Source organism: Diorhabda carinulata, chromosome 1 (genome assembly GCF_026250575.1).
Source record: "Diorhabda carinulata isolate Delta chromosome 1, icDioCari1.1, whole genome shotgun sequence".
Classification (NCBI taxonomy): domain Eukaryota; kingdom Metazoa; phylum Arthropoda; class Insecta; order Coleoptera; family Chrysomelidae; genus Diorhabda; species Diorhabda carinulata.
In genome coordinates this window covers 27,944,925-28,001,451 of record NC_079460.1, presented here as the reverse complement: position 1 = coordinate 28,001,451, position 56,527 = coordinate 27,944,925, and the positions used below count along the sequence as shown (strand labels likewise).

At 30.7% G+C, this 56,527-nt stretch overlaps 2 protein-coding genes across 2 annotated transcripts; one reads left to right on the top strand and one right to left on the bottom strand.

The window, feature by feature from the left end:
• Positions 1–24,978: 24,978 nt before the first annotated feature.
• On the bottom strand, positions 24,979–26,972 carry LOC130895997 (uncharacterized). The gene has a single exon (XM_057803709.1). The coding sequence runs from the start codon at positions 26,555–26,557 to the stop codon at positions 26,120–26,122; it is 438 nt and encodes a 145-aa protein (XP_057659692.1). The 5' UTR covers positions 26,558–26,972; the 3' UTR covers positions 24,979–26,119.
• A 1,916-nt stretch (positions 26,973–28,888) lies between these two features.
• LOC130892056 (uncharacterized) lies at positions 28,889–56,065 on the top strand. The gene is made up of 3 exons (XM_057797274.1): positions 28,889–29,171; positions 29,244–29,387; positions 53,972–56,065. Exons 1-3 carry the CDS (start codon positions 29,123–29,125, stop codon positions 54,283–54,285), a joined length of 507 nt encoding a protein of 168 aa, XP_057653257.1. The 5' UTR covers positions 28,889–29,122; the 3' UTR covers positions 54,286–56,065.
• The last annotated feature ends 462 nt before the right edge of the window (positions 56,066–56,527 follow it).

The window sequence follows — 56,527 nt, the reverse complement described above, 5'->3', positions numbered from 1 at the left end:
ATACACGGAATAAAACTGCCAGGAAAAGAAGATAGCTGAAAGAAATCAGGGAGGATAGAGTCCTCATGATGCCCCCTAACAAGATCCAACGGACATACTTAACAGGAAATTCCTCCATTTTTTCTCAATTCCAAAACGTTCCTTACTTGAATAGCTCTTGTATATTGATTGTTCACATTCAAAAATATAAATTAGTTGTCTGTATTAATGAAATAGCGATTCGGGTTATATATAATCTCTATGATAATTGAAACCGTATTGTTTCGGTATCGTAATACGAATATATAATACACTATAAACAGCACTCGTGTACTTACTTGACAAACTACATTTTTTGATATTCAAAATTCGTTGATTTATGAGGCGAAGTTTAAACTGACGTAGGTGTATAAATAATTATCGAAATAAAACAAAATCATTTATGTTCTATTACACAATCTATGTGCGTAAAACGTGAAGGTAATCTTATACAATAAAATGATAAATATTAATAAAAATGTTACCTTTTTGATAACTTCCACTTAACCTACATTTTTATTAGTTCAATTTGAACTTAAGCGATATCACTGAACTTAACGTTCTATAAATAAACTGTCAAATATTGGTGTTATCATAATAAAAATTTGATCGCTATATACCTTATAAAAGCTCATACATTTCAAAATTAGATATACTGTTATAAATTAGAATATATTCAAACCCATACGTGGAAAATAGATGTAATAATGCCGTTTTATACAAACAAACCAAGATATTGTGTTGCAAAATCATGTGCTGTAAAATGAGAATTAACTGTAATTAATTCTTCATTTCGCGATGTTACAACTGAAGATAAAAAAACCTGTGGTCAATATCAGATTATATTTTGTGGAATCCATTATTAAATCATAAAGACCTAAAATCAAGAACATCCATTTGTAAAAACGTAGTGAAAGTTTCCGACCTAACAAAGAAATATATTTTTCTCCATAATCTTTTTAGTTTTTTCCTTTTAAGTCTTTTCTATACAATGGCGGCATTGAAGTTTGAGTTGTTTTTGAACAATCCATATAAGTAATACTCCTATATGGACAGTTCTTATGGGAAAAAACGTCTCTACGTTACGGTGCGGACAGTATTCATTTTCTCTCTCATTTGAGACTCTTTATCTATACTGCGCATGCTTGAAAATTCTCTAAAATATCAGTAGTGCGAAAATAATAACTATCTGAAGCGCTTGGAGGAGAGAGAGAACGATATACTATTTGTTTCACTTAGTCGGAATAGCTTCCACTTATAGAAACTGTCCATATATGAGTATTACATATATGAAGGAATCACACTTTTTGTTCAAATGTTCATTCGAATGCGTTCTTGGTGCAAAGTGAGCAAACGGGTTACCCAACCCACTGATCTTCAGTCAATATATGGCTCATGCGTTCTTTTGATATGCCGATGACCTGTTATATATTTTCAACATTAATCTGATAATCGCACTGTTCCATTTGGAGAGTTTTTTCGATGATATACCTGGTTATCGCATTTTGTAGCCGATGTAAATCAAGTTGATACATACACGTATGAATTCAGCTGCCCTAAATTTGACGGTCGTAAATGATGATGCAAAATATTCCTACACATTTGCGTTGACCTTTGAAAAACAAAAATTTCATGACAACTCGACACTCAATGTTTTTCATTTTTAGAAAAATCTTAGGACCGACTCACTTCCGCGATTGTCAAAAAACAAGGTTTCAAAATTGCTGAAAGTTTAGTGAGAACCTCTCAACGCATGCGCAACTATTGTTAAGTATAATTTTAGGTTGATGTTGGCAACCTTTCATACAGTATATGATGAAGGTCTGAAGGCTCCCATTTACTAGCAGTTTTGTAACCAGTCTGATATTATCAGTTTTAACTAATAAAACAGATACAATCTTCATAACTAGATATTGTTCAGGTGCGTTAAGGTCATTGTGGCACAATTATTTAAGATTGGATGAGAATGTGATGTGATTTGTAGCTCCATTAATGTTATCTCTGTTCAGTCACTCGGAAAAGTAAATCAAGTGCATTGCTTTTAGTCAATTTGTTCAAAATTCCCCGATAAATATACCATAGACCATTTCGTAACGTTTTGAAATGATCAACCGAAACTGGCGGCAAAATTGGTACTGAATAAGACCGTCAAGCTAGATCCATCAATAAGGGGTTAAAACAAGGATGCTGTCTGTCGCCCACACTCTTCAAGATATACTTGGAGCACGCACTAGCACACTGGAAAAGGAAATGTAAGAACATGGGTATTCCACTATTCGATTCCACACTATATACCCTGTGTTTTGCAGATGACCAAATAATCTTGGCACAGGACTACGAAGACTTAGAATATATGACAAGAAAGCTAGTAGAGGAATACAGGAAATGGGGTCTAGAAGTAAATTTTAGTAAAACGGAATATATGTGTATTGGAGGAGAACAACAAAATTTAATACTTGAAGAAACACAACAAAAAATAAGTCATTGTACAAAATACAAATACCTAGGCATGATCATCACTAATGATGGAAGATTAGATGAAGCAATAACACAAAGAAATAACCAAGGAAGACAAGCAATAAGACAACTAAATAGTGTATTGTGGGACAAACAAATATCCAAGGAAAACAAACATCGAATATACAATAGCATAATAAAAAGTATAACAACATATAGTAGCGAAGTCTGGCCTCTAAAAGAAAAAACAGTCAAAATGCTTGAAGCCACAGAAATGGGTTATTGGAGACGCGCGGCAGGAATATCAAGACTGGAAAAAATAAGAAACGACAGAATCAGGGAGATCATGAAAGTGCAACATACGATTACGGAAGACATTAGGGTGAATCAGTTAAGATGGTACGGACATGTCCAAAGAATGCCTGAAGACCGCATACCCAAACAAATTTTAAATTGGGCACCACAAGGAAGAAGAAAGAGAGGAAGACCAAGATTAAGCTGGAGAGAAGGTATCGAAAAGGATATTCGAGAGAGAGGATTGGAAGAAGATCTTTGGGAAGATCGAGAAAAATGGAAACTGGGAATCGGAAGACGGCGAAGAACGTTTTTAACCCGATTAATATAAAATAAAAGCTAGATCCGCAAAAAAAGTTCATTTAAGACGAAGCTATGCGAATGATGGTAAACATGAAGAAGAAAGGAATGTTCGTTTCTCGTTAGACCGTGAAAGCCATGTTTCACAAAGAGCACGGGAATCATTTGGAGTTTTTAAGGACAAGGAATTAGATATTTACTTTATTTTTAATCAAGAAAAAAGCGCTTGATGATGTAAAAAAGGTAGACAAAGATGTCTGTATTAATCGCTTAAAAACCGTCACTCCGAGTATTAGGAATTAAAATGTATAAACAAGTGTAAATATCTAACTAAACTTCTTACCTTGTAGATAAAACTCTGCAGAATTTGACTGTACTATAATGGCATACATTACTAGTATGTAGTGATAGTATTATTCTTAGAAATGTTAAGTACTGCAAAAATGGTCGGAGTTTTAGGCTTTGTTGAAGACCAATATATTTCAGTGTGAAGATTCGGGAAATGACTGTATATGTATACAGTCAAAAATAGTAAACTAGTAATAATATATCGGGTCGAAGATTTTAACGTATCGGGCCCATAACTAGCATGAGTTGAGATGAAAATGTGGAGAAAATCCAAGGGCATCACATCCAGTATGCAATAAAGTTATCTAAGGATGACTTTTAGGTACTGCTCAAAATGACCATACAGCGTTACAATTTCTTGGGAAAACTAATTATTTATTTTATTATATTGTATTAACCTTCCTTGCCACAAGTAAATCCCAAATAACAACGCAGATTCTCTTCTAATGATGAAAACGGGGGCTTCGAAGTAGTAATTTTAATTTTAGGGAGACCATGGAAAGAAAACTGTATAAAATCGTTTTTTATTATAGTACTAAGATTAAAAGCTGAAAGATTACTTTAGCAGTGGTAACTTGTAGACGTTAATAGCAGACATATCTTTCTTCGTATCTTTCGCCTTTGAAAGTAGGTTACTATATATGACCCCTTATATTTGGAAAATAACAAAAGTCACTTTGTTTTTAAATTGATATATTCAAGGGTTTCTGTCTTTCTACTTTTAAAAGTACTGATACTAAATTTCGTGAATATATACTTGTATTTGATCGTACGATATTTCTGAGTAAGAAAAACATCACGGCTCTACCATCCTTTTCTCGAAGCAATTCAGACCATTTTCGATCCACTATGACTTTGTTGTGGATTAAAACTAGATTAATTTATTAGATTAATTAATTAAAACTGTATTTCATAAGACATATGAGGATGTATTGACATCTAGTTAGCCTAGAACAGTTCCATGCATAAACAAAATATTGCGAAAAATCGGAGTATCGAGCCATCATAAAGTACCGATATTTAAAGGGGTTAAGAAGTAAGCAGATTTACGAATATATGCTTAATACCCTTGGTGATCAATGTCCTTCGTATGTGACCGTGAAAAATTGGATTGCAAGCTTCAAAAGAGGTAAATTTTCCATTGAAGATGATGACCGATCGGGAAGGCCAGTTTCTGTGTCAGTCCCCGAAAATATCTGAAGCACTGAATATTTCATACGAATGCGTTCATCATATAGTTCACGTCAATTTTGACATGAGAAAAATTGCTACAAAATGGATTCCAAAAAAACCATGAAAGGGTAGAAGCATCGAGTTCGATCTGTGCTCGATTTGAAAACGATGTAGACTTCTTAAACCGAATTGTTACTATGGATGAGACTTGGACACATTTCTACGATCCAGAAACAAAGCAACAATCGATGGAATGGCGACACTCTGGTTCTCCAAAAATCTGCTGGAAAAGTTCTTGCTTCAGTTTTTTGGGATTGCCATAGAGTAATCATGATTGATTTTTTGGATAAGGGTAAAACAATAACTATTCGACATTACTGACCACTCTACGGGAAAGAATTAAAGAGAAAAGACGCGGGAAGTTTCAAAGTTTCATGTTACCATTTTGTCCTGTAAATGAGTCACTATACAGGGTGATTAATTAGTGTGCTAAGGTTCAGTGCTTCCTTTGTCCTTTGAGATATGAATTTGAAAATTTGAGTGAGTATAACCTTCATCAGTCTTCACATAAAAAATTAATCACAATCTTACAGGGTGTTCCAGAATGCTGTACCTTATAAAAGTTACATTTATTAATGAAAAACCCTATATTTTATTGCATATTTAGAATCAGCTTGAGTTCCCCATTACAATAATAGGGTTGTGATGTGTTTTACGGAATATTTAAAAAATTATAACCAATTTTCCATAATAAAAATCGTGACAAGTTCAATACCCTATACAATGTGAGAGAAATTCAAGAATGAAGATCTGTTGCAGCTTAAGTATTCGACTAGTAGTGAAAAATCTGTATTTCATTAATATTCATTGAATCTAATATAGGGTCAATCAAAATACTAACACATTATTTTTTCATTTGAATCACCCTGTATTCTATGTGAGTCTCGAAAAGTTCTACCAATAAACTTCTTTTTTATCAAGCATTTCCTATATCTAAAATTATTAGTTCTTAAAATATTTTGATTTTTCTGTCCAAAAAATTATTATGTACCTATAAGTAATTATTTAACAATTAATCGTTATTTATTTGTATTGTAAATAATTTTAAAATGTAAAAACTAATAATGGCTGTAATCTTTCAAATTTTTAAATTAATTATCACTCTAATCAATCACCCTGTATGCAATAAATAATATGATTCTGAGTTGTACCTTTCTGAAGGTTTTTTATACAACATGAATCAACTTTCTAGGAACGTCTTGATGTAATTTTTCATCCCAAAGATGTTAATATTATTGTTGTGGAAATGATGGAATCCGAAATTTAATATGCCAGAAGTCGTAACTTCGAGCAATGGTTTTCGTTGGTCAACCGATAATCCAAAATATTATTGTGGATTACCAGCTGCCCTTATTTATTCTTTTAAACATTATGAAGCCATTTCTGGCGATCAATATGAAGCATTGTCAAGTTTCGGTTGTTTTTTCTTACATTCACCCTCAATAGCTTCAATTTCCTATTTTTATAATTCGCCTTTTTGACATCTTTTCTGGGTAGATGAATTTGCAAATTTAAGTCATTTTTGAAGGTTTTTCTGTATATCGTTAACATGTTTTATCATTATTACATTTTTCGAGATAGATGTTTAGTTTAGGGATTGAATATTTTCGTAGGGAATTATGATGGTTTGTCTAATGGCTAGTAAGGGCAGTTAAGTTTTGAATGTGCTCTTTGAGTGTACTTAAGAGAGACCTAATAGTAATTCTAATAAAATAATGCCACCCAAAAAAATATGTCCCTGTTCCTCTTTTCACTTATTTTTATCTCGCGCCATTTCATCAGAGAGGGATGAGTATACCTATGCAGTAGAGACCATTATTTTTAATTGGCGACTATTTTCACTAAAGGTGCACTGAAAAAATGAATGACTACATGAGATGGAACGTCGAATTCTGCGTGAGTATAAAGAACAGTTGTATTCATTGAAAATTTTGACAACCTCTTAAACGGGATTTTGATATTATCAATTCCACGGATTTCCTTGACAGTATGTAATTATTAGACCTTTTTAATACAAAATATTTCCAAAATTTTGAAAACGAATTACAATTTCGAATCTAATCAGAGTATCAAGGATTAATTTCTGAAATTCAGAATATTCTTATGGATACGTTATATTTGCAATCTGTGGAATTCAAACGAATTCCATGTGATTAAAAATAACACAAAATATTTTCTAAAAATATGAATCTCAGCTGATTTGAATTCAAATGAAGGTTGTTTTGAGGAGCTTTGTCGAATGTGAGAAGTTTTTCATTGGACAAATTTTATTTCTAATATTTTTTAAATATTTTTATTGTTTACATAGTTTTTAAATATTGTGCTAAGGAAAAATACTTTTCGAAGGCTCTTTTTTGTTAATTATGATTTATATTTACAAACAATTAAAAAAATTAGTAAATAATGCGGTAATTCCACACAATATATTATTACAGACTGCCATATGGTACTAATAATTGTCAATGTAACAAAAAATACTGTTATTATTAGATCTTTACATACTCTTTTATTTCCTTAGACATAGTATAAAAAGTACTACGTTCAATCTAGGAAATAGAAACATCGGAAATTTTATGATGATAACATATATTGGTACAGGAAATAAGAGGAAGATAGCTTAGATAGAGGACTGCGGTTTTCACAGAAAATAATGCAAATTCGCATTGATGGATTATTTTTTGTTATAAAATTCTAAAGAGATACGTACTCCTACTCGGGTACTCGAAAATGATATCCCATTTCAACAAGACGATGGACTATGGAATACAAAAAATGGAAGGAAAAACTAGGATGGATAGCATAAAAAATGAAAGTATAAGTAACAACTTACAATAAATAAGAGAATCTTAAACTGGTTTAGACATCTAACAAGGATGGAACAAGATAGATAAACAAAACGAATACGGAAAGCAAGAAGTATAGGAAGAAGGAAAAGGGGCATCCAGAAAAACAGATCGAACAAATAGAAGGTGTAGAAAAACAAAGGCAAAGACAATGAATCAAATGTTGATACTAGCACAGAACAGGAAAATATGGAGGACATGGGTAAAAAGAAAAATAAGAAGAAAAAGTAGTTAAACGACCTGTGAACTAATTTCAAATTTGATTCGTTTGGGGTTGTGTCCGATTCACTGTAGAAGGTTGATGTAATTTAATTAAAAACCAACTTACAAACTGTTCCCATTAAATGATGTGGATTCACATATTTTCATTAGGGACGAAAATATACAGAGTAGTACTGATATCCTTGTACACTCATTTTTCTTTCCGTTCCAATCCCTAGGTCGCAATGGCCTGCAGTGGAACGCTACAAATGGAGCGTAAGTATAACAATAATTCAGTAGATTTTGTTACTAAAAATTGATAAAACAGCTTTCATATCACGTCTATGTGATAAAATAATCAACTCTCTCAAGGATGTTTGGTTATTGCAAAATAAAACAAACGGAAACTGTTATAACAAATGCTTTATTACACATAAATAATACCACACGAAATTGTCCTAAAATGGACAACAATCATGAGTACGCAATAAAGAAATACATTATAGTTGGGTGGTATCACCTGTCCTATAATAACAAAAATTATAAACTCAAAGAAAACAAATAAATATTTTTCTTAAATAACTAAATTACTCACAAACTACAAAAACGTGTATCTCCCTTGCAAAATATATCTCTATATGGATAATTCAAAATACCTATAAACAATGGTAAACACAATTTTGTTCAGTGTGCTACCTACTTCAGATAAATTTTGAAACCATCGCATTATTTCAGTACAGACCTTGCAGATGAATAATGAACATTGTTTTTGTTACCAACGAAATTAAATTATATTTTTTCTAACAAAACTTGAAAAATTTGTAATAGGATGAAAAACATCGTTTTATAAGACGCTAAAAATGACAATTGACAGTTTATGAATGTGTAAAAATATAGCTCTACAATTGCTAATTCTACTAACATGTATTGAGCAAACAAACTAATAATAGCATATTTATTGGCGGTAAGAATGGTAACAATGAATTTATAGACCCGAGAAAGGTTAAAATATTTCAGTCCTTCAATTCTCATCATTTATTACTGGTGAAATTGATTTGTGAAAATTTCAATATTGGAGTATATATTTGCAGCAGAGATATCAATTGCTTATATTTCATAGAACCCTTTTTATCCAATTACTCTAATATCATAAAGGACACAAAAAACAAATGGATATACCTACAATAAGACCGGAAACAATCGATAGATAAATTCTCTATATATTATAATATTACTATAAAACAGCCATCATGTAAAAATTATTTTTTTATTAGTTTTATTATTTATTGGAAAGTAAAAATACTACATTATACTAACCTACAATAAGGCTAAATAGTCAGAATAAAATAGTACTATACGTAATAAACTAGCCAAAAGTTTGAATAGGTTTAAGTTAAATTCAAATACGTCAAAGACATTTTTAGGTTCATTACCATGACAATTGCCAAACTTTCAATCAAAAGTTTTTGAAAAGCTCTCATTAAATATCGTTGTTTGTTTCTATGAAAATTTCTGCGCGACACTTATAAAACGGGAATAGCCAAATACAAGATTAACCCGGTCAGTAAACAGTTCGTTCCCTGACCAAAATGACTGCATGTGTTTTCAGTTGGAACGGTTTCTTTATTGATTTATAATTTGTCTATTTAAAAGCACTAAACTCACAAATAAGAATAATATTAGAAGTAACTTACATAAAAATTTCGGTTTACGGAACTGAGGATCCGAGAAATATAGTTCAAATGGCAGTTGAAACCTTGAACATTACAATTGGGGACTGAATCAATTAACTCTTATTCTTTCATAGATCAAATAGTAGGCATTGCAAACGTCTATACCGTCGCTTTAATATCTTTTAATGCGAAAATAGTTTGATCATTTAATAATCAAAATTGTATTTGACTCGATATAATGAAAAAATGACAATTTTATAGCATTGGAAACTGTTAAAAATGATAATTAATATATATACCTATTCAAAAAATTAGGATATTTCTAAATCGCACTGTGATTGGAACTAAATCGATCTAATTGAAATTATTTATTAATGTTTATAAATAATTAGAGATTAATAAATGAGTTTTATTTCGGTGTCACTTATTAGGAATTTTTTAATTGAATTTTTGGATTTGTGACACCTGCGCAATGACAACAGAGATTAACATGAGTATTCGAACAGCAGCCCTGACATAATAGATGAAGGAACACGATCTTCATTATGGATTGTTTTCAGACAATGGACGAGAGCGAATATCTGTAAATCCATGGTCGCCCTTGCGTCAAAGAAATGCACTTCTTTCAAGGAGGATGTAGTTTATAGTAGAATAACTTGAGATTAAATCACGCACATAAAAAATGTCGGATCAGTAAAAAGCGTCGACTAAGTGGGCTAGCCATCGAAATTCCTAAAATATATGTTGAAAGTGAACAAAAAGGTCGATATATAAAATGTGTTCAAGTGCATTCATGAAGGTAATTAGCTAGAATGTGTAGTCCAAGACGATTTGCGGAATAGTTGAAACCTGCAAAATATGTGAATTGTGGGATTTACACTTACATGATATCAATTAAGAAATAGGCGGATTACTTATTACTCAGTCTCTCCAGGATACCTGCTAAAAGTTCGACGTTTTATTTTTGCCGACAACGATGGAATTAGCTTATGCACTTTTTGCGATGCAATATTTATAATTTTACTTTCAAAATGAAAGTATAAACCAAGTTTTATTACGGGGTGGTGCAACAATCTAGTAAATGGTATTAATACATTTGGATCATGTTCCCTGCAAATTGCACGTTATCTTAATAAGAAATGCACGGGACATACGTCCGCTATCATTATGGCGAATAGTTACAGGACAATAGATTAAATGTTTTAAACATCCTTTGGAGAGCAAAGCACCATTTTACTGACTCCCGAAAATAGTGTAGCAGTATTCAGTTGATCAGGGTTTTTTCCGACTTAAAAAAAGGAAATATCAATATTTCAAACCATACCAAGCGTCCTTCTCTCATTCATTTGAAAAATTAGAAGATGTTGAACAAAAACATTTGTTATAATTTTATTTTATGTTATTTCAGTCAGTTTAATGAATGACAAGTTCGTTAAAATTTTTCCCAAGCGGTTGATGAAGACATGGAAATATTAAAACATACGCGTTTTTGGAAGCTGGATTTATACGCTGCTGCGTAATATATATATATAAGCAATAAAAACCAACAAAAAATATTCTTTTTGAATGAAATCAGAAAAAATATTTATAAATAATTGTTTGTTAATTTCAAGTATCAACTGTAAAGCTCATAGCAATGCTGTATGAAATTAATATCGACATATTCGTCTTACTTAATCATTGGAATAACTAGTAATAAAGACCAGAATGTCTTTGAACTTTGCAACACACCTGGAGACAAGGCAGATATCTTAGGAGGGTATGCTTTCTATTTCTAGTGTGTTTCAATTAATAGCGTTTTGAGAAATTATTGTTCCGAGCGTAACAGTAATTTAGAGGCGGCTTAATAAAAATTTAAGTGAATTTCTTAGGAGATAATATATTACTAAACGAGTTAAAAAATTCCAAAGCTGAACAAATAAACTATTTTCCAGAATTCAAAGTTTGCTCTGACATATTTTTATTCATCTAAGACTTATATGTTCTTGATATGTTTGCGTAATGCTTCTAGTGAATGATTGCCTTTTCTACCGTTCGTAAGGTTTTGACTATTCAAAAATACAAGAAGAGTGATTATTTAAAGAATAAAATAAGAACTGGTTTCTAAAAAAGCTATACAAACACTATGCTTATGTAAATTCAGATGTTTCAAGACATATAGAGTTGTTTATTGAACGCTTCGTTTTCATTGTTGTGTTCTAACATATATGTGTGTGACCAAAATCGCAGCAGTTTTACTAAAACAGTTTGTATTATGCTATTCAAAACATTACTTCAAATTAGAATTAATGTCCATTTTATAACTTGTCATAGTTGTACATCTACTATCGAAACAATCCAAATTATTTTCTTTACTCTTTGTTTTGTATTTCAGATATAAGCCTTTAAAAACTTTGTAAAATGTTATTCAGGCCATTAGTTATCATGAATTAGTAAAGAAAGAAACAAAAAAATTCACAGTTGATGATATGGAATAACAGTATTTAGATTATCTTCTTAGAAGGTGATGAATAACCTTAGCTAAAAGGAATCATTCGATCAAAAAATTGAACCAGTCATTATCAATGAGATGAGATCTATTGCATACTCATTCATTAAATATATAATAAATTTTTTTGTGGGCAGAGGAAAGTTATTCTTGATACAAGATATCTAATGATAAATACATTTAATCGCTCCGATAATCATTCAGTAGGTTTAATTTCCTTCCTAGGCAGAAAAACATTAATTTAAGTACTTATTGAAACATTTGAGGAGTTCAAAATGCTTCTTGAACTATCTGTTAGATAGATTGTGCTTTATTTTCATGGCAATCCGAAAATATTACTTTTCGATCTTATATAAATTTGATGTTATAAGGTCGTGGCCTTGGAGTCAATATATTGGTAGTTTAATCCATGTAAAGTACTCATTTATTCGGATCTAAGAATAATCTATGAATAATTTAATTTAAAATTATCAAGCAAAAGGCAGTAAAATTCGTTGGACTAATTATAAGTTACAACCAACCAATTACTGGTTCCATTTATTTTGAGAATAGGTTTTTAATTTTCATAATTATGGTATGAAAACTAGCTAGTGTCCTGTTTCAAGGATACGGAAAATTTATAGTTCTTAATAATCTTTCCAAAAAAAAAACAATTAACTGTCGTTTAGGAATTTGCAGATTTCTAATTGGCAAATACTAATAACAAATTTTGTACTCATTACACTGATTCATATACAAATTTTGTTATATTATAAATAAAAAATAATATATATATATATATATATATATATATATATATATATATATATATATAATTCCGATAATTTAGATTAGAGTCTGTGGTTTAACGCTTACTAACATAACATTTATGAGTGAAATTTTATAGATAGAAAAAATATGATAAATTTTTTCTCATATTTGTTTATTATAAGTTTATTAACTGCTATATTTTGTAATTTAAGTGTCATTTTGCAGTTATTTGAAAATTGCAGACCCAGAAAAGACCCGTGAACATTTTCGTGCAAATATGTTTCATAACTGTCGGCTTTATCATGACAAGACTGCATAATGAACTGCAAGTTCATTACAATATATAGCGATGAATCTCCATCCAAAGCACTGTAGAAATGATAAAATGAATTAAAATGTAGTCGATCTTCACTCTAGGACGAAAGGCTCCAAAATCTGTCTTTGTGTCTGAATGCATCAATTCTTTACTTGAACCGAGTAAATAAACTCCATGAAGCATCTTGGGGTATGAGTATGAATAGCATCCACAAACTACTAGATGATCATTAGGACGTTAAAAAGTTGCTCTTGTTGGATCCTGCATAACCTGACTAATGCTTGAAAGAAGGATCATCGTCTGGTGAATTGAAATGTTGGAAGAATTTACTAAAGAAGCATAATATCTCCAGAGGTGAGAAATCATGGATTAACATATGAAACCGAAACAATACAGCAATCAACTTGTGTTTCTCTCTAAAGTCGAGACAAATCACACAAAAGTTATCGATTATGAGGCAACAGTAAATTCCGCATGATACACTAAAAGTTATTGCAGAAACTTGTAAAATGTCATAGAAGTCCTTCATCATGACCTCTCTGCTCAATTGGCACAAAATAACTTCTTTCTGTTCCGCACAACATTACAAAACAACTGCGTGATCAACCATTTTCAAAATCCTAAGAAGCTGTTTTTGCGTAAAAACCCAAGTTTCGGAACTACCTCAGTTGGAGCGGAAAAAATGCTTCGAAAATTGACACTGTGAAGTGCAATAATATTAATGGAGAATATATTGAAAAATATAAATACTTGTTGTTTCCTTATCAGAAATGTTATTATTGTGAACAATCGGTCCACCATATACATTCTAACTCAAGGTCACATCTCCTAAAATTAGCAATTAGGGAACTTAATATAGTATATTCAAGAAATATCCGTTTTCTTAACTTTTGGAGGTGTTAGAATACCTCGTTCAATTATTTTTACATGTATATATTTTCCGATATCAAGGTTGAAACTAGACCAAAATTATCAGTTTTGTAGGACTGTACCTTGGTAAATATTGAACATAAAAAATTTGTCCTGATGATATACACTTGTGGTGATGGGCATAGTACATCAGAAAATCAGAACTAACGATTGGTTTGCCACTATCTGCTTCATAGATGGCATATATTTATTTTTTGAGGTACCAATATCCTACAACTAACCTATACCCTCGTCTTCCCAAAATTACATAAAGCAAGCCGGAATTTTTGGTGGAAACCCATTAATAACTGTTCATATATAAATAAACAACCTGATTTATTGGAAAAGTCAATAGAACACCTGAATTTTTTCTTCAATATAAATAGTAATTGGAATGGCTTGAAATATATGATTGTTTATTTCATAAATACAGAAAATTATGACAAAAAGTTAAATATGTAGACACGAATTTCACTATGAAATAAATTATTAGGTAAAAGTCTAAAAATAATTCTATGAAAATATCACAGGAAAAGCTAAATTCGTTATTTAGGTCAACTAGTAATATGAAACTAAGGTAGGTCCAAATATATTTTTTTCTCTCTGTGTTTACTTATTTCAAAAATGTGTTTTCTTATTATAGTTAGTAGTTCAATTTTTGTATCATAAAAAGTAAATCCAAAGAAAGTCAGTTGAATATAGATTTGATATAAGCAATAATGCATATAGCAAGTCTTAAATGCGAACAAAATCTAACAATTTCAGGTATTATTGGTTTAAATTTTATCCACCTAATTTTGGAATGGCTATATTTATACGTGGATGCCTAGCTTCGTACTAATCTAGGTATTCTTGCATAGTGAATAGATGCTTGCTCGTGGAAGCCTTGGAGAGAAAAAATCAGGAGAGTGACTTATGTGACGGAGCATTAATAATTAGCATTATGAGAAATACACCAACATATCGAAATTGAAAAGTTTTCTCCTTAGCACTGACTGAAGCAGCTACCAGTGCTGGAGATTTCTTCGATAAGATAATCTGTTCAACTTTCGGAAAATTGTCATAATTCATAAAAAATGGTACAAGAATGAGTACGGCGAGGCCATAGAAACAAAATTAAAAGAGAGGGATTATTGGGTTGAATGTAATTTTATCGAAAATAAAACCAGTTGTTAGGTTACTGAGAAGGCATATGAAGGAATAGAAGATTCAAGTAAATGATAAGTCTGAAGTAAAACATAAACATCGAATACATTTTCAACTTATTTTTATGCAAACAATGAAGTAAATAAAAAGTTCTGATGTTGGCGCTTTTATCACACACCATACTGATTATGTAAGCCTACGTGATCGGCGTATATAATTTTTTTAGCATAAAAAAGGGTACAGTAAGAAGTCACAAGAATTTGTTGTAAAATAATTATTTTCATTGTTCTAACAGAGTCATCAGAATCGAATTTCACTAATTTCAGTGATTGTAAATGTCCACTTAAAATAACATACTACCAGCAAAGAATCAAAAAAACCTTTTTTGAAAAGAATATATGAAAATCGAATTTTTTCAGCTTCACGGATTACTATAGATTCTGAAGGCAATTATTACAGCAAAATTCTTCAACAAAAAATTTAAAATGTTCCCTTTCATAGAAAATTATCTCTAATACTGGGAAAAATTCGATGTTACTTTGTTGCTTTAGAAAATTATATGGAAAAAAAAATCCATTAAAAACAAATTCCACATGTGAAAATAACAATATCGAAGAATCGGTTCTAGTAGTTAAATTAATTTTCTGGAGATACCGATTTGATATTATTGTACATATTTGGAATTAGCGACGTTTCTGAACATACAGGATAACAAAACTAATTATTTGAAATTATTTAGAAAATAATGTTTTTAAATTATATTAGTAAACATTGTAACACACAGTCTTAGTTCTGTAGATGAAATGCGAAGCGTATGATTTATATGCCGTTCTCGGCGTTTTTGGCTATGCAGTTTTGCAGTTTTAATTTTGCCACTGAAAATTAAGTTATAATTTTATTTTATTGAAGCTGGACGCATAGTATGGAATGGCCTAAAGCTAAAATATACGTCTATACCTACCCGAGAAAAATATTTTCAACTAAGTCATTAAATATTTTTCTCTGTAGGCCAGACCTCACAATCTACTAACAAAAGTAATCAGCATCAGGAAGCCCCTTTTCTATGGTAGAACATCAATTTTGGAAAGGTTTTTTCAATTTTTTACGGCCCTCTCACGCACTCGCTCTTCCAACAAGGAAAACATTGTCAACTACTTTATTGGATTCTCATTATCGAGTCGAGATGTGGAAATGGCTATCGCTGAGTCTGGCCATTTAGTTTTGCAATTAGATGGATGGTCAAATATAAGATCAGAAGGCATTATTAATTTTATTGCAACAGCAGAGCAAATGCAAATGTAAAGTTTAGAAACAGAAGAAAATCGCCATACTTCCAAACATATTACTATAGAAATTGGGAACATAATAAATCAGTACAACCCTAATAAGTGTATTAAACAATCCCAATTGTTAAATGCTATTTTTGATGGAATTAGAAAAGCAAAAAACTGCACCAAGAATTGGGTTTACCAGTTACTACCCGTTGGGTAGTAACGGTTATTTTAAATTAATTTTTGTCTTCATTGCGTCTTGCCAGTGAATAAATGGAATAAATAATGAGCTAAAATTTACAAAAATTTATCGTGAATTTCCCTGGAAATTTACCCATCACTGTAATTAGTTAAGTAGTAACTATTATAGAAAGGAATATATGATGAAGTATAATCTCATGATGAAAAGTCATTCAACTTTGAAGGAATACGTTAAATGTGGGAAATTATTTCTAACAGGAAAAACAAAAGCAATTTAGTAAAAAGTATAGGTTGTAACCGGACCACTAGGCTCAAATGAAGAAATACGTCGCGAGAAACAATACAACATTCAAACTTCAATATGTTCTTCAACTATTATGTGAATGAATAGTAGAACCAATTATTATTTTTTTGGAAAATAAGGAAACTAATAATGATGACTTCTTATCGGAGGAAAATGATTTATTAATTTAGGTATGTAACTCTATAGTCATATTAATTATAAAAGCTATATATGATGCTAGTATCCCAAAAACAAAGATAACCTAATATCTATATATTTTTATGGAAATAAATGTATGTGCCCGCTCAATATTGACAATTTACTATTTTTTATAAAAAGTCATTTGTATTGTTTCTTCCTGTCAATGAAGTATAGAAATATTGGTTTATCACATTTACATTTTATGTTGTTTTGTAGTCAAAGTTTTTTTTGGGCTGGCCATACTAAAATCAAGTGAATATTTATATAAGGTATCAATATTCACTTTTTTTCTGCTTTAGAATACTGTATATAAGACTTTGCCTTAAAAACTGTGCTATCGTGCATTTCGAACAAACTACCATTTTTAATATAAGAAACTAGTTATATAATGCAACAAATGTTATTAGTCTACCATAAGTTTGAAATTTGAATGAGTACGGAATGAAAATAAAATGAAATAAAAATATTTATATCAATATGAGAAAATTTTTAGTATTTTGATTTACGCCCAATATTTTCAAAATATTAATTAATGATTAATGTTCGACCCTTCAAAGTTTTAATGCAAAGTCAAGGACTTTATATAAAAAATTGCAAAATCATCGAGTTTAGTGCCAAAGTGCAAATATTTTTCATTAGTCACACTACATTTTGTACTGTCAAGTAATAACATTTAGTAATCAAAACAATGTATTGACCAATATGAACAATTTATTTAATATTGTAATAAACTTTTGCAGAATATACTTATTGTACAAAATAATTTAATAACATCAGAGGATAAAGTAACACGAAACACTATGTCTCACTAAATAAAAAAATAATTTTTATATTTGTTTATTTCACAAAACTTCCAATGCCTGTTCAATACATTTTGAACTATTTAACTTTTACCTCATTATTGTTGAAAAGTGAAAGTTGGTTCTAGTTATTTTTTTATGTTACAACGACAAGAATTTATAGTTTTGTATTTATTTTGTGGTTATAATTGTTCAGCAATTTACCAGCCCATGAAAAGAATATATGGTTACTGAAAATGCAGCCCAAACGAGACACAATGATATCATCAAGAAAAACGAAACCACCTTCCTACAACCAAACTGCAAACATTTAGCATGAATTAAAATGCTGCCCAGAAGATTCAGATGTTATAGAAATGAATCCACAGATTAATACAATTACCAAAAGAAACCTACAGCATTCAATTGTTTCAATACCTGAACAACATATTTGGTAAATTGTATTAAGCTACGGACACATTTTTAACATGTGTCGTTTTAACACGTATTATCACGCATTATATTATTGTGATGTGTCGTCAGAGCCGACAACACGCTTTAACACGTCATAGCGCGTCTTTTCAATATAAACGTTGTTCAGATTTTCGTCAGAAGGGTTACAAAGTGTTGTAGCTTATACTCACCACCTGTACCGAGTTTGTTTACCTTTACCGGTATGTTCGGAGCGTGACTGAAAAGTGTTTCCTTAAGTATATTCGTTTTATCAAAAATTTTTATGATGTATTATTTTGTTGCATATAAAATGATGTAATGCAATAAATACAAAGTAAATTGTTGGATTTTCGATTACAATATAAATTCATGTTAAACAAATAGAAACTACAATTAAGTTATAATGTGTAGTGTACGTATTTTATGTACTATTGTACCAAATATGCTCTATATCTAAACGGCGAAGTCTCACGATCTGTAAAGAAATAAGTATTGCCATTAGCCGTTTGGCAGATACTCCAGAATCAAGGGAAGATCTAGTCAAAAAAGCACTTTTCGGTGAGGTACTAAAACAACAAATGCAAGAAAATTTTTTTAGATATAAACCGTAAAAGAAAAAAGACTTTTAACAAAAATGGTTACTGGAAAGATAGTTGATAAATATAAGTTATGGCGAATGAACAACACCGGTGTAATAAGCTACAAAAGAATAAAAAAAGCAAAAACGGGTCATCGATTGGACATGAGAAGCAAAATTTCAGATGCATGTGTAAGAGCAGTTGTTAATTTCTATGAAGATGATTCCAATAGTAGCCTAGGAGCGGGAAAGAAAGACTTTATAACGAGAAAATCAGAACGAAAACAAAAGCGATACATGCTTGACTCATTACTAGGGTTGTACGAAAAATTCAAAGAAGAGAAGAGAAATTTCACGCTAAGTTGCCCAACTTTTTGCAGACTGCGACCGTTTTGGATTGTCATGCCCAAAGTTGATAAACGTGACTCACGCAAATATAGATATAAAAGTATCTGCTTTATTCAATGCAAAAATTTTAAATTAGAATAGCTATCAGAGATTGCTTCAGGAGCTGTGTTGTGACCGCTATAATGAGAAATGTTTGTCTAGAGACTGTCAATCAAAAGTGTGTTAATAAGATTCCTTCTTATAAAGAATTTGATAATATAAGACATATCAGTTGTAAGAAATGGATATCTGAAAAAGTTGATTTCATACACTCAAAATCCAAAAAAACTCGACGAGTAACCAAATACATTAAGAAATCCTTTGATGTGAAACCGCGTGACCTCATTATAGAATTGCAAGAAGAGCTAGAGACATTTTTTCATTACGAAAGAAATATTGTACATCAGTTCAGTGCAATTAAGAAATTTAAAAGTACACTGACAGAAGAAGATGTTCTTTTTCACATAGACTTTTCTGAAAATTATTCAACTAAATATTCTCAAGAAATTCAAGCGTTTCATTATGGAGGTTCACGCACACAAATAAGCCTGCACACGGTTGTAGTATATTTGAAAGACACAACAAAATCTTACTGCACAATTTCTACGAATGTTTCTCATTCTCCAGCAGTCATTTGGACTCATTTTAATCCAATTTTTAATGCTTCGCCACTTCAAATTAAACACATGCATTTTTTGAGTGATGGACCAGTTACCCAATACAGAAATAAAAGCATGTTTTACATTATGGCGACGAAAATACCAAAAAGATTTCCACATGTGCAAAATTTTATTTGGAACTATACTGAAAGTGGCCATGGTAAAAGCGCTCCAGACGGCGTTGGAGCTACCTGCAAGAGGACTACAGATACCCTGGTCGCTACTGGAGGCGAAAATCTGGAAAAATTTGCAGAAGCTATTGAAAAGAGATGTCCTGCAATTAGTTTGAGTATTATACCAGATGAAGCGATCAAAGAAATGAGCTAAAATCGATCGAGAAGTAACCAGAATGACAAATTTTGTTGGCACTCTCCATCAAGTCCATCAAGTCACTGGAAAATTATTTAATCCAAAAGGAATAAAATCAAATTTAGTGATGGTGATGGAAAATTTAAGTTGTTTTTGCGACAATGACTGTTGTATGCACTTTAATATCGGAAAAATAATTTATGAAGGTGAGCCAAAACTTAATGTAGAAGATGTAAAAGCATTCAAAACTGGAGATTACATTGTTGTAAAATTGCTTGGCAAAACAAATATGGAATATAGATATGCGAGCATAATTGACAAGATTGATGAAGAATATGGCGAAATCCGGATTACATTCTTAAAGCTGTGTGATAATAAAGGCAAATTATTTAGATACGATAATGATGATGTGGTAGACATCACAATGGATCAAGTGGTACAGAAGCTGTCTAATCCCAATATAGTTTTAGGAAGCAATAGAATGTTTTACAAGTTTGATTCATGTATGTGTTTTCAAGAAAAAATAAGACTTCAAATACTATTTATTTTAACTACGAGTATTTATGCTATATTTTAGAAACAACTATTTATTTTTCGAGACCGATTCAGTATTGTAAGTTTCAAAGTACTGAACATCCTTTCAATATATGTAATTTCAATTAATAATAAGTGAATAACAAGATTATAGTACAATATTACATAAAGATAGTTGATTCTTTATTTTTTCTATTATTCAGTTACTCAATTCTTAAGCTCCACAGTTAATAATAATAAAAAAACATTTAATTCGATTTTTTTATTTAAGTTCACAGAACCCTGGCTTTGACAACAGTCTCCTGTATACATGTTTCAGAAAATGTTTAATAATTTCTGAAATCATGGAAATATTTGTGGTTCATCTGCCCTATATTAATAAATAGACGGATACTTGTTCCTTAAATAAAATTTATTATATTATGAGCAAAAAAGTTGCCCAGACAGTTTCCTTAGAACGAGTTGCCCAGTTTACATAGAAACGCCCATATAACAATCAAAACACTCCTAAAAGAAACACTTTCACACAAATAGTAAAAGCCAAAAAAAGGAAACCAACTTCACCAGGCTATGATAAGGAAGCTCATCAAGGGGCCTTGATAACTCACAATGGACAAATAACATATCATCAGAAAGAGACTAACCAACAACAATCCCCAGCATCAACATCAACGTACAACCAGTCCCCAGCATCAACACACTACATACCACCCTCGATGGTAGATAGTGAAGATGAAGCAGATACTAAAACATTAAGTGAAAACCCAGATAAGTTACATGAAATTATGAATACGGCTAACAAACTTAATAAATATGATAGGGAATATACGCTCCAATTTATGGCAAGGCTACTGAACAAACCAGAAAACAGTATCTTCAACAATGAATCACCACGGAAGCACAAAAACTAATGAAGGAGATGATCAAAATCGAGATCAAGGCGGAAATCAAAACTTTAAAATAGTACAGTGGAATATTAGAAGCATCAAAGCAAATTATGATCAATTAAAATTTTTAATATATGAACTAAAACCACATGTCATTTTATTGAACGAAACATGGACGAACGACAACTATCACTTTAACATCAAAAAGTATAGCATATACAGACAAGACAGAACCGACGGATATGGGGGAATTTGCACCCTTATTAAAAACGGTATAGACCATCATATCATATCATCAAAAAGCAATATTTCTAAAACTCTACAGGTAATAAGAATTACGGTACCATCATTAAAAAATAATATAACTAACTTATACAATCCAGCAGGACAAAAATTAAACTTGGAAGAATGTAATGAAATTATATCTAATACAACAAATCAGCACATAATCATGGGAGATTTTAATGCTCATGACAGCATGTGGGGATGCAATGGTAATGATGCTAATGGCAAAATAATTAAAGAACTACTAGAACGCGAAAATTTAATGGTACTAAATGATAGCAAGTACACACGTACAAGCACAATCGCAAACCATCGGCACTAGACTTAACCATTGTATCTAATCATATTACAAAAAAATGCAATTGGAAAGTATTTGAAGACCCAGGTAATAGTGATCATTTCCCACCATTTGTGAATTTTCTAATGGAACGAACTTAACGAAAGAGGTAATATAGAAAAGAAATTTTTGTATATATCACTTTTGTGATATACTACTTATAGGTTGAACTGGTGAATGAATAATGCTCTAAATTTGTTAGTTACTTGAATGATAATGAAAATATTTGGAAAAAAAATTGCATAAACACTTTATTTGTTGACCTTGATATGTTTTTTTGAAATATTTGAAATAATCTTGTGATTGTCTTTATCTAATTTGTACTTTCTCTGTTAAAGGTATACTTGTTAATTGCTTCTCTTGATATATTACTTCAAATATTTACCCACAAAGTTACATTAATAATATGGATGCTTATCAAAATTTTCATGCAGTGTAAAATATTTACACAACCAATATATTATGCTCAACATAATTCACTCTTTCATGTTCTATGTATTTTTATTGGATATAATTTAAACATAAATTTTTCATGATGATTTATCTTGATTTTAGGTCTCTTTTGAAAGAACATCAATTTAAAGAAAATTATAAACATAAGATAAACCAATAACTTAATTCTGATAATCCTTCAATTTTCCTTTTTATTTTATTTTTTATTAATGCATTTATTAATTTCTAAATCTAGTTGTAACCTATATCAGGTTATGCATAAATCTAACAACCATACTGAAATTTAAATTAATAAGTTATACATAATATTGTGGCGTATTTAATAATTTGTATTATAATCCCTGTACACATGTGAAAAGTTTTTAAATAAGAAAAAACAGACTACAATCAAGCATTATTTTCAAACAATTTAGTTAATTGTCAGATAGGTCGCTGTTAGGAGTATAAGAAAATTGTTGAATATTAATACAAACACGGAGGACATGACGAAAGCCAAGTCATAAGAAATTGCAATAAGTAAAGATATATTACAAGATATTTCAAAATCGCATTTCGCCTGAAGGTATACGTCCAAGAAAAAAATTAATAAAACTGGAAGAAATAAACGATCTCAGAAACAAAATTACAACAGAAGTTATTTTAAAAAATTAATAAAACAAACACTATTAATCCTTTCAACAGAATTTAGGTGTTTAATTGTAGTTTTACCCATAAGTACTGTGCATGGGTCGCAGGAAACCAAAGCACTTTCCTCAGTTGCAGTGAGGCAGTACATAAATTTAGTATTATTATTGTTACTGCAATATTAGAGATCAAAGAAAATATGGAACACCCAGAATAATCAGAGATGCTATTCATACCATTTTATATAATTTCTTATTGAGAAAATTGTATCTCATATGCGTATGTGTTACATGTTAACACTTGATGAAGCGTTAATTTGAATATTGATTTTTGAAATCTATGAATTCAATGTTTTTTTTTAAATAAATAACCGATTTTAGAATATTAGATTAATATATTAGAGTTTCCTCTACCCTTGCCCAACATCGTGTCAATACAGGCACAATCGATTTCAATAGAACCAAAACTATCGCCCCATTCACTCCTTCAAATCCAGAATAATTCGAGAAACTATACAAATAGAAAAACGTCGCCGAACTCCACACATTTATTACCCCTCCTACCAATTTAGTTAGGTCAGGACCAACAGTGATAGTGTTAGTGTCCATGGTGTTCTTGATCTTTTATATTTCCTTAGTGAAATTCCTACGAGTAGGGAGATTGAAGCCTTGGAATCAATATATATATATATATATATATATATATATATATATATATATATATATATATATATATATATATATATATGATTAATCTAGTTCTTAACTTTCTCACATTGTTAGTTAGATAAAAATTAAAATTTGATTACAATATAAAAGTATCTTAATTGCCTGTCCCAAAAAGAATATTAAATAGAGTAGAAAAAATGATCCACTGATTAAGAAATTGTACAGTAAATTTCTCAAATATCAAAATTTGCAAAATAAAACTGCATTAATTAGAAATTATTGATTTTACTGTAACAATTATAATTATAATTTTCATGTCATATAAGACAATGACAATTAACAAACAATGTATGTTCCACTTTTTTCATTTCTATTTTTGCAATGTTGTAATATGACTTCCCTATAATATGAAAGTTGGCTTCCGAAACAAATGTAGATTAAAATGAATTGCAGAGAAATACAAATTTCTCAACATTTCAATCAAAATTAAGTAATTGCAAATGACAATTACTTAGATAATTTATATCTTCTCAATAATGATTTTGCAATTTTCAATAAAATAGTGAATTAGTGTTAAATATAAAAATATATAAGAGTTATCGAATTTTCCCAAAAGTTTCCTCTTAAGGTGTATTATCAAGAAACTATAGAAATAAAACTACAATGATGAAAATATGTTAAATCAAGCAAAAGGTATAAAAGTATCAAGCAATTTGGTTAAAGTATTTGAAACCAATTTAATAGTAAGAGTACTAAAATAGTAGTTTGGAGAGATGGAATATTACTATTGAGTTAAATCCTAACATATAAATTTATTTAATATTAAAAATATAAATAACAGTTCAGAATCAAAACCTATATTTCTTTAGTGTTAATTCTCTTCCTGTTTGTGAAAGACACCATATCATAGAAACATCGATCCTCACAAATATGATAATCTTATCACAATATCTTCAAATATACATGTCATCACTATATCTTCAAATTCACATGTCAGAGCACTGATGGACCAAATTGTATCCTGTTTTAAAAATTTGATCTGTTGACAAAATTCTAAAATATGCTAAAATTATTTGCTTCAGAATATGGAATTGTGTGATAATCAAACGTTCTAGGCGAAATGCATAAACTTCTTCATTTTTGCTTTACATGGATTCATATATGTATTATCATTTTTGAAAATATCACTACCACAAATAGTTTTTAAATTCTATCTTCTTGTTATGACATTGAAATAATTTTACAAAATAATAATTCTGTTAACTTTCATCAGTTTATATAACAATCATCTGAGAAGTTCTTTGGATGTACTTTTATGGTATTCAAGAACAGTATATTGTTGATTCAAAAATTTATTTTTATAAAATATCATGTATGTGTTACTAGTATAACCTCATTGGTTTAGAAATATGTATATATTCAAGAAAATATTTGATGGAAGATTAAGGCATATTCTAGTTGGCCTCATTGAAACTATAAGCATAGACATAGTCTTGGTATATTCATTTTCTCTAATAAATGAAACCAGCATCCATGTGAAGAACGGATTTAGCTATTACAATTTGACCTTGCCTTAGGTAGGTAAACAACTGAAATATAATATAATGAGATTATATGACCTATAAATGTCTGTGACCTGGTATCTAATGTTATTAATTTGAAAATATTTTATAGTTCCTTTGAATTGATGGCATTAAAAAAAATATGTTATGTGTTAAACCTATTCAATTGAGAAATGAGTCACATGTTACTCTCTCTATTATTATTACTTTGTAGCATTCTCTGTCATTCACCAATACCTAACTAATAATCTTTATTTTAATCTGACATTTATCAAACAATACTGGTATAAAATGATAGATCCTAATATGAGTCATCAAAATACAAAATTTATTTTTTTGTATTTGATAAAATTGTAAGTGAAAATATAAGAGAAATAATCTAAAATTTAGACAAAATGAAATATATCTATAAATATGTAATAAGGCATATTAGTAACATTCAAATCAACGTAGTTTTGAAATAATTTTCAAAATCTTTCACTTATAAATGCAGATACTAGTTTATACTACGGGTATAGTACCTCTTGTTCCGAATATTTAATAAAATAGTAGGTATACAATATAAACAAACAGGTCCAAATTAAGATTAGAAAATTTCATTTCGTTTGCTGATGCAATGTATTACGTATTTATTTTTCCTAAATTATTAAATTTAATATATTTACTTGATGTCCTAATTATCCTGATGTATAAATCGGAAAACTGGTGTTCTGCACTCGTCATCAGAATCATAATAAAACTGTTTAGTGGTAAGTCCTAATTGTATTCTTTTCACAGCCTCACTAACTAAACTCCCGTCTCTAAGAAATTTTTGTAAAAGTTCATACGGATCCTCACTCCCAACTTCTTGAGTTTTATGTTTACCAACACAGTTTGTATCACAACATCGTTTATCACAGCATTTTGGAGGTCTACTATATGGAGAGGCTCTTGATGATCTTTTGGAAATACTACGACTACGAGGGATAGCTTTATATTGTATTGTAGCAGATGCTGCTGATAATCTAAGATTTTCTTTTATTTCTAAAACTAAACCTTCTATCTCCTTCGAAGAAATACTGAATTTGGAACTTGCATTAGACGTCATGTTACACATTTCGGCTGACGGCATTTTTGTAACTTCGTTATTTGTACCAATTATACACTTTTATCGCTTTGTAAACACTATTTCAAAAAGCAGCTCAATAATCAACAATGTGACTGAGTCCACTACACTGTTTTCGTCTCGAACAAATAATAAAAAATACGTAACGCAAACGTGGGCCGATGAAACAGTATATCAACCTCATCAATTACTGCTTGTTTGGGTGCTTTCATAAAAACATACGCCAACAAAAAGTAGTTCTATGTAAAAGCTGACGAATATATGCGAAAAAAGCAATTTTTGATTGATAACGTCCGCACAAATCTTTTTTATACACTATGCATTTTACTAGTGACAAAATAAAGTCAATTTTCGGAGTTAGAACTTGACCAAAAATTATGTAAACAAACCATTCCCAGTCGTTAAAACAGTTAAATCAAGGCTACGCTTGTTGATGTTGATACCACATGACGTCAGAAAAAGGGAAGGAGAACTGTTTATTTACATTTTGTTGACTCGTTGATCGGAGCACAGAGAGCGGAACGGGGATATCGATTCATTCAGGGCTGGACTACATATATTTTATCTAGAATGAAAATGATTTCCTACATAAATATCATATAAAACAACAAAATCATTATTTCATTTATGATATGCTCGTTTTAAATAGTTTAGAGAACTATTGCGATAACAATTGCATATAAATTAGAATTTGTATAAACATCAAAATATCGAATATATCTAATATTATATATTTATAATACAACATAAAAACTGTCCGAAACAATTTTTAAAACGTACAGAGAAATGAAATAGTAAATCAATTTTCTATTTTACTCAAAGTTCTGTAATTTTTCTCCACTCGAGTTATCTGGAACTTTTTTAAATTGGAATAATTCCTTTTTGGCTGCTTTTTCATATTCATCAATTTTTCTTCGATCATTTATTCAATTTATCCTTATTTTATATGTAAACAATAGGTACTTAAAGTACAATGAATCAGCAGACTATGCCCATCAGTAATTAAGTTTGTTAAGAAAACGCCAATTTACCATAACGTAAAGAAATACTACTAAAATTATGAAGACTGAACTGAAAATGTGAAGCAAACTTAAACATTAGAATACGACGTGGCGTCAATAATATTACCTCAATGTGCGAAACTTTTCCTTATATATTAATATATATTAGGTACTCCTAGTTAGTTGCTTCTCAATGGGTATATTTTTATTTTCCTCTGCATTACCTTTACTGTAATATCAAGTATTTCTTAACTCCCATAACTTCTGAAATATTAGTTACAACAATAAAATCATTAGATGTGAAAAACAGAATTTCCCTTTTGCTCAATACGTTCCTGACTGTTTCATTTTACTACACTTGTTTATTGCAAATGGTGTTCCATTTCAGTATTAATATAGACACTATTGATAAAAGAATTAATAATCTAAAAATGGATAGTGCATTGTTTATTATCTTTTCTAAATATACTTGTTTTCTGTATGCCATGCAGCATGGTGTATGCTGACCTATACATCATACCTATCATTGTTTTGGTGGATAAAGATGTAATTATTTTATTTACATATTATTTTACGGAAAGCATAATTATAAATTTTTAACAGAATTATATAATTAAAATAGACGCTTCATAGGTACTCATTAATACATGAAATTGTTTGGATGTTCATTAATTGGTTATCTTAAGATAGGCAACCAGCGCATTACACCTGCATTTGATGTTGCAGAATATAATAAATATATGAGTGAGATATGGTGGATAATTTTTCCATTAAATAATTTAGATTTTTAATGACCGTACTTGAGTTGAAAACTCGATATATAGAACCCGCTACCGAACATATTCCCTATATTAGGTTTATAAAATGTTTTATATCTGGAGGCCAAATTGTATTTGTGCAGTGTTGCCTGGACATAAATATTTCAATATACTTAGTTCATTAAACATACTTCATGAATGAAATTTATAGGTGAAAATAAATTCATTAGACTGAAAGATTAGTACTCAGAATGATGAGGCTTATTAAAACATATATTTAATTAGTACGAGCCCCAAAGTCTTGGCTGATTTGCTATAATATTTGCAGAGAAATATACCTATATATTTTAAATAACTTTCAAGCTCAAATATATTTGAACATATTCTATATGAAGGATGCAGTTTTTTAAAAGCGGTTTTTCAGTTAAAATATTTTCTTAAACAAATAAGATTCCTCTCACTATAATTTTTAGTGATTATCAAATAGGCACTGTCTTTATAGGAATTCTTGAGGATATGAATATAAAGTTAGCATCTAATGCTTTCGTCAGGATAAGCGGCAACACTGGTTTTCGAACAGCTCTACGATTGGGTTCCAATGAGTGATGCTGAGTTTCATGTCATTCATAGATTAGTAAATGTTAAATGTGTTACCCTACGGGTTTTGACTACAAACTGGAGGGAGTTACAAAGGTGCCATGGGTTTGCGAAAATTAAAAAAATTAATTTTCAATTCCTTTAAATTTGAATCTGCTACTAGTGACTTTTAATGCCTCTAAATCTATAGGTAGATTATATTTTTTATCGGCAGTATGAAACCGCAACTAAAATTTGTATTGTTTATTTTAATTACATTTAAGGGTGAGTACATGTACTGGGAATATTTGTTTTCTGTAGCGATAAATATAAAAATATATTTGATGTCCGTTTTAGGAAAATATGTGAATGGACTTCGTTGTTATGTGTGTTCTGATGAAGATGAGGGTGAGTTGCCGTGTATAAATTTTGATTCAGAAAAACAAAAATTTATCCAACAATGTAGCAGTATTCATCATACTTGTTACCTGAAGATTGAAGGTATGTTTTAAATTTAATTTTATTTCATTTTGAATTTTGTAATGAAAAGGTAATTGTTCTACTAAGTATACAAATTTATTTTTGATTTGTATTTGCCGTTCATTGTATTTTATTAAACTCCATAATAAATTATAATATAATTTCTGCATTGTATCTAGATTCCTCTTAATTGGTTATTTAAAATTTTTGTTGTTTATGAAAATTTATTATTATTGCATTTAACATAATCTATTTTCTTATAATCTTCAAAAGGTATCAGTAGTTTATTTATGATAAATAAATTATCAATGACTGGGGTATTATATTTTTACATACAGAATGTGTTTTCAGTTTAACTCACTTAAAAATATTCCTTTTTTTATGAAAATCGATAAAAAAATTATCAACAAGAATTATAGGCAATGTTAAAAATATTTAGTTTTACCGAATTATATAGAGTATTTAAAAAGATATGAACAGTTTTTTATCCAAATCGCTATTAAAAAACACCCTCATAACTAGTAAATAACTGAATAGGTATTTATTTTGCATAGAATATCTAGTTTTCATACTACTTGTAACATAAATCTTTGATAAACTTTGTGTACAGGAGAAGTATAAAATAAAATTCTGATTAACTGACATAAAGCATTGATAAACATGTGTATACAGGGGCTGCTGAAAAATAAAATTCTGATGTTCTTATTTTTTTCAATGGTTCTCAGATTTAATTTTTCCAATTTTATTTGGTGATACTCTTATTTTTGTGAAACAATCTGGCAACACAATTTTTATTGGAATTTTGAGGTACTTAACCCCTGAAATCGTTCTCAAATTATAAATATTTGTTTCTCATTCCTATTTTGATTAGAAAAGCACACTTTAGCCAAAATAATTAATCAAAATAAGTCCTATAATTTCCACTTATGAATTCTTTTGTGGCCTAATATTAACTATTTACATTTGACACTTACCTATTGCAATTTGTGGAACTAAAAATAATTCAATACTAGTTGTTGATTTAACAATATTAATTTTATCCAATGAATAATTGAAAAAATGTCTCACTGAAACTACTAAAAATTGTAGCAACTTGAATGATATTTACAATATTTCCCTCACACTATTATATAGAAAACGTTCATAATGATCAAGCAAAAATTCAGATGGGTTATTGATAAATAACAGTTGTCAGATTTAAAACTGTTTTAAACATAAAATTTTCCATAGAAGGGCAAACACATATAATTTAGGCATTTAGGCATTAGGAGTTTATCAATAGAAACTAAATACATGAGATTTTGAAAGATCAATATATCGCTTTATTCCCACTGAGTATGAAAGACACGAACAAAAACTGTCCCGAGGGTTGGTACTTAAGTTTTGAGATATGGCAACCCTGATGTGAATATGTCAAATCTGACATAATGAGTGCTATTTCAGTTGTTTACAGATTTTTGACACATTCATCTTTGTCAAAAATGTAGTACAATCGTGAATATTTTCGTGTGATGATTTTTGATATGGATTAAACCAACAACAGTATGCCGATCAATTTGCCTAGATCCACTGTGATTCGTTGGTTTTTCCGAATTCGATAGTGGTCGTACTTTATTTGGTTGTCAAAAATATTTGTTCGCGTGAGAGACAACTAAACAACAATCGACTTTATGGGTCTTTCAAGAAGAGCTAAATTCAAAAAAAAAAATGTTTGCTCACGAAGCAAATGGTCGCCTGTTTTTTCGGAATAACTGGACATGCTGCCACCGTCCCATTAGAGCAAAGTAAAACGGTCAATTTTGAATGGTACACCAGCATTTGTTTGCCAGAAGTGTTCGAAAAAATTAGGGAAACCAATCGAATTATTCTCCACCACGACAATATGAGCTCTCACATATCAGTTCAAACAAAATCGATTTTGAGAAATCAAAACATCGAATTGATGAATTATCCGCCGTACAGTCCATATTTCACATCCAATAATTTCTTCTTATTCTCACAGATAAAAATTAAATGCGAAGTCAACGTTTCTACATCTAATGAAGCGGCAGATGGGTTCAAATCCCATGTTTTGGAGGTACATCTATCGGACTGGAAAAAATACTTCGACAATTGGTTCAAACGCATGCAAAAGTGTATTGACCTTAATAGAGAATATTTTTAAAAACAGTAAAGCCATATCCAACAATGAATTTATCAATATAAATTTCGCACACTAATCAATGAGTACGTGCCGATCGATTATCGATGATCGTTTGCAATTGTAGAATTTCTAAGATTTCATTTTCAAATGCTTTTTTTTACTTCATTTATTCCAGAAATGTATGGAAATATGTCGGTACACTTCGACTTTTTAAAGAATTGTATATTTGAGAACTAAGTTTCAAAACAAAATCGACATTCATTTATACTTACATTACGATAAAGGCTACACAATCTTGGATGAGCCAGTATTGCAGCTTTTCTTTTTTTTCCAATAATAATAAACTGTTAAACGTGTTATAACACCACAATGTGATAGGAAAAACCGTAATTATTTGTTCACCTATTGGATGTCCTGTTCTATGTTTTCTATTTTATCTCCTATTTCATTTCCTCCTTGTTTTCATTTGGCATTTTGAGATATGTTTTTAATACATTTGATTACCGTGCAGCCAATTTTCACTTTCATATTATTACATATGTTAATTCATTTACTTAGGTTTCACTTTATATAATGCTTAATTTCTCAATTATTATGGTGTTATTTGTAGAACAATTTAATTTATTTGCTTTTTATTCATATTAGGTATATCATCATCTATGCTAACATTTTCCAGATATACACATGTTGTTATTGTATTTATTATTTTCTATATTTAATATAACATAGAAGATAAAGGCACATTGAGTTCTAACATTCACACCTTCATTCATTTTAGTATTTCTTAAATAATTTAGATTCTTTAATTACGGTTAAAAACTATAGGACAAATTAGAAACTTTCAGGAGGCTTTAATTGACAACACTGGTCCTGAAGTTGCTTTTTTACTTGGCTACGGAGATTTAACATTTTTTAGAAATTAGAAAGTCAAAAAAGTAACTAATTTATATTTTCAGTTGTTTAAAAACTTTCATATCGTGTAGTAATGAAATTCCTAATTTTGAAAGGTGTAGTGCCAAAACGAATTCATGAATGACTGTAAAAAGTGTATAAAAACTCTTCACCTTCACCACATCTAAAGACATCGTCTAAGTATTTGGTGTCTCATTCGGTAGTGTGAGCAATATTTTGACCGAAGTCTTGGATTACAAAACGATATGTGCAAAATGGGTCATTGTACCGATAATGTATCTGACATTTTCAGTTTTTTAGACAATAGTTAACGCCCCAAGAAATTCGTCAGAAACCTGCGTTAAATTCGAATCGTGTATTCTTCCCGTTATTTTTACCTTTCTTTTCTTGTGTTTATTCGTTACTTCTCCTATTATAACTTTTCTTTCTAATATTTGAGACTCGATTCGTAAATATTTCCCATTCTATTATGATATGACTAAGCCGATACTTCGAAATTTATCCCCTTTATTTGGACTATGGGCTTTAAATGAATTTAAAAACTGATATATTGTATACATCTCCAACATGGTCCCTTTGTGAATCGAAAAATCAATACAAAACAGAGTTTTTCCATTTTATCATCTGTCTGGCTAGACGTACGTTGTAAATTTGCTCTGGGTTTATTACGAGAAATGTCTTACTGCTAAAAAAATTAAATTTGTGAAATGAGTCAAGTTCTTAGTGATAATAGGAAGAAATATTATAAAAGTATTTATATTTACTTACAGAAGGAAAAATAGTACCATACAGGGTACACAAAGCAAACAAAAAATATGGAACAGCAAAATTTTTTCTTGGTAATTACTAATAAATACCCAGTGAAATTCATATTATTTCTTTTATACGTAGCATACCGATATATCATTCATAATATGTAAATTAGATTTTCATTTTAATCGGATGAGTGTCTAATATATCCTGAATATATCAGTCTGAATTCACATTGCTTTTGATGAAGATAAAAGGTTACCTAGAACAATGCAACGGCACCCCATATAATAATTCCATTTCTCGCTCGACCATCACCGGTATTCGTTAGTTATTCTTAACACCACTAAAATCGATTTTTCGATGTTCAAGAGTTAAAAGTACACCAATTGAAGTCGATATGAATAAAAATGCAAATCTTCTTATACATCTATAAACGTCTATATCCCAGGACCCTTCAATGTTCTGCAAACCACTGTGTTGTTATTGCAGTTATCAATAAGTGACGTTCTTTACTCTGTGTTGTCTTGCTAACTAGTTCTCCGTTTTCGGCTCTCCTATTATCATGCCTCATGAAAGTATCGACAATGTTTTTTCTACCAGCGACAACCTCCAATGTTAAAGCATTTGACTCCTTCCCAGATTATAAAAGTTGCTTAAGGTACCACAGTTCCAAGACAAAGAGACGATTGAAACTAATGTGACGAGTGCATTAAGAGTAATTCCAAAAATTCTGAATTCCAGGACTGCTTTAAGACGTGAAAGCACAAAATTAATCGAGGATAGTGATGATGAAGGATGAAAGAAACTACCACCAATGCGGAAATATAAGCGGATACTTTTTAGACAAGTCTCGTATACACAACAATATATACAAGACATTTTCTATAGAAGCAATAAAAATAATTGAAAGAACAAATGAATTATAAAGATATAGGTACTAAGAGCAATACTTGTGTCTGTGAAAACTGGAGATCAGGAATCAAGAAGACGAAAAGGAACATGACATATTGAAAAATAAAATCAAATTCCAAAAAGTCAAATACAAACTTATTTACATATTTATTATATCCTATACATATAAAAGTGTGAGTAGATTGAAGAATGTGACTACTTCTTCGATCGTATTTTAAAAAATTATTCTTTTTGTCTGCTGAGGCTTGGACAAGTCGTCTGGTAGAGTCCCAATTGAACTATTTCTGAAACCTTGTTCGTATCTAATTCTGGTTAAGGTTTTCATTGAATAATGATGACATTGTTTGAATTGAGGGTGTATAGTTCGATAACGTTAAATTTAAGAGATAACTTTGACATTCTTTTGAAATTACAACTGTTCAAGAACTAAAATTAATGTAATGTTAGGCTGTCACGACTCCGTGACATTAGCTTACAAAGTTATGATTAATAATGTATGAAATGTTGATCTGGAAAATATGTACAGAAACGAGTGACCGCTCAACATTTTCAGAAATTCATGAATATCGCAACATTTTAGCTGTATCAATTTATAGCTCATCCATATTGAGGTGTAAAAATAGCATAAAATGTGTCAGCTGTTATTGTGGCAAAACCTGCTCAGTTGCCTGCAACATTACTTAGCTAAAACTGTATAAGCTGCTATTTAAATTTTGTCTTTGTTGTGATCATCTTCAATTATTGTTGATGACATGATGTTGAGAATGAATTTTATCAGTTTTTATCATTATCCTCATACATAAAATATATTGAGTATTTAACGATTGAGTCTTCATTATAATCAAATTGTTGTTCGGAGCTGATATAAGAATTTTCTATAATCAAGATTTTATTGTGTCTCTGATTGTTCATGGTTTTCATGCATATCATCTGTAATTTCTATAAAACATTAATTGTCATTAAAGTGAAGAACACAAAATCAAAATGAACCTTTGAAGATTATTTTTTTTTAAAAATATGAGTTAAATAAAATAAAGCCTTTTACTTTGTTACAACATTTATTGAAAAATCAGTATTATTAAACGGAATAATTCTGGTCATAATACAAACAGAACTATTATTCAAGAAATATCAAATCTCAAGAGTTAATTATTGTGGGTAAAGTTAGTTTTTTAAATCAAGATTGAAAGTGTTTCCAGTTTGAAAAGAATTTGAGGTATTGAAGTGCATTAAAAATACAAATAAAAATTTATTCGCAATCATACAGTCGCAAACAAAAAAGCAAAGTGAGTAAAAGAAGGGAATTGTCAGTCTGCTTCGTAGTCGAAATTACAATGATTAAATTTATTGGAAAAAAGTATATTATACGTAAAATTTAACTTAAACATATTATGATATATATCTATTAAGTGCTGAATGTAAAATGTTGTGTCTAAAGTGAGCTTGTTTAATTGAATTAGAATATAAGGAACAGAAATATCTTCATTTTAAGTTTTTAAAGTTTGAAAAGGATTTGGTGTGCTTAAGTGCTCCAAAAGTCAAATAAAAATTGTGTCGCGAGATTGCGAATTCATTCACAAACAACCGAATAAATGAACAATGAGGCAAAGTGAAGAAAATAATGTAATAATATAATAAGTAATTTAATATAACTATTTATTTGACTGTTCTATCATATTAGACCTTATACAAAACTTCTGATATTCAATTATTTAAGGTGAAAATAACAAATATCAATATCAGAATATCTTAGCTAAGTAATTAATCCGCCGCTCCTTGCGCACAATTAAAGTTATGTTACTCTTTGGATGTAGTTTTGCTAGATCAGAATATCAGCTGGTACATATCAATGTTATTATTAAACTGGATATTTGAATTTGCACAATTTTTAGCCAAAATGCTCTGATTTTAGTGAATTTTGGGACATGATTACTTAGTAAACCAGCAGCTGACACATTCTATTGAGATCAAAATTCATAAATATTTTGTAGTATAAGTTTTGTTGTATGTTCTGAGGTTGTTGACACTTTATATATTAATATGCTGTAGGCCACACAGCTATATCGAACCTTAATATTTACAATATCACCTCCAAAATTTTAAAACACTCCAGTCTATATAATGAAATATTCCACACGGTAGGAATCAACATGTAAAGTTAATTTATCTGAAAACTGTGAACTAACAACTATTTATTGGATAAAAACTCGAATTAATGACAATAAATGCTGAAATTGGTCTTTGTCAAGGTAAGTTTCTTTTCGATTATGTGGAAACATTTATACAATAATATTCAAATTATATAACTACTTGTTATTCTGTTGATATTTAAACTAGTACGATATTTATTCAGATGTTGAGATTAATTAAAATTTTAAGATGTAAATTATGATTTGACGTAAAAATATATCCATGTTTTTAGAAAGTATATGAATATTTTAAATTGAAGGCGCAATTCTCCAGGATCACTTTAAGTGGCATAAAGCATATATACAGTATGCAACCTATGTAGAGTAGAAGTAAAGACAACACGCTGTGTGTAAAAATTGAGAAACTTTAATATGCCGCTTCTCTATCAGAATTCGGAAATTTGTTACACAGAGCCGAAAGTTGTTAGAATAGGACAATATTAGAAAGATATTCATAAAATAAATTTCTGTATTGTACAGGCGCCATCTTCGAAGCATATCTTCGCTTACAAATTTAAGAAATAAAATTGTATTTTCACATATATGGATATGGTAAACACGTTCGTGTTTTATACCTATAAAGTATTAATTTTAAATTGATCGTCCCTGAGTTCTCAACTTTATCCTCCATAATGCAACCATGTGGCCGGCCAAATGTTGACTGTGATTGTCAAGATACATGCGGTCGTTCACGACAAAATTGTGCAATGTCAACGTTGTTCGATGGTCGTCGACTTTTATTCGATAGTTATTGGTGGAATATTGAGGAAACTAATTTTTATTGAAGATTATCATATTTACAGGAATTATGGATAAATGCAATTGCCACTTATGAAGAAAACAGACTTCCATTATAGAAAAACCAACAAAAACCTACGAATTTACGTATCCCTTTAGAATAATTCGTGAAATGCTTAATTCAGATTACGAGAACAGATACAGTCAGCCACAAATCACAATACTAGTAGTAATAACACAAGTTGGTGTTTCATAAAAATAGATATCTGATATTTTAAAAATCTACAGGTGATATTTTTCCTGATACGTATTCAAAATCTTCTTGGATCATTTGAGGAGGTAATCTTTGGATACAAAGCTTCGTCGTCGGAAATCATTAGCTTACTGACCACCAATATGTAATTCTCTTCTAAGACTCATCATGCTTCGCATGGATTTATTATCCATTGAGTATTTGCTTATTTATGAGATCTTTAAACCTATTACTAAAATCTTAATATATTGCAATCAAATGAGTTACATAATATGATAAAATGACATCGTATTGAAGCTTTTCTGCTAATATTTACAGATACAGAAACTGTGCATATTATTTTCTGCTTAAATTTTATTAACATATGATAAGATTAAACCTGGAGCTACAAATCATGGTATGCCAACGCATTTTTAGTGTGCGGAACAAATAACCGAATGTTAAAATAATTTCTCCAAATATTCTTGATATTATTGTAAAGAAACGTGGAATCTAGAACTCAGATTTTTTGCTACTAAATGCTGTATGTTAATGACCAGTACCTTGAGTAGTAATCGCTTTAATTGAGTTATAAAATCATTTGACGACCAATCATAAATGGTGCACTATCAGTCGCAATGGAATAGCTTTAATGGCAAAAAACGTTCGATGGACCGAAAAATCGTTTTTCTCTGATATCAGTTTAACTAAATATGTAGTGAATAGCAGTTCTTCATCGCAACCTATTTCGTTTATTCATTTGTCTTATTATTTTTTTATTTGTCGAAATTATACAATACAATGTGGCAATATCTATAATGTCTGATAAAATAAGCTGCTCTCCAATTAGATATGGATAGATTTTTCTGTAGTTTTCATTTGAAAGATTATAAGAATGACAAAGAACTCTTTTTATTTGAACTCCACTTTCGATAAAAGGTTCTCCATTTTTGAAGATTTCTTAGTATAGTTAATGATTAGTTTTGTATTGACTGATTTTTTTAGTGTCTGCCATAATACCATTCGCAATAAACATACGAAACAAAAATTGGTTGAATAAATATCTAAATGAAAAAACAATAATAGAACCGTTGAATTATCACAAATATAATAGGTACTGGATGTTTTATAAGTATACTTACTCTTCACTTTCCATCTTAACAATAATAATAATAGAAAGCCACTACTAAATTAAGACAAATCGAATTACTGATTAAAGTACTTGTTTCTTAATCACTTCCTTTTTATTTACTTTTCAATAACTTCAACCGAATTTGTAGATGAGTGTATTACCAATCAACCTCCAACCTCCAACGAATTCCAAGTTATTTTGCAAGAAATTGTCTACGCTTATTGACAAACTTTGAACGCATGTGGATATTCTTAAAAAATAATATTTTCCGAGCTTTCTATCAACGTCAATTTGCATTTTAAATTCTATGAGTTTGAAAATGTTTACAAGCTTTAATAATATCAAAAATAACCGGAAATCTTAATTAATTATTTCCCAGACGATGAATACATAAGTATTCGAAAGCTCTGAGTGATGTCGATCTTTTTTTAAAATTTATCTCACTTTCAAATCTCAACGGAGATAAACCATCAACAAAATAATTATGCCATTAGAGTGGCCAAGGTATTAAAATAACTACGTATACTTAATTCCATCAATTATTATTTGATAACAGTTGAGTCACATCATATTGATTTATAATCGAGAGAATTTATATTTTGTTTATCATGTGTTTCGGTCGTTATTACCCAATCCAGATTTCAATTTTTATGTTTCGCTTCGCCAAAAATAAAAATAATCCGATCAGAACTGATAATTATTTTATAAAAATAACTCAACAAGTAATGTTTACATACATAATATGTGATGATAAGATATTTCCTCTGTTTATCTTCATCTTATCTCTTAATTTTTTTCATTTGATAATAAAAATATCAATAAAATTATGGATTATATAATAAATAAATATAAACAATTGGTATCAAGAGGTAGACATCGTGATTAATTTAAAATTTTGGTACCATTTATGAAGTGTAAACTCCATAGTACCATTGATCAGAGCAAATTCACAAATTTGACATGATATTTTTTTTCCTTATTCGATAAATAATATTTTGAATTGTATAAAAAGATGAGGTACTACATAATATATATCTTTATGTTCTTACTTTCCCGCACTGTATTTATATTTTGAATTTTGATCCATTTAGCGCACTTCGATCAGAAGTACGAGTAATGTTTTATGAGTAAATACCGCTTTGAAACAAAAAAAAAAGAGCACAGATTTTTCATTAATTTAATTTTTACAACCTGATCTTTGATATATTTCTCAACATAATTTCCACTAAAATCAAGGCATTTGTCATATCGTCCAATTAGCTTATGAATTCTGCTTTCTAAAAATTACCAATCCAACATAACGTTTTGATGTCGTAGTCATTGTAGTGGCACTCATCGCAATGAACTTGTAGTCATTAGGCGCTAGATCGATAAACTATAGGGAGGTTGATCAACCTAACCAAATACTATAATTAGATTTTGGACACGACAGCCGTAAGTGATCGGGCATTATTGTGAAGCAACATGACGCTTTTCTCCTGGAAGGCAAATATCAACTTCTTCCTGTTTTCTTTGACGATGTCGACTGTTGTTTTGATTCTGGTGTAACCGTCACTATCAGGCTTGAAAAATAATAGTCTTCATCGTACCGCAAAGCACTGCCCAGTTCTTGATTTTGTGCACCTTTGTTAGCGTTATTCGCACCCAACGTGAACACAACCTACGATAATTTATTCGATCAGAGAAACTTGAGGAAACAGTTCATTAAGAAGAAAAAGGCACCCGATCGGCCTAGGTAGAAGTTTAGTGTTATTCAAAATTATTAGTATTTTTTTCAATAAACATTGAATTACTCTATTAGCAATTGCTTAAATAATTTATTTTTTTGTTCAAATCGACGTTCTTTCTGCACTTACTTTTATCGAAGTTGTTTATACGAGGGGTGATAAAAAAGGTCTAATAAATGAAAATTTATTCACAATAGATAAAAAATACAGAACGGAACAAAGAAGCACACATGCCTATGTTTCACATCACGTATGAAAGAGAATCGATTACTACATAAATGCTTTTTCAAACTGGAAAACAGAAAAGTGCCACTGTGTGCCAAATTTTGATTACACGGGGGGAGCTGCAGATTTCTCATCTGAACTGGCGCACTAATTCCTACGTACAAGAATCCCAGAATATCGTTATCATAACCTTACTGGCCGAGATTGTAACCTTAAATTGGTGATCCAGGGTGTATCCATTCCACCCCTAACACGATGAAGTATGAAGTGCTGAGTACTAATATCAATATTTATAATTTAATTACTACCTTATGTAATTTCTTTTTCCTATGGTCTAAAAGAACAGTATTTTCTAAAATACATAGTAAAACTATTATATAAAAAATAGGATAATAAAACAGTGACAATGTTAAAACCATTTGAGGCAATTTTTCTTTCAGTTGATTTATGTGATTTATCCATTTTGCCGTTTCTTCCTGTATATTTGATAAAATCAAAAACAATCACTTGTAAAAAGCTCTAACTGTACTAATATTGTAAACGTAACGAGATGAAATATACTAAATGTATCATAATACAATATCGAACTAATAATTCAATTAATGACATTGTAGAATTCTTTAATTGTGCAATATGTCCTTTCTTCAAGAAATGCCATCGTCGATATTCGGAACTTACTAAATCAATTTGTTGCTTATAATTCTAAAGATACCTAGATGATAATTTTTTAGCAGGTCAGAGGTCGGTTGGGCAATAAACATCTTATGGCATTACCTAATGTTGGGTCTTTCAGTTAAATTGTAAACAGACGGATTTCAATATAAATAGAGTAGGAGGAGTTAAAATTTTGTATTTTCAATACAATGTGAAGTTATGAAGCACATTATGATTAAATTAAAATAAATTAATGTAAATAAAAAAAATGTTACATTTTGACATAAACGTTAGAAATCACGGATTTTTGCTCTGAGGTAATTGCATCCTTCATATTAGATAATTCAAAAAAAAACACTAAGTTTTAGTAAATGAATTTATTAGAAAATATCGAACAGAAATATTAAATAATGTAACAATAATAACTATACTTTTTATGAAATTTAAACAGATGGGTAGCATCAAAAAAAGCATAACATTTCTTCTCATTATGAAAAAAATAAGGTTAGTTTTTGTTAACCCCCAAATGCTTTATGAGTTTCTGATTGGTAGTTGATAAATCACATACTATGCCTGTAGTGTCTAGTTTTGTCTCACTAAGTTTTTCTAATGCCTTTGTAATTATACACTATAAAGAAGCATATGACACCCCACCATTCGATACAAAGTAGGCAATAGGGATTTTCTAGTTGCTATAGATTCTTCTGATCATGAAAACTAGAAATTCACTGGCAGTGAAAGGATTTCTTCCAAACTCGCCCAGATCTTCGAAACCCTCAATTAAATCTGTTTTCATGTTGTACTCAAGATTCCTCTTAATAGACATTTCGTCGAAAATCAGAATACATTTCTTAGTGATTTCTGGCTTAGGTTTGCCAAAACAGCATTACCTGAAATAAGGAACATCAATGTTAACATACATATTTATTGTAATGGTTATGGTAAAGTATTTTTTTATGTTCAAAAACTTGAATTTATTTCATTTCAATAATGGGCATAATTGGAATAACGACTAGTAGTACCCTTATTTGAAATTTCCTTAATTGTATCTTATATCATCGTCGGAATGACAGAATTTCTCCCAATATTAAGATAATTCCATACCTGTGTATCATTCTCAAAAACAACTACATATCATTGAAATTTCTTGGTATCTCTTGTTAAATGTGTTTTTTGGAATATATATAATAAAATTGAAACTAAAATTCATTTTTATTGAAAGTATTCAACAATTGTAAGATGGTATATGGCATTACTATATTCTTACCCTTATTAGATACGAGGACAAAAATGATCAATGGATAAAAATGGTGATTGTATTATGGAGGGACATTACATTGGTTAAAAAAGTTCTTTTTTATATCTAAAACACCAAAGGATGTTTAAAGTAAAGCTCTTAGTACATTTTTTGAAAAAATGAAAACGAGTATCTACGACAGAAACGTATTTAAGAATAATCATTAGTGATGTTAGTTATTCGAGATAAAAGTGTGGCATTTTTGGTAATTGTAGCATTTATACATCTAGCGCCTCTTATAATTTGAATTTAACTAAGAGACTAGTGATGTATATTAATTGTAATAATATCTTTTTACCTTAAAAATGAAATATATATCCAAGTTCAAAGATTCTCAAATAAAAAAATAATCCAAATGCACAACCAACGAAACTCAACAACAACACAACGAACAGAATACAATAATGAACTCAAATTGTAACTTAGCCATAGGCACCCAAAATAAGAAACTTCACAACACAGCTTAAGGGTTGAATATAATATTTTAAATAATTTTGGCGACATCTGTTATTGGGGTAATTCGGCAACCAAAGCTAAGAAAACACGTAATTCAAGCTACGACGTACAGTAAGAAAAGACGTGCTGTGGACACCAACTCTCCACCTTCATCTGTTGGTGGCGTCCACCTCGTCAAATGATATCCTCATAAGGTAAACCTACTATCCTATTCTTTATATAATGGTAAAACTAAACAAAATATATTTCATTCGGAACACAGACGCTACGGAAGCAACGCCACTATCTCATCTAGAGTCTTAGAAGTTTTTAATGTTAAAATTGAGATTTATTAGATACTATTTATGCCTGATAAAATAAGGGATTAAATTTACCATTTTAATTGGTAGAACACCATGACACATGCCAATAAAGTCTGCATAGACTATCTATCGATTCTATTGAATTTATGCGATTAGTGAACAATATTTTTTGTTTCATAATGCATATCCGCCCGTGTTAGCGAAGTGGTTTTTGATTGCTCCCCATGAAAAAGGCATATGCAATTGCTATTGGAAACACTAGCACATACTTATCTCGTTGCTCAATATTTTATGTAATAGGCTATTTAAATTAAAATACAAGCCATTTGTTTGTCAATAATTTATTCAAATTTTATCTATAACAAAAAAAATCACAGTCTAAAAGAAGAGGCAAAATCCCGTATTTACCGTGAATTTGCGGTGATCCATAGAATAGGGAATATGCATGTCGTTAATATTCACTTGATTTTTTTTTCTCAGAGACATTATAGTCTAGTCGTAATAATTATTGAAGAGTGCAAAAAATGCCAGCGAAATTCACGAAATGATCATTACCAATGATAAACGCATTATCATTGGTAATGACGTTAAATATAACGGCCTGGATTAATCCAATAGAAACGAAGGATATTTGCAATGTACCTAAGCGTAACCTTATTCAAAAACTTTAAACACTGATCCTGTTGGTGGCAAAAAATAATTGTAAGGTGATTGGCGAAACAAATAATCACTTGATGAAATTTTACAAATATTCCAAAGCAGGTTCATCCTTTGCTGTCCACTGTCTTGACTGTTTTTTCGTTTTAGAAGTGTAGTGGTGGATTCAGGTTTTATCTAAAATGAAAAATTGACGTAAAAATCCAACTCATTTTATTTAAAACGCATCAATAAGGCCTGGAAGGAAACGTTCATTCAAACGCGCTTATGGCACAAAGTGAGCAAATGTGGCTTCTCAATCAGTATACGGCAAATGCGTTCTTTTGATACTTGGACGCTTGACCAGTATCATTTAGTGAACTTTTTCGATGATACCGCTGTTCTGAACGTTCGTCTTCAGTCAAACTGATACGGCCACGTTTGAATTTTACGATCCTAAATAATGGTTCAGAGTCACAGTACACAGTGTCTTAATTCCTGTTCATTTGCGTACGATCGTCAAACTAAAACTAAGCGTCCAAATTGGTTGAAATTTCAGAGACTGTATCTTAATGCTTGTGCTAATATTTTTCCCAACTTATATTGGTAACTGCTGACATTTTCACGTTGCGGTTGGAAACCCTCGTACACTACAGCTGACAACATATGGCAATTTGATGTCACCTCTAATGTGGTGCGGCGTATAATAAGAGATTCGAACTCTAATTTGAACCATGAGAAAGTCGTTCATAGCTGCCAGTTCGTTGAAACAAATTTCTACAAAATAAGAATACGGACCAGTCATAAATACGTCACTGAAGTATAAATGCAGATAACATAAGAGAGCACAATATTATTGCTCAAATTGTCGATAATGACGCCTCGCCTATGTGCTTTTCGTAGTTGGTTTTTTTTTTATTTCCAATATTTATACCATTATAAAAGTCAATAATTTTTTTGTCTTGCCTTAAATAAATAATTAGTTGGAAAATGGCTAACCGTTTCTAATGGAACCTCTATAAATTATTCAGTATATTTGAATAATCGTTAGGTTCAAATAGCGTGAGTCCTTGAGATTTTTATGTAGACAACAAATTTAAGTAGTTAATATATGAGGTTTCCGGTTGTTGCAGATGGAACAGGTGGTATTATTTCTTCGTCTATAAAGTAACACATAAATTATTTTTAGCTGAATCCACATTATTAAAATACACAAATCATTTCTGTGGGTTTTACTTTTGACTTAACGAATGTTATGGTGTGCAGCAGAGACTATTGTAAATAACAGCGTCACTATAGTTTACTTATGTAAAGGGACCACAGAGTGACCCAACGAATATTTAATCCACTTTCATAGTTCGGCATTGATTTCAAAATTTTTTTTATCAAGTGCAAGTAGTACATGGGCTGGGGTCAATATATGGGTTCAGCCTATTGTCATCCATTTACAAACACTAAAAATATTGTGCCAAAAGCGTGCCGGTAGGATACTAATAATAAGGAAAGAATTTTATTTCAACAGAATAAAAATTAGGCATTATGTACATAGTAATAGGTACACTTATTTTTTATTGAACATTATACAAAAAGTACATTATACAGAAATTAAATTAGAAAAAATCATATTCTTCGTCATCTGAGGAACTATCATCTCCGCTTGACGATATAATTAACGGGTTGACGGTCCGATCGATCAAGTAGTCAAGATCCCACATTTTCTCCTCTTCTTTAATGACATGCTGGACTGCTTTTCGCCAGTTCTCTAGTGTCACCTCCTTAATGGCTTGATCAGTAGCTTAACGTCTTTCATTTTGATATCGTGTTGTGTCTTACTACAAATGCTTTCACTTGCACCCATAGGCCCATAGTCCTATAGGATTTAGTTCGCAATGATATGGCGGTATACTCACCACAGTTACACTATGTTTTTCTGCTATATCTTCCACTGCGTATTTCATAAAATGATGCTTGTGTAAATTTGCTATAGCTATAGTTCTTTTTTCATCAAATTATCTTCAAATCCAATACTTTTGGTGGTTAACCAGTCAATAATTTCTTGTTTTCTCCAAAATGAAGTTGGAGTTTCCTCTATGCGTCGAGAATGATAACTTGCGTTATCCCTAACTACTACTGAATCAGCCGGAAGATATTTTATCATTTCATCAAAATAGTCTTCAAAAACATCCGAATCCATGTCCTCGTGGTAATCTCCCGTACGGGGCACGACTGAAAGGTTAGCAAACAATCTTTTAAAAATCCCTCTTCGCTTCCAATATGGACGATTATTAGTCTTTTCCCTCTATCTGAAGACACCCGTTGAAGCCGTTCCATGAAAGCTTGGCGAGCACTGGTTATATTTTTGTCTTGCCACATTTTTGGTACTGTATAACCTAATATATTCCACTTATCATCAAGATAAAAGATTTTCTTCTGCTCTGTTCTGTAGTGCTTTATACTTCTTAAGTATTTTTTTTCGCCAGCAAACAATTTAATCGCTTTCCAGTAAAAGCGTTTACGGTTATGCTTCTCCCAGGCATAATCCATATTTCTCAAAGTGGCCCATAAAAGTTTTTTAGTTATCAACGGAATACTGTCATCCTGGCTAAGCTCCATTAAAATTTTATCTAGGGTGGGTATTTCTTTTTTAAAATCAAAAAAAGAGTGAACTTTTCTTCGAATTACACTTTTAGTATCTTCATCAAGGACTTACTGGTCTGCCTGGACTTTTCTTGGGAGGTTCCACTTGGCCTACTATCTTTCTCGTCCGCAATAATTTAAAAACGGTGGACTTTCCACCTCCAGTCATTCGGGAACATCAGTCGACAGTTTCTTGTACAGTAAATTTCGGGTAATCGTATTTTATGCAAAAGTGTACATTTAAAGTCATACGTTTTTCATTCACTGATAGTGGAGAATTATTGGAACATCTTTTCATTGGTGTAAATGTCGCCATTCTATTACTAATCTTATATTACTGTGAACACTATTTATGGCTCAACAGCAAATACTGATGCGTTAAACTAAACAAATATACTTATAAAGATCTAAAAATTTTGCGTAATGCACGATTGCCCTTACGGTGGCGCATGGTTAAGCCGAATCTGAAATAGGGTTGGAATTAGGCAGAGGCACTAATAGAATGTTAAACGGTACCTGTTAAACGCAAACGTAACTATAATCTACTACATAAGTAATCTCTACACAATATTTCAAGACCAACACCGAAATATAGCCGAACTGGACGGAATTCCCCATTTTATACGTCCGAATCTCGGTGCAAAAGGTTTACGTTTTACTGAAATATATAAATCCGTCAAGCAATCCGAATGCGCCTCTGTTTCCAATTAATTCCCATCATTTATTGCTCTCCATACATCTGTCCGATCTTGGAAATTATATAGTTAATTTGCAATTATTGTAATAATTCATACTTTTAATAAGGATGGCAAAAGTGGTAATAATGGTAATAAACAGAATAGCTATTGGATAGACAGTTATGATAAATTTAAAGTAGTAAAGTTGTAGCTTCAATTAAATGTATAGAAAACAGGAAATATGTAGTATAAATAAATTGTATTTATGGTTACATAGATATATTAGAAAAAAATGGTATTTTTAAGTTTACATCTCTGATCACCTACAAGAGGGACCACAATTTCTCTAAATTTTTATTGGTTTTAATGTTAGTAGACAAGTTTCCGTGTCAGAGATATTATAGACAAGCTGAATTCTTCTGTACTAGGATGAACGTAGACAAAGTTCTATTTTTCGTTGAGCGATTTTGATTACGACAATTTGTTACATTACGAAGCTGATGGCTCGGGTAACACAGAATCTGAGACCTGCGAAGAGGATAGAAATTCATCACTAATCAGAAATTTGTTTCCCACGAGAATACAAGTAGGTAACAACGGAATGATCATATGTTGGTTCATTAGTACAACCTACTTATATTCTTCAATTACGAGGTTCATACAAAAAGTATCGGTGTGCCTACATATCTCTACTCCACGTCAAAATTTCTGAGCTACTTCTGTGAGGCATGCGCGTCACAAGTACGTCTTTATGAATTTGTTGGTATGCACAATTACCGAATGGATATGTCAGTTCGTGTTTATGTTTTTTTGAAGCAGGCCAAAAAAATTAAATTAATGAATTTGCATCAATTATGATTTAATCATCAAAAAACTAATATTTATTCATCAGTTCAAATTTATCCTAATCTGTACCTTAATTTGTACAAAAATTTACATTTGTTTTTTATTTATTGACGTACAAAAAAATAAGATACATACAAAGTAATTCCAATTCTATTGATTATTGTTTACTCAGGTTATCACTTTATTATATATTTGGGACATTTTACCTTTCTTTATTCCTTGTTTTAAAAGTGTCTAAATTGGTTTTAGTAGTGTTTAGGTGAATATATTGTTTTTGTTTGTGATCCTTACTGACATATTGAAACGTTTTAGTTTTCATAAAAACTACGAAATGTGAAATAAATCGCAGTTGTTGATAACAAGTACGTTGGCCATAAATTGCGAAAAAAAGAGAAAAACTAAACTAGTTGAATCTACTCTCCATGGTCATTGAATTTAATGTTATGATTAAACATTTAACATTATAAATAAAAAATTTATATTTATAAATCCAACAACACAATTTGAAAAATTAGCGATATTGACACCATCACACAACATAGATTGCTATTTAACATTAATTTGCGCATTTTACATGTAAATTTCTTCAAGAATATTTTTGGCAATTTCCTATTTAATTATGGAATTAACCATATTTTTAATTTGAATATTTAACACATCCAGTTATAGCAAATTCTCTACATATCTTCATTATTAATTATTATTATTGTTAATGGTCACTTTACCAAATGCCTTCTGAAATATCTAAATATGACAGGAGTTGGAAAGTCCACCGTTTTTAAATTAATGCGGGCGAAAAAGATAGTAGGCCAAGGGGAACCTACCAAGAAAAGTCCAGGCAGAGCAGTAAAAGTCCTTGATGAAGACACCAAAAGTGTAATTCGAAGAAAAGTTCTCTCTTTTTTTGATTTTAGAAAAGAAATACCCACCCTAGATAAGATTTTAATGGAGCTTAGCCAGGATGACAGTATTCCGTTGATAACTAAAAAACTTTTATGGGCCACTTTGAAAAATATGGCTTTTGCCTGGGAAAAGCATAACCGTAAAACACTTTTACTGGTACTGTACACTATTTCGATGAAATGATAAAATATCTTCCGGCTGATTCAGTAGTAGTTATGGATAACGCAAGTTATCATTCTCGACGCATAGAGAAAACTACAACTTCCTTTTGGAGAAAACAAGAAATTGTTGACTGGTTAACCACCAAAAGTATTGAATTTGAAGATAATTTGATGAAAAAAGAACTATAGCTATAGTAAATTTACATAAGCATCGTTTTATGAAATACGCAGTGGAAGATATAGCAGAAAAATATAGTGTAACTGTGCTGGGCACATTAAGGAGGTGACACTAGAGAATTGGCGAAAAGCAGTCCAGCATGTCATTAAAGAAGAAGAGAAAATGTGGGATCTTGACTACTTGATCGATCGGACCGTCGACCCGTTAATTATAACGTCAAGAGGAGATGACAGTTCCTCAGATGACGAAGAATAATATGATTTTTTATAATTTAATTTTGTATAATATATTTTTTGTATAATGTTCAATAAAAAATAAGTGTACCTATTACTATGTACATAATGCCTAATTTTTATTCTGTCGAAATAAAATTTTTTCCTTATTAGTAGTATCCTACCCGCACGCCTTTGGCACAATATTTTCAGTGTTTGTGAATGGATAACAATAGGCTAAACCCATAAATTGACCCTAACCCGGGTGGTTTTACCTGCACTTGATAAAAAAATTTTTTTACTATGAAATCAATGCCAAACTATGAAAGCGGCTTAAATATTCGTTGGGTCACTCTGTGGTCCCTTTGCATACCTAATGAGATTTTATTGTTATAAAAGCCAAAGAAGTTTCTTCGAATTGAACAATACTACGGTTGGATAGCCCATTTATCTTTGAAAATTAATTGTTTTATACCAACACAATGATACATCTTATCTATTAATTAAAATCTACTGCTCTCATGATGTGACGGTTATTGTCATAACTCTGTAATTCAATCGAAATCGAGTTGATTCCACAAAATCGACGCAGTAGAACAGAAATATTATATCCTGGTAAATGATCTAATGACAAAAGGAGGCTATGTTAAACATCTAACCAGACAGGCTTTATCACTCGGTAAATTAGAACTGAAGAAAATAACGATGATACCTGTCGCTTCTGCCAAGAAGTCATTGAGACAACTGAACACCTGCGTTGCAATTGTGAATCTGTCCATAGGAAAAACCTGGGTAAGTAATAGATGTATCACTAAAGAAGATAGTGAGCTTTCTGTCGGAACAGTAAATAGCAGGAGAATGCAAGAAAGATCTTTAGGGGAATGTGCTTACGGGGCTTACATAGCCTTATTTCTCTTCTAATTTAATATTATCTTACTTCTTTATGATCTCGTGAAATAATTCATTCTGCATATTTCTTACTATTATTATAACACACTCATACCTTGGTAAAAAAACAGGGACTTTAGACACTCCATGATAGAATAAAGCTTCATTACGCCCAAATTTTAAATTATTTTTTTGTATTTAATTCAAGTGCATCCAGACTACTGGATGTGATCTACCAAATATTGACCACAATAATAATAAACAAACTAGGACCAATTCATAACCAAGAGATTGGTGAAGATTAAAGAGGCTTTAGGGAGGGGCGATGTACGTCGAACTAGATTTCTACCTTAAAACAATAAAGAGCAATCAAACAATACAGAGTAATAATCAAGACCAAAATCTAGAACTACATCTAATGTTCATAGATTATACGCAAGCTCACGATACAATAGAGAGGACAAAGTTGTATGAGGCTCTAGAAAAGCTGAATCAGGAGGGATTCTCATAAACTTTACTTTTTAAGCTTACATTGAAAGTAATCATAAGGAAAGCGGAAATACGGTGATTATTTAATTTATCAACGTAAGTACCAAATTTCAGCATATTAAGGGAGTAGATTTTGTATTACTTGTCATATCCCGAGGGAAATTAGAAAAAGTATTAGTAGATTGGAAAAGGAATCAAAAAGATTCAGCCTCAACGGGAAAACATACCTTTCGGGTCTGAAAACGAGAAATATCATTTTGAAAATGAAACGAAAGAGCTTGATAATCGGATAGCAATGAGGTCCTTGAATGATATTGTGAGAGCAAAAAGAACATCCACAGAAGCAAATATAAGATTGTACAAAACAATTATTAGGCCGACTGTTCTGTATCGGTGTGAGGTCTGGGTACTAACCCATGTCGGGTTGTTATAGGATTTCTTCCATTTTTCGCCGTTGGTCCATCAGTTCATTTGAATAGAGAATCTATGAGTCAGAATTAATATTATCATCAAATATTGGGAAGGAATAGGTATAAATTCTAGCTATTATCCGACATTTATTTTTCTTGTTGGTTATAGTCTTCTCTGAAGAGATGCAATCATTTATAGTATCACATAAAGTCTTCTGGTTAGCAACATTTCCATTGTTATAGATCACATTATCGGAAATCGCCTCGAAGTTTAATAATTGTAATAATATTATCATAATTACCAATAGAGTTACCCCATTCGTCAATAACAAACATTGGGTAATTTAATACATAGACAATGTTATTGCTACAATCAAATTTATAACGCGTTTTCTGAATTCGGTTTAACTAAGAATTACATAATAATATTTCAACAATTTTATTAGGGTCATACTAACAATATTGTAATAAATATATTCAGTTTAAATGATTTAATTTTATACTAAATGTAATTATAGAGTGTTTATCCCATTGAATCGCAGAGAAATTGCCATTATTATTTTCGGGTGTGCTACAACTAGTGACGATTTTTAATCCTTAGAAATAAGGATGTGTCAACGAGTATATTTCAAGTAAACGAAAAAGTAGTCCAAATACATAAAACAACTCGTGACGGATTCATCAAGATTATTACTTGGAATTTAGTACCTAATACACTTTGTAAAGTTGGAAAATCCAAAATTTAAAACCAAAAATTTCTGAAATCTTTAGGTTAGGTTACCTAACCTAAATTCACAATTTTATTAATAATACAGATCTTTTAAAAACTGACCGAGGAGAATATTTTTTATTGGACAATGATTTGACTAATTTGACATTTGAATATTGTCCAAAGTATTTTTTGTTATGTGTTTTGAATGTAAAATATTTTTTACTGAAATAGGTACCCTGTAAATATTGATTTTATTTTGCATTTTATAATTAAAATGCCGGCCTGCATAATCTTCCGTCACGAGCTGTCTAATCTTCATAACAACCACGATCAGGAGTTGGCACATTGTAACAGAAGTTAAAATTTTATGGGGAGTTTCAAAATCACGAGTTGTTTCATGCCCCCACTCTCCATTGACAGTTTCTGTAGAGAGTTTTAGAACGTACTTACCTGAAATAAATGTTTGGAATTACCAACTACCTATTCAGGTATTATTATAGGTGAGTACCGGATGTTTATTGAAGTCGAGACTAATCATGGAACAGAAAACACATACAAAGATAAAATATCAATCACCTTGAATTGAAAACTTAGAAGAACAATTACTCAATATATTATTATATACGATGTCTTAATGAAAAGTACTAACCCTAAATCACTGCGGTACAAACTTTATAAAGAAGTGGTGTACTTGATTATATTTAAACATACATGTATACGTATGTCACAGTCACCTCCTCAGAAAATTTTAATTGCGGAGGGGTCCAGTGATATCGCTTATTTGAATTCTCTTTATAATCTTCTTTAATTTTTGATAAACTTTATGATTTAGGTTGTTGAAATAACTGTTTTGATTTTGGATTTCAATTATAGTAACACGAAATTAAAATGACCTCTTATTTCTAGGTGGAATTATCCAAATACAGAACTGGATAGCATATCAACTAATTTTTATCTAAACTTAACCCTTCGTTTTGGTATCAATCATTGAATTAATAATAATCTTAAGATTTCCCATCTATTCTATGCACGTGAATGGAACTTTGAGGTACATTTACCTACTATATTGCGTTGTAAAAATGGATCTATACCGTTTGGGAGAGAATAAAAATTAGGGAGTGTATATTAAAATTTATGAACGAGCTAGAGTCAAAATTTTTATATTTAAAAATAATCATCCAAATAACAAGAATGGTCATTTGAATATTTCAAAGTTGATGAATGAAATTATGGAAACGAGCTCCGTGAAAAATAGACGATATGAAACACAGCCGTTCTCTCAGATTTATAGTAAACTTACCGTTACAATCAGATAGCCAGGGGAATTATTTTCATATAATTTCGGTATATACTCCTACTTCGATATGACCTGACCAACTGCTCGTTAGTGACTACCTGTGTTGCCACTTTAATAAGTGGCACCTAACCTAACCCATCCAAAATACCTAGGAGTTCGCTAGACATTAACATTTTTAAGCATATACAAACCTTGGGTCCTTACGGTATTCACCCTCCTCTCTTACATGATATTTGGACTTATGGTCAAAATTTCCACGGCTAGTCTGGCCCTGGACTATGTACATAAGCCCTGGTGATTGAGAAGAGTAATTCTTACACCCAAGTCTCAACCTTACCGAAGGACGATCGCCCCATAAGCTCTTATTTTAAATAGCCCATAGAGACTTGCAGGGCGACATGTGCGGACATAACTCCAAAAGGGGAACCTCCAAAAAGACAACCATCATGCCTACCATATTGGATGATCAACAGAGAGAACATATCACTGAGCTTGCCGATATTTCTATAGAAGGCCAAGGGGAAGACATCTCTGTCAAACATTTCAGTCAAACCGCCCTTGTACAAAGAAGGATTTTTTCTGTTTAAAATCGAAAATTAAAACAGTTGCTTCCCATCGAAAAATTTCCTAAGAAATATGAATATTTTATAAATTTAAATAAGGTATCACTCGAATTGTTTAAGGAGATGACTGTGTAAGATGATATTAGGTACACAAGTATTATGATAAATATGGAGAAATCTTTCTAGCTTGAAATCAAAGTTGATGTATAATCTCCACAATTATTTAGAGTAGTTTTCGCTTAAACATCGTGTATAAAATTTATAGTGTGGAATATAATGACAATGAGTCAGTGTTTCTAGGACTATATTTAGTAACTTTCCTAGGTGATAGAAGGACAAGATCGTGCGAAACATATAAAATTAATGACTGCAAAGAAGCTAATGGGGTAGAATACTGTTTCTGTCCCACCGATCTTTGTAACGAAAAAAGTCAAAAGTTTCCAGATATTACAGATGACGAAGATTTAATTGAAGGCAGTGGAACGAAAATGGTATTTGACGTTTCAAAAGAAAAGGAAGTTGAAATAAAACCCAAACAGAATGCTACAATTATCACTTATGTACATTCTAAGGGGTTTGAAGTCGAAGCTAGTCAATATTTTGCCTTTTTCATCGCTATATTAATTATTTTATATTGAAACAGGCAAAATTAAAAATGGTTACCACGAACGGATACTTATACTTTTTTCATTCCCAACTTTTAATATTTAAAAAATATGTAGTGCAAATTTATATGTGGCTTCCTTTCCAAGTAGTACGAGATTTCCTATGGATATTAATTAAGCGTTGAGCTATGAATATCTATAATTGATTGAAAAAACTTGTAATTACTAATTAATCTACCAGTATTACAGAAATTGTGCATTTAAAAATTGTTGATATTTTTATACATTGTTTTATTGCTGTGTAAAAGTCACTATTTTTTAGATTTCATATAATATAATATGTACTTCGTGCTCAGCAGCCTAATATTTAATCGTGTATATTGATAGACTTTCCAAGACACTATTGATAATTGATAATTATTGTACATTGTTTTTATAGTGAACCAAAATTATGGAAAGACTTGTAATTATGTGACTGATTTTTATATTGTATAATTTGTTATTACGTATTATACGGGTTTTCGAAATGATTACGGGGGCTTTTACGCGTTAAAAGATTTATTACATTTATGAATATGCATTAGACGAAAGAGCAACTCAAACAGTTTTCCATATCACAAATATTCAATGTGAACACATCACATAGTCACGTAAAAACGATAGATAAATTAGCCAGAGTCTCTCGAGTAATTTTTGCAACAGCTACTTCAATCATGTCTTTTAACTGAGGAAAGTCAGCTGGTAGTCGAGACATATACACACGATCCTTTAGGGTCCCAAACGTAATAACCACAAGGCGTCAGATAGGGTGAACTTGGGGGCCATGGAAAACTAACCCTATTATTAGGTCCATGCAGCGATCAGGTAGTGATGCTCTGGCAATTGCGTACTTGTTTATGTTTGGAAAATAAGAACAAGAAAATTTTATTAACAAGATAGTGCACACTCTATCTTGTTAATAAAGTTTTTTTATTCTTATTTTTCCAACTAAGATAATAACCTAGTTGTGGAGTATCAAGATAAAAAGTATTGGTTACAGTTGCTTCACCAAAGAAAATACCACATAATTTTATCGCCGGCATATGACACAAAAATATTCAATCTAGGAATCTCTTTGCATTTGGATAATCGCATTATGATCTTTGGAGCCCCAGATTCGCATATTATGGGTGTTCACATGTCCACTAAGGTCAAAGTTAGATTCTTCACTGAAGATGACATTGTTGAAGAAATTTTTATCGTCATGTAGTAATATTTCGTTAGAGAACCATAGTCTGATAACATTAGAGTCTGTAACAAGTGCAAACGGTTAGGATGCAGTTGTCAAAATCTCCCAACAGTTGTTACAGGAATTGTTAATTCACGACTACCCTTTCGTATGGATTACGCGTGAAGGACGAACGTAATACGGAACGCACCATGTACTCCAATTTCCGTCTTTGTAAACTTCAAAACATGAAAAGCTCTCTTTTGTCGTCATATTTGCTACAAGCGCTTCTTAACGGATGCCAACGGAAACAATACGCGCACATGCTTATTGGTGCCATCAAAACTGAGTAGCTCTTTCGTTTAATGATCATTTATAACTGAAGTTCCACGTTATTGATATTATAAAGCGTAAAAACCTGGCTATTCATTTTGCAATATAAGTACGGTAAAAAAAAATATATGTACAGTGCTCATATGAGACCCAAACGCTCGATTCTTATTGTTGAATTAAAAGGCCGAATAGTGTGGTGCTAGATTTTCCAAATGGTTGAATCTGATGAATTTATTTTTTATCTACGGTGTATTCAAGTATAGAATTTATCCTGATTAATCAAATGAGTCCTGTGAATCGATGATGTTTAGTATTTTATATTGAAACTTAATTCAAATTCATAAATATAACATTGAATATATAAAAATAACAGATATACCGAAAAAGATCTATAAGTTATGCATCCTTCCCTTTTATTGCGTAAGGTATATTCACTCTCACGATTTTTTAAGGAGAGTTTACAGCCAGGAAAGTAGTTTTTCCTTCAACAACAGTCTGAGTTTATATATTACATGTATATACTGAGTTGGTCTTTTTGTAGTTGAATTGAAAGAAAATATTAAAAGCTAGTTATTTAGTTAAGTTGCATCATGAAAATGTCTGGTTTACAAATGCATACTGATATATGGCTGATAATATAAAATCTTCCCATTCTTCGAAAACTTTTTCCAGTATATAAAATTAGAATATGTTAAAACAAGGGGTACTGTTTCAATGAATATTTTTGTATACCAT

What these genes read in the sequence shown, in the direction of transcription:
- LOC130895997 (XM_057803709.1), bottom strand. Translation starts at nt 26,557, where the DNA reads ATGCCGTCAGCCGAAATGTGTAACATGACGTCTAATGCAAGTTCCAAA.
- LOC130892056 (XM_057797274.1), top strand. Translation starts at nt 29,123, where the DNA reads ATGAAACCGCAACTAAAATTTGTATTGTTTATTTTAATTACATTTAAG. An exon ending in TATTTTAATTACATTTAAGG is followed by an intron (nt 29,172 to 29,243) that starts GTGAGTACATGT and finishes TGTCCGTTTTAG; the next exon opens with GAAAATATGTGAATGGACTT. An exon ending in TTGTTACCTGAAGATTGAAG is followed by an intron (nt 29,388 to 53,971) that starts GTATGTTTTAAA and finishes TAACTTTCCTAG; the next exon opens with GTGATAGAAGGACAAGATCG.